This window comes from Marmota marmota, unplaced genomic scaffold (genome assembly GCF_001458135.2).
Source record: "Marmota marmota marmota unplaced genomic scaffold, marMar, whole genome shotgun sequence".
NCBI lineage: Eukaryota > Metazoa > Chordata > Mammalia > Rodentia > Sciuridae > Marmota > Marmota marmota.
The window spans coordinates 5,182,153-5,254,241 of NW_025999999.1; the positions used below are offsets into that span (position 1 = coordinate 5,182,153).

The window sequence follows — 72,089 nt, forward strand, 5'->3', positions numbered from 1 at the left end:
AGCAACAAACTGTTTCCTTTTGCACATCTTTTTTTTTTTTTTTTTTTTGGCTGAGGAGAGGGTTACTGCAATCATACCACCACCACCTTCTTAAAAGTTTTCTCCTAGAAGATCTTATTTCAAAAAAGAAAAAGTCACAAGAAAAATTATCAGTTTTGGTCTGAGAAACAAATCTGATGTTATCTTGGGCTCACAGAATAAAAAATACAGGAAAATTAGTTTCGCTGGTTGTTGTTCAGTAGGAAGTTTCAGTTCACTTCATAACCACACTCAAGTTAAGCTGAAACAGATATAGTTAGGAGTAATAATGCTATAGGAAATCCATGTTCATTCTTTAGGCATGAATCTCACTGACACTCATTTTGTTCATTTTTCATTTCTATCATATCCTTGTTGCCTTGATAGAACTATATCATGAATTCTATAAATAATGCCCCCAGTTATTTTTATACCTTTGTAAGTCCTACAACTATTAATCATATAATACATCATCTTCTTTTTGCTGTTTGCTTTATAAAGAAGATAAATTTGCTGTCTTAAAAGCATTCATTTTTGTACCTGGGTAGCTGAGATTCCCTAGCTTGACCTAAGTTTCAGCTTCCGCAACTGTAAAATGGTGTTTATAATAATAATAGCAGGTACCTAATTGGATTGTTTGAGGATTAATTAGGAAAAGAATGTTAAGTGCTTAGTACATTCCAGCATATAGTTAGAACTCAACTAATGTTGATTATTATTTGTAGTTATTTTCCGTTTTGAATGCCCATCTGCCATCACAGAAATCAATGGTGTCATCATATTTTATTCCCAAGCAAGAAACCAAAATGACCATGACTGGTTACTGTCCTCTGCTTGTTTACACAATTATCTTGTTGCTGAACTCCAAATTTTCAATATCTCACAAATAAGTGGACTTTTCTCCTATCAATAACATCCTTGAACTCCAGGCCCATGTTGTGTGGGGCCTTCATGATTCTATGAAATTTGTATCATAAAGAACAGAATAAATGCTTAAATAAAAAGGCTAGAATTACAAATCTTTCCTAGAGTATTATCAAAGAATGTAATGGTCTGTTGTCCTTGACATACAAAGAAGATAAGCTATCAGCAGGGGATGATGTTTGGTTTGGTTATGCTTTTAATACTTTGTGGTATTAAATCCTTTATAAACATGGGACATGTTTATAATCAAAGCAACTAGCCAGGGTCATGGACATCAACAATCACAACACCACCATCTGAACAAAAAACTAATTATGTCAGCACATGTGGGTCTCAAACCCATGAGTCTTGAATCCCGGTGTTATCTCTGTAATTTTTCTGGCTATTCTCCAGGTCACAGTCCTTCCCCCACCCCCTCACCCCTCTGTGGTGGTCAGGGCCACATGCATGCTAGGCAAGAGTTCTACCAATGAGCTACACTCCCAACCCCCATTCCTATTTTTTTACTACGTTTTTGTTACAGACACATCCCTACCCGTCTTGCTTGGTCTTCTGTCCTGTCCAATGTTCACTTCTTCATTGCCTTCTCTTAGCCAGTCAGTTCTTTCCTATTCACCACTTCATCTTCCTTGCCTTTACAGCTTCCTCATTACAAACTAGCACATAAAAGCCCAGAAACACATCAATTACACCAAAAGAGATCATCAAATATTTTAGGAAGTGGGAAGTTATCCTCACAGTGACAAGACAAAAAAAAAATCACCTTTAGATTTAATTCAGCCAATTTAAGAATTACCGATAGAGGCTTCAGTTATATGTGTGCCCAGCAATGTGCCTACTTAGCACTGTCTCCTACTTAGAGAGAGGTATGAGAAGAGGCAGAGAGTACAACAAAAGGAAGGAGTGGGTTGCAGTCCTCCTTTTCAAGAGACTTGCAATCTTTGGTAAAAAAAGACATGCAAGCATTATGCAACAACCGTAACTAACGGCTAATTATCTTGAAGGGCTTTCTATTGCCAGCCAAATTTACACATTATTCTGTTTAATCCTGCATGGTTGCACATTAGTTATCTATTGTTCCATAACAAATTACCATAAAACATGATGACTTAAAAATAGATATTAATATTTATTATCATGAACACTACCCCCACCAACAAACATTTTTTATCCTTTCTGTGGGTGAAAAATTTGATACAGTTGATTGGGGTTACAGACACCTGAAGGCTCAACTGGGGCTGACTCACATGACTGGTGGTTGATGCTGGTTATTGGCAGGAAGTCTCTGTTCCTCTCCATGTTGATCTCTCCAGGGAGCTGCCTAAGTATCCTCATGATGTAGTAGCACATAGTACCACATTCTTGTCAAGGAACCTGGAATCAGGTAGGGAGAACAGACACATAGAGTCTCTGGGGAAGGAAAGAAAAGCACAAAAGACTTCAGGCAAGAAGTTCTGCCATGTTCTGGAAGTAAGTGAGGAAGGAAGGCTGTGTGACTGGAGTAAATTGAGAGAAGGAAATAACAGTAGGAAATAAGGTCAGAGAGGTAAGAGTTCATGTGGTCAGCAGATGACATAGCACCTTGCTGGTTGTAGATCATGAGGACTTTTACTTTGAGTGAGATGAGAAACTCCTGGAGGGTTTGGAAGAACAACATGATCTGGCTTGGACTTGAAAGATTCATATTGATCACAAAATTCTTAACAGACTGCAGAGGGGACAAGATCAGTTCAGAGGCTACTGCAATAATCCAGGGAAGAAATGGTAGCAGTTTGGACCAGGATGGTAGCAATGAGGTTAGTGAGAAATAGCTGGATTCTGGATACATTTTAATGCCAATAGGCTTTGTTGATGGACTGAATGTGGGTGTGAGAGGAAGTGAGGAGGGCCTGAGAGGAAGAGAGGATGAATCCAAGATTCCGGGCCTCAGCATCTGAAAGAATGAAGTGCTTTTTACCTTTTAGCAGTGTGTGCTGTACTATTAAACACTTTAGCTTTTGCTAACTTTAATCCATGATGTAATCAAGGACCTAAGTTTTCAGTCTGTACAGTGTTTGTGTTCTGTTATTCCCGGGCTTGTCTTCCCAGGATTGTAAGATGGTTATAGCAGCTTTAGGCCCAATATCCTTAAGATTATACCAGGAAGAAAGAAAAGAAGCCTTCTCTTATTTCTCTCTCATTTTGTAGAAATTGTATTGACTTGTATCTCTTTTTAAGATAGAAAAAAACTTTCCTATAAAGTTTCCTTCCCCTCCATCATTCCCTGCAAAAGATGACTTCCATTCAGTATCAATAGCTAAAATTCCACCATATGCTCATGTTTAAACTAATATTTGATTAGGGTATGGGCCCCCCATGATTGACTTATATCCATCATAGCTTACTCCCTGGGTCTGGAATTGAGTCTCAGCATTCTTCAAACACACAGCCATGCATAAGAAAGTGGTTATTTGATAAATCAACAGGGTAGAAGGGAGAGTACTGGTTTTGGGGGCAGGCAGTCAGGAAAATCTATTACACCATTCTAAGGAATTTGGACTATATCATGTTAGAATAAGGAACCACTGAAGGATTTTAAGTCAAGAAACAGCATGAATGGATTTCCATGAATGGAGGGGCACTTAGGGGGACATGGGTTGGAAGACTTCATCAGAAGACATTGAAAAAGATTTCTGGCACTTGATTAAGAACACTTAGTGACCAACTGGATGGAAATGGGGAAAGAAAGTAGAAGGAAGGGATTCCAGAATAACTCTCACACAGGTTTCTGCTTGGGTGAATCACAAGATATTTTCTCAAAGATGGAAATATGGATGGAGGGGGTTTGGATGGATGTGGTGGGAATGGAGAGAGAATAAGTTTAGTTTTGAATAATGAGGTGTCTTAAAAACACAGAAGAGAGACAAGTAAGCGTGAAAGAGTGAAGATCATCTTACTTGAAGTGTAGGAGGAAGGAGCATTGATAAGGGGAAATGAAGTAATGCATGTTACTGAAACCTAGTATGAACAGGTTTGGCTGATTTTGCTCAGAGTTGTGCATCAAGTGCATCTGGAGAAAAATTTGAATGTAATTGTAGACAAGCATTTAAAGAGCAGTTAAAACGTTTTTTGGAATATGGACTTCTATATTTGTTTCAACATGAAATTGAGATATAGCAAATAAAAAGAGAGAAATGGTCTCAATTTGACCGGCTGACTGGAAACCTCAGAACTTAGCCCTGTGAGCTATTAATCAGATAAGCATTGCAACTTTTTGTAAAGCATCCTGCTTAACAAATGCCTGAGGGCATATGGGTTTATTAAAGGAAGCATTGTCCAAATGAAACTGTCAAAGAAAGTTTTACAAGAAAAGACCAATGAGAAAGTTTGGGGGTTAAAATGTAGGTTTCTTTTCTGTTTTATGACAGTAGTTATTTACATCCTCTAATTTTAGAGATGGTTTCAATGAACCTTTGAATTTTAAGTTATAATTAGTTATAATTATAAGTTGTAATATAGTTAATAAACTATTAGTTTATGAAATAGTGATAGTAGTAATTCTATTTCTGCTCAAAAGCACACATTTTTGGAGAACATCAAAGTTTGAAATATACATAGATTTAGAACTCTCAGAAGACAACTTCAAGAAGTTTTTAAAAAAATTCCAAAATATTTGTTGAGTTCTTTCCATTTCTACCTTATTTTAATCATTGAGCAGGGCTCTCAAATAATAAAAATATCTGATATTTGTATAATTTTGTGGTCAATCCCAACTTGAAGTAGTGTGAGGATTTAGAGACACAGAAAAAACAGAAATGAGAATAGAAGAAGAAGAAGTGACAAGTTAGCAAACCACTTATATTAAGACAGTAGTGGAGGGAAAAAGCAATAGTCATGAGAGACTGAATCTACAAATTAGAAAACTGGCAGATTATAAATAGCAACTAGAACCTGCCCCACACACTTGGCAGCAGAACCTGATCAATGACTGTCAGCTTCTCTATTTTTTTTTTTTTTGCCATTCTCACCTCTAACTTAGGACCAACTAGAGATAGCCAAATATGCTCCCCCAAACCAATCACAAAGATGCCTGCTCCTAGTTAGCTTTCAGCTTCCCCATACTAATGCTCCCAAGTCAGGTTATACATGAACACCTCCCTCCACCTGTCCTTCTCTATTAAGCTCCCTCACTTCCCTGATAGCCTTTGAGTCTCTGCCAAATGCAAGTGACAGTGACAGACTCCTGATTATGGCCAATTTTGAGTAAAATACCCTTTGTTCTCATTTGAGTGCTCTTCACCCCTCAAAACATTCATTTCTTCATTTATTATACATTAGTCCTGTTGTATATGCCAGACAGTGGCCAGCTTTGGGAATATGAAGAGGCAGACAGTCCTGCCCCTAAGGATATTCTGGCTAGCGGGACAAACAGACACATAGATATAATTGTAATTCAAAGTGGTAAGGGGAACCATAGGTATGTATAAAAGAAGTGTAGGTCAGGTAAGTCTTTTACAAGATGACCCTTAAGACAAATGACAAGGGATAAACTGAGTTGGTCTGGCTAACAGGCAGAGAAGGGGTGCGTGGAGAGAGTTATTGAAGGTAGGCGACGGGTTGCAGAAGACGCGATAGGGGCGGGTCATGGAACGATGATAAACGTGACAGGTTGCGAAAATCTTAAGCCTTTATGTTGTCCAATCGACTCCCTCGGGGAAATAAGAGAGGACTGGGGAAAGCAAAGAGGACTGGGGAAAGCAAAGAAGACTAAAAACATTTAGATTCTTAAGCTCCAGGAGGGCAGAGACCCAAAAGCTCGTAATGGGTGGCACACGTATTCAAAGCATTTTGAATGGATGACCATAAGTACTTTAATGAAGTCATCGTCTAGGATTTATGTTTTTCTCATGGGACAGGACATCACTTTTGGTGGGCTATAGGGAAGGTTTGGGAGAACTGCCATTCTGTCAGGGAAGGATGGTGGTCACGAAACCTCCAATGGGTTGTGGGCATGGGATGCACTTCTGTCGCGAACACCCTGAGACCCACCAACCCGAGCACTAGGTCCTAGGAACAGCTGCGGAGAGTGACCCGTAGTGAACTCGCGCCACCGTGAGGGCAGCCCACACAGCGTCTCCGGGCATCTTTCACCTGTGCGCCCATCGCCCGCCCTTCCAGGCGGAGACTCGACACGACGCCTTTCCGATTGGAAGTGGCTGGAAATCCCGGGGCGGGCATTAGATGCTGTGCGCTCTTGGGGATTGGCCATTCTGGCGGAGGACGTGCTGCCGGCGCAGCGGGTTCGCCCTTCGCTCTGGCTGCGTAGGGGGCGGGCCCGTCTCCCGGGTCCCATGTCACTCATTGGCTCCGTGCGGTTTCCTTGGGGACGTGGCGCCGCCGCCGGCACGGGCCCTCCTTCCGGCTGGGCTGGAGGCTGTAGGAGCAGCTGTGGACACGGCGGATCCGAGCGGTGCAGAGGGACCGGCAGGCCGCTCGATCCCGTGAGTGGGAAGGCCGGAGAGCTGCGGGACCGGGGGAGACGGGGAGAGGAAATGGGGACCCTCTCTACCTGGGGATTGCAGATTCCTCGAAGACGGAGCTGGCCCATGGGAACGCTCCACTTCCAGATCTACCCGGATAGGGGGTCCTCTGGGCCTGAGGAATGAGAGAGGACAGACACGGAGTGGGAGCCGGGGAATGGGTGGGAGATGTGGAATTCTCGTGGAGGTCTAGTCTCGTGGGCACTGCTGGAGGTAAGCCTGAAACCCAGCCAACTCTTTCCAGGCTGCAGACTTAGGAGATGCCTGGGACAAGGAATCCACCTTCTCAGGTCAAAAGAAAAAGGAGGTGACAGACCACTGAAGGGAACCCATGGCTAGGTAAGGCTGCACACTTTCTCCCTGATTGGGGACTTCAATGGAGGATGGCAGGAGGACCGTGGGGAGGGGATCCTGAGACTATTATCTATGAGGTCTGCCCTGAGGCTGCACCTGGACTTTGCTTCCTGTCCAGGAGTATGCAAAGATGGTCAAAGCTGTGTTTTTTTGAAGGCAGGTGCAATAAAGAATTTTCATCCAGTGACCCTAGGATTGTAGAGGGAGTTTGTTCACTCAGCTCTGAAAAGTGCTAGATTGTAATATTCTTTCAGATTTCCATCTGAGTGAAGCTAAATGTCCCTTGAGGAAGTTAAACTGGCATTATTTTTTGAATCACTATAGAAAGTGAACTTCACAATTGAATACAGTTATCCATATATTATAATTCTCTGAAACTTTTTTTTTTTAAAAAAGATAAATGTAGATCTACATAACCCAATATGGGATGGTTGCAAAAGAGAGTGAAGGAAAGAAGCAGAACCATTTTTTGTGCTACCTTTTTTGTAAGACCAAGGGAATGGGCACACACACACACACACACACACAGATATTACCACATGTATTGCTATGTATTTATACCTGTGTAGCCATAGACTATTCCTGGAAAGATACATTGAAAGTTGGTAGCAGTGGTTACCTCTTAGAGAGAGAGGTGGTGGGGTCAGATCAAAAGATTCACTTTTTACTAAATTTTGAACTGTTTTATTTATTTATTTACCACATGAATATATAACTTATTAAAACATTTAAAAAGTAAGTTGAGTAATTTTTCTGACTATCCAGTTTCTTGTCAGCGTTCCTGGTGGTAATGTTGTAGTTGGTCTGATTCTCCAGTGTTATAAGTTCCTACAGGAGCTTGGTGATCTTTTCATTAATATGAGATTAATTCTTTGAATTGCACACAAAAGTACAGAGTTTGGAAAGAGAAGATAAGACTTTTCTGATTTACATAGAAGCACCATGAACAGTATAGGTGCTTTTTTAAAATTTGAGATTAAAACAATAGACTTTTTCTTGGCATTTTTTTTTTTTTGTCTTTATTAGGAGGGCTTTTATCCAATTTAAAACCTACTTTAAGCACTCAATCTTGGAGACTTTTCAGGCTTAATTTATGTTTGTCTCATTTCAGGATCAGTTTTTCCTACCTCTGCCCAGCTTCCTGGTACTTCACTGTGCCCACAGTGAGCCCATTTCTCCGTCAGCGGGTAGCATTCCTGGGGCTCTTCTTCATATCCTGTCTCCTTTTACTTATGTTAATCATGGACTTTCGACATTGGGGTGCATCATTACCAAGAGATAGGCAGTATGAAAGGTGAGTCAGCTTTAGATCACTGAGCTGCTTTGGCACTGAAGTCATTGACATTTTGATAAGCTGTTTAACATACTACTACCTTTGGCCCTTTGGGGGGATATTGTACTTTTAATAGTAAAGATTGCATGTTATTTATTACTTAAGAAAAATCTTAAGCTCCATTTTGTCTGTGTTCAGTTTTGATTCAGAAATGCTGATACTGCCTTTTAATCATGAAAGGCATCTTTCTATTTTCTTGTTTTGGTGGGCTGACTTACTGGGTGCATAAATGTTTAGGATTTTTGTGCATCCTTGATGAATTGATCCCTGTACTGTTAAATGATTCTCTTTGTCCTTGATTATATTGTTTGCTCTGAAAGCTACTAATCTGGTATTATTACAACTGCTTCAGCTTTCTTTTGATTAATGTTAGCATGATTGATCTTTAGTTTGTGCTCTTAGTTTTAGCCTATTTTTGTCTTAGTATTTAAAGTGGGCTGCTCCTAGTTACTGTTTAGTTCAGCCTCACTTTTTATCCAGTCTGACAATCTCTGCTTTTTAAAAAAATATTTATTTTTTAGTTGTATTTGGACATAGTACCTTTATTTTATTTATTTATTTTTATGTGATGCTGAGGATCGAACCCAGGGCCTCACATGTGCTAGGCAAGTGCTGTACCATTAAGCCACAACCCCAGCCCCAATCTCTGCTTTTTAATTGGGGTGTTTAGGCCACTTAATTATTAATTGAGTTTAATCTATATTGCTGTTTGTTTTCTATTTGTCACATTTTGTTCATGTTTCCTCTTTTTTTTTTTCAATTTTTTTTTTAGTTGTTGATAGACCTTTATTTTATTTATTTATATGTGGTGCTGAGAACCGAACCCAGGGCCTCACACATGCCAGGCAAATGCTCTACGACTGAGCCCCAGCCCCAGCCCTTTCCTCTTTTCTTTTTTTTAAATTGAGTGTGTATATTTTTTTCTGATTACATTTTATCTCTTTTGTTTGCTTAAAAGATATAACTCTTTTTTAAAGTGATTGCTTTAGGTTTTATAGTATACATCTTGAACTTACCAGAGTCTATTAAAGTAATATCACACCTCTTCACAAATATTATAACAACCTAACAGTAGTATACTTTCATTCCTCCATTCCCCTGGGTCTCTGTGCTATAGTTGTCGTACATTGTATTTCTTACATATAACTTCCACATATGTTGTTATTATCTTTGCTTTAAACAGTCAATTATCTTTTAAAGAGATTTTTAAAAATAAGAAAAAAAAGACTTGTATATTTACCCATGTGTTTACTCTATCTGGGTTCTTCATTTTTTTTGTACAGATCTTTATTTCCATCTGGTGTCATTTCCGTTTTTTTTCTAAAGAATTTTCTTTCAATTTCTAGCAGAGCAAGTCTGCAGGTGATGAATTTCTTCAATTTTTGTATGACAGAAGAAATCCTTATTTTGTTTTCCTTTTAAAAGAAATATTCGTTGGTTGTAGAACTCTAGGTCAATTGGTTTTTTTCTTTGATTATTTTAAAGATGATGCTCTCTTGACTTTTGGCTGGCATTCTTCTTGTGGAGAAGTCTGCTGTCATTTTTATCTTTCATCTTTCTGTATATAATGTGTTTTTTTCCTCTGACAGCATTTAAGATTTTCTTTCTTTTCCTTCCCTTTATTTCTTCCTTCTTTTCCATCTTTCTTTTGACTGGGGATTGAACCCAGGGGTGCTTTACCACTGAGCTACCTTCCCAGTCCTTTTAATTTTGTTTATATTGAGACACTAAGTTGCTGAGACTGGCCTTGAGCTTGCTATCCTCCTGCTCCAGCCTCCTAAGTCACTGGGATACATGTGTACACCACTGTGCCCAGCCTTTTAAGATTTTCTTTTCTTTCTATAGGCACCAGAGATTAAACTCAAGGCACTTAACCACTGAGCCATATCCCCATCCCTTTTTTATTTTGAGACAGGATCTTGCTACATTGCTTAGTGCCCCACTAAGTTGCCGAGGCTTACCTAGAACTTGTGATCCTCTTGTCTCAGTTTCCCAAGCTGCTGGGATTACAGGTGTGCACCACTGTGACCGGCTAAGATTATCTTTTTATCACTGGTTTTAAGCAATTTGATCATGATGTGCTTTGTTATAGTTTCCTAAATAATTTGTGATTCTTATTTGGGAGAAACATTGGCTGAGAACTTGCTGTGTGCGTGACATTGTGATAAGCATGGCGATACAAAGATAAAGTGTGGTCCTTGGATTTTTGGATCTACGGATTTGTAGTTTTTAATCAAATTTGGAAAAAGTTTGCCAGTTATTTCTAAATATATTTTTCTGTCCTCCCCAGTTCTCCTTTGGGGACTCCAGTTGCATATATATGGAGCCATGTAATATTTTCCACAGCTCACTGATTATCTTGTTTTCCCCCCAGTAGGTTTTTTTTTTTTCCCCTGTGTTTGATTTGGATATTTTATTGCTGTGTTTTCAAGTTCATTAGCACTTTCTTCTGTATTATCTCATCTACTGTTAATTCCATCTGGTGAAAACTGAATACCTTTTTTCATGGAAAACTCATCTGAGTTACTTGACATTCTTTCAGTGCCATACCAATTGCACAGAAGATCTGCATTCTTTTATAGCAGTGATTCATTTGATTATTTTTCTTTTTTTTGTGGTTAGTTTCTGCAGAAGCTACAAAATTAAATGATGGCATGTTGTGTTCATCATCTTCAAAATGATTTTCTAATTTATTTTAGAATTTTCATTTCCTTATTGCTCCTCAGATATGTATCAGGAGACTTCAGGCAGCAAGTAACAGCCAAAACTGACTTAAATAATAAAAAATTTTATTGGCTTACAAAACCAGAAGTCCAGGGATAGAGGGACCACAAGTTCAACATTGGCTAGCAGGATGGGAATCTCTGTCTCCTCTCCATTTTCCACAATGTCAGCTAGTTTAATGGTTGCAAAATAGCAGTCAATAGCAAGCAAAGCAACATGCATCCTCACTCATGTCCTGTGGGAGAGAGGAACAGGTGCTCCATGGCCCTCTTCTGAGAATGAACTACCTTCCCATAAACCTCCAGCAACCCTTTCCTTGAATCTCTTTTGGTCAGAATTGAGACACATGCCTACTCTTCTTTTTGTTTTGGGGTGAATCTGTCCCCAGTATGTGTTTTCTATTAATTCTTATCATTAATTCATTAAATAAAACTTTATTGAGCAGCCACTGTGTGGAGGTGATAATAGACATGAGGACAGGGAGACTTTGGTACCTTTCCTCAAGAAGCTCATGTTTCCCACCTTTCCTTCTGTAGCAGCTCTATTCATTTGTATTGTCTGAATCTTCCTTTCCTGAAGAGGAAGCACTGTTTGGGTGACTATAGTACTCAACAGTTGGCTTTAAGAAACCTGTTAACATTGGAGACCTAAACCATAAGTTTAGTTTCTTTAATGCTTATTGGGATTTTCTTGACAAACCTAAGTACATTTTCTCACAGGAAAACAACATGGTCTAATTATGGAATTCCATATAGATTAGTTTATATGGCCAGAGAGACAATTAGGGAGTGAGTAGTGAGCTGTATAAATGGAGATGTAGATCAGGCTGGGAGTCTCCTAAGCCATTTTAGGGGGTTAGATATCATCCTAAGGGTAGAGGGGAGGCTCTAAAAGATTTTTGAGAGTATTGTGATCTGACTTGCTTTTTGAAGAAAGCTCACTTTGGTGGCATTGTGAAGAATGAATTAGGGGCTGGGGATGTGGCTCAAGCGGTAGCGCGCTCACCTAGCATGCATGCGGCCCGGGTTCGATCCTCAGCACCACATACAAACAAAGATGTTGTGTCCGCCAAGAAACTAAAAAAATAAATAAATATTAAAAAGATCTCTCTCTCTCTTTTAAATATTTATTTTTTTTAGTTGTACACAATACATTTATTTTATTTATTTATTTTTATGTGGTGTTGAGGATCGAACCCAGGGCCTCGCGCATGCCAGGCGAGCGCTCTACCGCTGAGCCACAACCCCAGCCCTCTGTCTCTCTCTTAAAAAAAAAAAAAAAAAAGAATGAATTGGAGGGGAATAAAAAGAAAGCAGAGAGACTAATTGGAATACTTCAATAGAGATGATGGTGGCCAGAACTTGGGTAGCAGAAACATGGATTGAGAAAAGTAAAAACATTTGAACCACAAGTGGGAGGAGGAGTGATTCAGTAGTTTTTTTGTTTGTTTTGTTTTGTTTTTTGTGTGTGGTACTGGTGACCAAACCCAGGGCCTTGTGCATTCTAGGCTGACACTACACTGCTGAGCCATGCCACTGGACCCTGATCCAATAGTTCTTGTTTTCCACAGTATGCCAAGTGACCAGATTCAATAAATACTTATTAGGTTGAATTAACTGAAACAGCTGCAGAGCTGAGGAACACACAGACTGCACATTGTAATGATGTTATCCAAGTGTTAATATCCTGTAAGGCTCTTGCACAGCAGCCAGCGGCCAGCAGCCACGTAGCCTAGGACTCGTTGTTATTAATGAAAGGTTATGTACATATTGTCACAGATTACCATATCTCATTAAACTTCACTCATGAATCATGTAGGAGGTAAACATTTGCTGACAGCTTGACATGCATGAAATTGTTAGGCACTGGGGTACAAAGATGAATAAAACGTGGCTTCTGAACTCATAGTTCATGATCTAATTACAGAGACAGACTTGAAGGAATAATTATTTCCCAGTGAGATAATAGTTTATATGCAGCTGTGTAGAATCAGGAGCAAAGAATTAGAAACTGTACACAGGTAGGAATCGGGAACAAAGTTAAGAATCAGAAATTTGTCAGAAGAGGCCCATGAGGAACCAAACTTGATATCACTAAGCTCATGTCCTAAAAGTGCATGTACTTTACTGATAAGATAGACTATATTACATAAAACCTGCTTGCTTTTCTTGTACACACAGTTTTATTCATATGGTTCTCTCTTAATGTAACAGAATAATATCACATTGGAATATGCAGGTGAGGTGAGGTGTGTCAATAGCTGTAGGCACACTGATGGTAACAATTAGTAATATCTGATATCCTGAGGGTGAGGAAACCCAATTTCTACAGACAATTTCTATAGTGGTAAGTAGTTCTATGTATTCAGTTAAACATAGTCTAATAATTTATGTTAATATTGAGATTAAATAATTGATTTTTAATCTTTGCATATCTAAATCATTTGGGGACCATTACCAAATGAAAATAGTAGGGCATTTTGTTGAGGGAATTCTAATATGCAGCCTAGGTTGAGAACCATTTTGCTGTAAGGAGGAGGTATTGTGGTGTAGGGGAAAGAAGATTGGTTTAGAGCTAATTAGCCCTAATCATTCGCTAGTCTGGTGACAGGGGCAGGCTCCTTACAAGTTCTGGAATCTCATTTTCTTTATGTATGAAGTTGGAGTAAAAATAGCTGCTTCGTACTCCTGTCATTTGTACTTTTAAAAGAGGATAACATTTAGGACTGTCTAGTGCATTGATTGACTAATTTATTTTTTGTGGCGTCTGCTACTGCTTAAGCACTGGGAATACTAGCTTATGATCAAATGATCAAGCAGGTAACTAGGAATTAATGGAAATACCTATCACCTTAGTTCAACAGCTTAAAATATTTTTAAGGCAGGTGCTTGTAGTTTTGATTTTTGTATTACTACAAATATAACCATATTTTTTTTCCTACTTAAACTGTTCTGAATTCACATGATTAAATTTTTATCAGTATTTTGTGGTGATGCACGGAGTGTGCTATGCTTCCAGGAACACGCTTACAAATATCTTCACAGATGCAAGTTTGAAAACCTTAGATCATGAAAATGTGCCCAGAGGAATTTTGCATTCATTCTTCTGTGGTTTCGATAAATAAGGCATTTATTTAGTTAGATGTGATAGTTTCTCTTGCACATTGCATTTTTGTGTTTTAATATGTGTGAAAGAAGTTAATGTTTTAAAAATATTTTAATTTAATTATTTTTGTATTAAAAATATTTTTATTTGAATTCTTTTCAGATATTGGTGAAATTTAGCAAATCTCTTCTCAGGTAATATGACTCATGACTTTAGAAGCCTGTGTGTTTTTTCCTTTAGTAGTTTCAAAATCAGATTTTTTTTTTTTTTTTAATTGTGAACGCAAGCCACATTGCTTCTGAAGAAGAAAGCAAGAGATTTGCATCAGAATTGCAATTTGGAAAAGGTAAACTTAAGAGAGTGTGGGGCATCAGTAAGCCTAGAAATCTAAAGCTGTTTTTTGTTTTGTATTTTTAATAGATTTTACTTTTTAGAACAGTTTTAGTTTTACAGCTTCTTGAAGCTGAAAGTACAAAGATTTCTCATACATGCCCTGTCCCCCATATAAGTAGGAGTGTTATGTTTTTAAGATTTTTTTTGTGTGTGTTGGGCTGGGGTTGTGGATCAGTGGTAGAGTGCTTGCCTAGCATGTGTGAGGCCCTGGGTTCGATTCTCAACACTGCATATAAATAAATAAAATAAAGGTCCATTGACACTTAAAAAATATTAAAAGAAAAAAATTTAAAAAAAGATTTTTTTGTGTTAATGTGTATTTAAATCAATTATTTATTTAGCATGTGTCATAGATTATCAGACATGATCCAATGATGTATTCAGACTTAATATGTATTTAACATTTGTATATTCATTCATTTATTCACTTAATCAACAGATATTATTGAACAGCTATGTTGTGGTTATCTAATAAGTAGTCATTACCTACAAGTGATTATTGAATTTGAAATACACAAAAAATTCAGTTTACTTGCATTAAACACATTTCAAGTGCTCAGTGACTACATGTAGTTAGTGGCTATCCTATTGGACAGTGTAAATAGAGAATATTCCTATCATATCAGGAAGTTCTGTTGAACAGTGCTAGGTCTACCATATTTAAGGCACTGCCCTAGGTGCTGGGTTAATTGTTAAAATTTATTTTTAGTGTAAGGGGCACTTTTAGTGTGTGTATAAATATATATTACATACATATATAGTGATATTATATACAACACACATGTAATATATATTAAATAAACAGTAAATTATTCTTACCAAATATTCTGTATATTTAGCACATTTTTAAGCCTTAATGTTTAATATTGTTTACTTTTCAGTAGCCTCACTACTATCTTCATTAGAGAGTAAAATTTTGTCTGGTTGAACTATTGGTCTGAAGACTTTCTTTTGTAGCTGTGGAAAAATTGTACCTTCATCTTCCTTTGCTATCTATCTGAGAATAACTGAGTGAGAGGTTCTATGTCTGTGATTGGCTCAGTACCAGCCTTCTTTAATTTTGTTTAAAAAAAGTCAGAAAGGGGCATTACGTTTGGTTAGGATAAAAATGATAAGCTTAGGATACGCAGATAAAATTAAGATTTTTTTGGTGTGTGTGTGTGTGTGTGTGTGTGTACTGGAGATTAAACCCAGGGGTTCTCTAACACCCAAGCTACATCCCCATCCCCAGCCCTTTTTATTTTTCTATTTAGAGACAGGGTCTCACTAAGTTGCTGAGGCTGGCCTTGGATAATCCTGCCTTGGCCTCCTGAGTTGCTGAGATTCCAGGCATGCACCACTGCACCTGGAAGTGTTCTTATGTAGAGCAATTTAGAGATTTTTGCTGGCATGACTGAAAGCATCTGTTCACATTCATTCATTTACTTGATCTTAATGGTGTTTTTAGAGTTTATAAGCAGGGCTTTAAATTATAAATGTTCCTGTCTGCTCTGATTAATCTTGTTAGGAGGTAAGCAGTAACCTTACAAGATGTTTTTCTGGATGTGTATTACTGTCATCATTCATGTGCAGTTACTTTAGTAATAATGTCATTATATTTGGTTCTAAGTCCTGAATAGTGGTTGAAAAGTATAACATTTAACAAAGAGCTGGTAGACCCACACTGATGTACTGAGTACCCATTTATTGGTACATCACTGAGTTCTATTGGAACTCTGAAAGTGATATAATTAATGTTGATTTTGTAAGCTAGGTAATGGTTTGGTCAGTTACAACACTAATGCTGTTAATGTTTTTAGGATAATGGCAGTGAAAAGCTTTTGTTTTCCAGTTCTACTTGGGGTGATTATTTGTGGATGGATAACTTTCTTTTAATTTACTCAGCAGTGACTAATGGAAAATTGTGTTTCTCAAAGGGAAAGAGTGCATGTGTGTATATGTACATGACATGGGGGAGGGTGAGTGTATGATGGAGAATCAGACCTCTCTTTGGAAGGTGGATGTGAGGGATTGCAAAGCTTTTGGAACTTTTTTCCTGGGCTATAAGTCTTCTTTATAGATTGGTTTAGTGCAGCATTAGGAAAGCAAGAGGGTCCAGCAGTTCAAATAATTGACTATAATGGCCAAGTTGTGGGCTGCAAATCATAAATAGAAAAATCCAGGAAAGGACAAGTGATCCATACAGAGATGAAGACTGTTGGGTGGTTGAAAAGTATAAGAAGACTGATGAGGGTCTAAAGAGGGGCAGAGTTCCAGAAAGAGGTAATTCTGTTAACTCCCAAAGGGGAAAATAGTTCTTCAGTTATTCATTTGTATACAAAACAAGAAAAATGGAGACTTTCTGTTTCCTGCAGTGACTTATCAAAAGAATCATCTGGGACACAGCAGAAATGCCATCTGGTCCTTTCTATCTGCCTTGTGATCTAATGTCAGCTGATTTTTTTTTTTTTTTTTTTGCCATTATACATGAAGACTTCTAAGGGAAGAGAAAGCAAAGTTAAGTTGCACCAAAATTAGAGGTATAAAGTTGCTTATTTTGGCAGAAATCAGAAAGTGTAACAGGATACTTTGGAAAGTCACTGAAATGTTCTAAAAGACCAATCGATTTTGAATATACCAGCTGTACAAAGACAGGGAGGAGTTACCAAGAAACCAACAGCATCATGTTGTGAGCTCTAGGACACAATGAGTATTGATTGATAAGTCTTAGGCAGAGAAATGTGAGGAGCACTGTGGCAAATATCAAGATTCTGCAGATAAGGTACTTGCTCTTGAGAAACCTCTAGGAGAGGGTCTAACAAATGTGAAAGAAATCTTCGGGGCTCATACTGCAATATAAACTGACTACTAAAAGGGAATAATGACATGCTACCATTTTGAACAGAAGAAACAGGCCTTTTCAAATTGTTGTGGATATTAAAAGAGTCAGCATTGTTAAACAGAAGTGCCTTAGGACTGGGAAAAGGGGAAGGAATAGGTAGAAAAGCTGATGGATGTTAAGGAGAAAAATAAAATTGCCAAGTGTTTATCGACCCCTGGGGGTACTTGAGACCCTTTCAAGGAGCTTGTGAGGCCAAAACTATTTCCATAATAATATTAAGATCTTATTTACTTTTTTATTGTGGTAAAAAAACATACAATTTATCATCTTAACCTTTTTTTTTTTTTTTTTTGTATTGAGGATTGAACGCAGTGGCACTTTACCCCTGCACCACATCCTCAGCCTCTTAATCACCACCATGCCCTGCTCATCTTAACCATTTGTAAGTGTGCAGTTCAGCAGAGTTAAGTATGTTTACATTGTGGTGAAACAGTTCCCAGAACTTTTTCATCTTGCAAATCTGGAACTTTACACTATTAAACAACTTCCCTTTTCTCCTTCCTGCCAGCCACTTGTCTCTACCATTTTACTTTCTGTTTCTATTAATTGTACTACTTTAGATACATCATGTAAGTGGAATCGTACAGTATTTATCTTTTCATGACTAGCATATTTCCCTTGGCATAATGTCCTAAAGCTTCATCCATTGGTGTATGAAAGGATTTCCTTCCTTTTTAAAGATGAATAACATTCCTTTGTATGTTCATACCACATTTTATTTATCTGTTCATCTTTTGCTGGACACTTGGGTTGCTTCCACCCCTTGACCATTGCCATTGTATTTGCCTTTTTCAACTGGCATCTGTTCTGAGGATATAAAAGCAATGGTGAGTAAAATCAAGGTAGAGGCACCAAATCATACTAGTAGTTATTGTATTCTTCATTGTCATACAATAATAATGGGAAAAATCCAGTTCCATGTAGTATATTTTGGGATGAGATGAGAGTAGGTATTAAGCAGTTTTGCATACAATAGTTGTCTTGATGAAAATCACTTATGCAATTGGTTATGACCTAAGCCTAGTTGCTTTTATTATGGAACACAATTTATACTTGAAAGAAGGAATGTCAGAAAAATTAAAGTTCTCAGACTTGGAGGTTTCCTAGACATTTTCTTGAAAATGAAGTAATTGGGCATGGGTGCATGCATGCCTGTAATCCTAGTGACTCAGGGGCTGGAGCAGGAAGATTGCAGGAAGATTGCTGAGGCCAACCTCAGCAACTTAGTGAAACCCTGTCTCAATATAAAAAATAGAAAGGACTGGGGATATAGCTCAGTGGTAAATTGCCCCTGAATTAAAACCCTAGTACCAAAGAGAGAGGTGGGGAGGGGGAGGGGGGAAGGGGAGGGAAAGAACATATATGAAGTAAATCTTTTATCGAAATGAAAACAACTGTCAGAATTTATTGCCAATGATAAAATTTGAATTTCCAAGGAAAAATTAGAATTTTGGAAAACTTATGGCTGCAGTTTTGAATTTGGTAACTTTCCAATAGTTAAAAAAAATGTTTGAGCAAGATTGGTGCTTATATTAATGAATGTAGTTTATGATACTACAGAATGCTATGTGTCAACATTAGGAAGATTTGCATAATTTGATGAACTAATGTTTTCCAGTATATGATGTTACAAATCATGCTTGGGGAAAAGCCATGCAAAGTGCAAGTTAAGGGACTGGGTTTGTGGCTCAGTGGTAGAGCATTTGCCTAGCATGTGTGAGGCAATGGGTTCAATCCTCAGTACCACATAAATAAGTAAATAAAGGTATTATGTCCATTGGCAACTAAATAAATATTTAAAACAAAAACAAAGTGCAAAATAAAACAGTAGATTTTTTTCCCCCCTGGTACTGAGGATTGAACTTAGAGGCACTTTGCCACTGGGATCCATCTCCAGTTCTTTTTATTTTAAATTTTTTTTTATTTTGAGAGAGAATTTCATTGAGTTGCTGAGGCTGGCTTTGAACTTGCAATCTTGAGACACTGTGCCCCAATAAACCAAGAGATTGAAAACCAAATGAAAAGTTCTTGAATAGGGTTTTAGATTCCCACTGCAACTAATCTTTAAGAAACTCTACCTGTTTTGAGTTATAGGATATTAACAAAAGAATATCCCCAGTGATCTCAAAAGTGCTATTAAAATACTCCTCCTTGGTCTGGGGTGTAGCTTAATGGTAGAGTACTTGCCTAAAGGCCCCAGCATTAAACTTTTTTTTTTTTAGTACTCCTCTCTTTTCCAACAACATATGGGAGGCTGGATTTCCTCTCAAATACTTAACCAAAACAATATATTTTAGCAGATTGAATACAGAAGCAAATATGAGAATCTAGCTATTATCTCTTAATCTAGGCTTTAATACATTTGTAAAACTGTGAAATAATACCACTCTTCTAATCTTGCAAATGCTTTTTTAGAAAATGTAGCCTATTTACATAGAAGTGTTAATATGTAGAAGTTTTTGTTTTATCTAAATGAACAAATGTTTTTAAAAAATTATGTTTTATTTTATAATATATCAAATGCAGATAGATGTACACAAAAGCTCTTGGGTGTCCAATGATTTTTAAGAATATAAAGGAGTCCTGATACTCTAAAGTTTGAGAACCAATGTTCTACAGAAAAGTAATTCAATAACAGGAAGAGGTAGGATCTAGAATCTTGGCATAGGGAGACAGAGAGGGTGGTTTTCATAGGAGGAAAGCAAAGACCTGTGAAACATGTGAAGTAAAAAGACCACTGTGATGGGAAATAAGAAGCCACTTTGGGATGGAGGTGCATTATCTTTACTGTTTTTATTTCAATCTAAAATAATCCTGTGGTCAGCACTTGCAGGAGTTCTGTAACTTGAGTCTAGACTTCCACCAGCTTTCATGTGACAGGAGTGAGTTGTGAAATGATCATTGGATTCTGAACCCAGGACAAGCCCAGTAATTTGATTAGTTTGGATTAGTAGGTTCTTGGTTATTTTATAGATGGTTATATATTCAAAAGATAAATAGAAAAGAAATGATTAACATAGTTATCTAAAGCGTACAACAAATCACCTCCAAATTTAGTTTGGATTAGTAGGTTCTTGGTGAAATGGGAACTTGAGGATTGTAAACTTTCTTATGTGTAACAGATTTGTACCACCTGCTTTATTTCCAGAAACTCCTATTTTAGATCCAGATAAAACTTCTACCTTACCTTGCCTTATGCAGTAATTTATGGCATTATATTAAAGCACAAATGTACATTCTCATTTTTAAAATATGTATTTTGCATTATAGGATAGAATAGGTGCTCAGTATCTATTTTTGATTATAGAACTATCTCTAGATGCTCTTTTTTCCCCCTTAAGTTTGCTTTATTTCAACAGCAAGGAATCTATATGGTCTGAAAAGCAATGTGGACTCACCAATAAACACAGGCTAGATTGATCTGAGGGATGTGATATGTTCTGATTAGGAGTGGATTTACAATGAAGCTAATGATACCTACACTTCAAGCCAGTCACTTGCATGGACCCCTTTTGTGTTTATAATTTTGAATCTTTTTTTTTTCCCCTTAAAGCTTTGTAAAATATATTTGTTAGGGATCTATATAAGGCTCTTGGGGCATTAGGAGTTAACTCCAAAGACAATGTTAGATGAGCAAGGCATAGATAAGGAAGAGAGTTTAGGTATAATACTTGGAAAAATATTCAGCCTAACACTCAGGGGATGTATTCAGACAATTATTAGCTCAATGCATAGTAATACTTATTCAAAATTATAATCTGTGTACCCACACAGTATGTCATCTTTGTCATTTGAAGCCTTTGAACGAGAGTTAGCTATACTTATACTTTTCAGGCATTCAGGTTCTGAGGGAATTTTAGTATTAATCAAAGCCTCAATGCTCAGAAACATTTTATCAATTCTTCTTTTCTTTCTGGACTTTTCAGCCCTTTTCTCCAGGGAGTCTTCTGCTGTTTGCTCTCCTAATATTTATCCAGTCAGTCACGATAGCAGCAGCTGTGCAGCAAACCACTGCCTAGCTGCTTGGTATGTGTTCTGAAGATAGATACTATTTTTTTTTCTTCTTTTGCAGTGCTGGGGATCAAACACCGTCTCACACTTGCTAAGCATACACTGTACCACTGAGCTACACTCCCAGCCCCTGATGGATCCTTTTAATTCTCCTTATTTTATAGATGGTTATATATTCAAAAGATAAATAGTGGTTATATATTCAAAAGATAAATAGAAAAGAAATGATTAACATAGTTATCTAAAGCGTACAACAAATCACCTCCAAATTTAGTTGCTTTTAACAACAAAACTCAATAGTTTATTCTGACCTACAAATTCTTTAGTGCTTGGTAAAAGATTTGTTAGCCCAGCCAATTGTAGAACTGCCCTAAACATGTGGGGTGGGGAGTAGCATTAGTTATCTAATTTTATTGGCCTCTAGGCAAGTCAACCAGCTGTCGCCCAATATGCAATAGTAAATATGGCCAGTATTGTTTCATTAGGACTTACAGTCCTGTGTGCTTAGCTCATTTAGGCAATTAATGAAGACTCTTGAACAGATGGTGATGCTTCTCATGGACCTGGCTACTCTCTCTTTTTGCCTGGTTTAGGTATTTGGCTCGGGTAGGGGAACTTGAAGCTACAGATACTGAAGATCCAAATCTGAATTATGGACTTGTGGTGGACTGTGGTAGCAGTGGCTCCCGGATTTTTGTTTATTTCTGGCCAAGACATAATGGGAACCCCCATGACTTGCTGGATATCAAACAGATGAGAGACCGCAATAGCCAACCTGTGGTTAAAAAAATCAAGCCAGGTACTAATCAGAATATCTTTTGTTGATCTCTTTTATCTATTGTAGGCATGAAAGAGAAGGGGGGGGGGAGAAAATCTCCCCCTTTTATTGTGGGAGTCTGGGTAGTAAGAGAAATATTTTATTCATCGTTGCCCTCCTTTCAAATAAATAAAAACATGGGGTCTTAAGCAGAACCTTATGGGGTATCAGTTTTCTGAAGCTAATGTGATCTGCTTTTTAAAGTGTTTTTTTTGTTTGTTTGTTTGTTTGTTTTTTACTTAAGGAATCTCTGCAATGGCAGACACTCCAGAACATGCCAGTGACTACCTTCGTCCTCTGCTGAGCTTTGCTGCTGCTCATGTGCCTGTGATGAAGCACAAGGAGACCCCCCTTTACATCCTCTGCACAGCAGGCATGAGGCTTCTCCCTGAGAGGTGCGATGCTGGGTCTGGAGAGACACAGAAAAATGGGTGATGAAAGGCCAGTTCCACTCACTGCCCTTTGGTTTCCAGTCTGGAGATGGATGTGGATACAACACGCAGAATTGACAGGTGGCACGAGAAGATTCATTGCTCAGAAATAGAGCACAACCACCCTATACTCAGTTTTGATGAAAGGCTGGTTGTTGATGATCAGCTGTTCACATCTTCATGTCATTTGCTTATTTGGGATCAGTATCTGAGAGGGTCATAGTGATTCTTAATTTGGATTGAGAGTTGGGCGTGGTGGTGACGGTGATAAATTGGAATCATGAAGCACCCCCACTTCTTACATCTTTGGAGTAACCTCATGTTGTTTCCCATGACTGTTGCACCACTTTGCATTCCCACTAACAGTATACGAGGGTTCCAGTCTCTCTATGTCCTCACCAATACTTGTTGTCTTGTTTTTTGATAATAGCCATCCTGACAGGTGTGAAGTGATTGTCATATTGTGGTATTAATTGTGTTTCCCTGCTGAGTAGTGACTTGGAACATTTTTTCTTATGCCAGTTATTCATTCATTTGTCTTTGTGGAAATGTCTGATAAGGCCCTTAGCTCATTTTAAAATCAGGTTATTAGTTGGTTTTGTTTTGTTTGCTATTGAGTTTTAAGAGAACTTTAATAAAGATTAACCCCTTACCAGATATGTAGTTTGCAAGTATTTTTCCATTCTGTTTATTGTTTACTTTGTTGTGCAAAAGCTTTTTAATTTGACATAGTCTTGCTTATTTATTTTGGCTTTGTTGCCTGTGCTTTTGGTGTCATACTAATGCCATCATTGCCAGCTTTAACTTTAGGACCCAGGCTCCAGGAATATTTGTAGTCTTATGGACGGCAGGCTTTTATCATTAGCTTAAATATTTTCTGTTTGTAAATAGCGATTCCCTTTTCCACAAATTTCAATTTTATACTTGGCCTTTCTTTTCTAAAAACAACAACAACAAAACCTCAGCATACATGTAAGGCTCATGCTGCTTATGTTGGACCTGCCAGGTTACATAACATGTGTCAACACTCCTTTGGGTGGACTTATTTCCTTTTGTTTAGACTCATAATAAGAGGTTTGCTGTCTGATTTACTGTTGAGAAGCAGATTATTTATATAACTGTTTGTCAACATGAGAGGTCTTTTGGCTCCTTGTAGATTTCACCATATATCTTGGTCTTTTAAAAGATTTATCTTATTTTATTTAATTTTAAATAAAAATAAACTTTAAATATTGTAGCTACAACCTTACATCACTAAAGGAAATCTTTAAAGTAAACCAAACCAAACAAAAACTTTACAATCCTACTGTCAAAACTATTTTATTTTGTCCCAATTTCTTTGTACATCTATATGTAATTCCTATGAAGCTGTAATTATCCTGTGCATGCAATTTAGAATGTTTGTTTTTGACACAGGTAATATTAAAATTGTTTAAAAATTTAGAAACTGTGAAAAGAGTCTAGATGACACAAAATGGTAATGCCACATCACAGAATCTGAGAATGACCAGAGGTCTTACAACCAAAGAAGTAGGAGGAAGGCCAGAGAAAAGGCTGACTCAGAGATCAAAAAGGCAGAGCCAGCAGGGCTAGGTAGCGGAAAGTAGTGGGTGGTTTGGCCACCTTTTGTAAGTCTGGAGCAAAGGAGACAATTGCCTCTTCTCCTGGCACCAGCATTGCCTTGGTCAAAGAAGTTTCCATTGAGACAAAACCCACAGTGTAGCTTAACTTTACTGTCTGTCTGTGATGTTAGCTATCAGTGTGAAAATTCCGAATTTTAATATTTATTTTCTTTTAAGAACTTTTAAAAAAATTGTCTTTTTGTTTGTTTGTTGTTGTTTTCTGATCACTTCTCTCAATAATGCATACAGCTGTCTTGGGATTAATGAGATCATTGCTGCCTGTAAGGTCAAGCTAGTTGTTGACACAAGTATGGATATCACTGCAAGAACCTGTTTTGTATGATTAATGTTTTGCTATTTTATTAGCATTTGTGGGTAATATTCAATGTGGAGTTGAATCACGAGGACTATTTTAAATTTATTAGCACTTGGTTTTATTTCTTTGCTAAGAACCTAATAGAATTTTTTCTACTTCCCTTTTATTTTCTAGTAGAAATACCCATAATAAAATTACAAAGGTAATACAGGGTTTAATAAAAACATTATAGGAAATTTCAAATGCATATAAGAGTAGAGAGAACAGTACAATAAGTCCATTTTACCTACCACCCAACTTCAACAGTTACCAACATTTTGCTATTAAGTTTTTTAAATAGCAAAAACAATATTGAATTTTAGAAAATGAGAGTTCCATTTCTATACAATATAGGAAGAGTGTTTTTTGCTTTTAACATAAATGGGATCACATAATATGTACTATTTTGTACCCTAGTAGAATTCAACAAAATATATTGAACTTCCTTTCATGTGAATATGTATAGATATATATTGATCTCATTTCTTCTAACATTTGTATAGTATTACATTGTAAGGACGTGCCATAAGTTATTTAACCAATACCTATGTTATTATGCCATTTCCAGTTAGTCATTGCTACAAACAAATAATGCTGCTGTATTCTTATCTTTATTTCTTGGGATGAATTTCTAAAAGTATAACAGCTGGATCAAAGGTTAAGCACATGTAAAATTTTGGAATAGTCTTAGATTGCCCTTTAGAAAGGTGGTGTTGGTAATTTACATTCCAAACAGCAGTGTGGGTTGGTGCCCATTCTTCATATCAGTACCAAACCCAGCAAGTCCTCCCTTTTGGTTAGTTTAGAAGCATATTTAGTAGGGAGGGACAAATAATTCCTCTTGTTTCCCATGTGAATTTCTTATAAGAATTTAACATATTTTGGGTAATAATGAGTGTAATGCAGTCCATTATTGTCATGTATGTAAAAAATTAATTAATTAATTTTTAAAAAAGAATTTAACATATTTTAACAGTGAACTTTTAAAAGAAATTATAAATGAATTATATTAGATGATTATTAACTCAAGTATAATTCTGCACACTTCAGTGTTCACAGCATCCTTCACTATCTAGAATATTTTTGTAATGAATAATTTTGAAAACCCAAGATATTGGTCTCATTTTTTTCACTAGCAGTTTCCCTATATTCACATTATTATTATCTGCTTTGTTTCTTTGCTTTTCTTTGCCTTATAATAATGATAACATTTTTAAGAGAGGAAAAACAACCTTATAGATACTGTTTCAAATGTCATCCTCCAATTGGAAATGTTATGAACTTTGTATTTTGAACCTGATCTATGTTTTCTAGTGATAAGATTTTTATAAAGAAAAAAAAATCAATGAAATATGGAAAAGGAGATTAAAAAGTTAATATATTAAGGATTATATAAAAACCTATGGAACTAACAGTACTTCTTAGGTGGTAGTGTGAGCCTTATTTCTGTATTGTGTCAGATCTGAGGCTGGTCCTTAATATATTTCATAATAGTTAGGAATAATGTAATTACATCTATTTTTTAAAATTTTATTTTTTATTCTAATTTGTTATATATGACAGCAGAATGCATTAAAATTCATATTACACATATAGAGCACACTTTTTTGTATTTCTGGTTGTACACAAAGTATATTCATACTATTCGTGTCTTCATACAGATACTTAGGGAAATAATGTCCATCTCATTTCACCATCTTTTTTACAACACTTGCTCCATCTCTTCCCCTTTCCTCCCCTTTGCCCTATTTAGAGTTTGTCTAATCTTCACATGCTCCCCCTTCCAACCTCACTATGAATCAGCCTCCTTATATCAGACAAAACATTCAGCATTTAGTTTTTTGGGATTGGCTAACTTCAGTTAGCATTATATTCCTCCAACTCCATCCATTTACCTGCAAATGTCAGGATTTTATTCTCTTTTATTGCTGAGTAATATTCCATTGTGTATAAATACCACATTTTCTTTCTTCATGCATCTACTGGCAGGCATCTAAGTTGGTTCCACATGAAACTGCCACAGTTTCCTATAGCTTATTCATACTCACCCTCTCCAGGGCAGAGATCCATAGTCTCATCTTTTAGCACCATTTAATGTTATATGTAATGTTAAATAAGGAGAAGGTATTACTATTTCTATATTGCCTTTATTGTGAGGGCTAACTTAGGATGCAGTTTAAACTTTTGAAATCAAGGAGGTACCAAAAAGAAGCAGGGCTATGGATGAGATGGGTGAACAGCGACATCATACAAGACTAAGTAGAAGGACAAGTTGAGGCAATGTGTGAGAAGAGAGATTTTATTGTTTTGCTTTTTTCTTTAAGAGATGAAATCTTCTCATGTTGCCCAGGCTTGACCCCAAACTCCTGGGCTCAGAAATCTTAAAGTGATCCTCCTACCTCAGCCTCATGAGAAGAGAATTAATGATTAACTTTTGGATTTTTGTTCTTTTTTGCAGGAAGCAGTTGGCTATCTTGGCTGACCTAGTGAAAGATTTACCACTGGAGTTTGACTTCCTCTTTTCGCAGTCTCAGGCGGAAGTGATCTCTGGGAAACAGGAAGGTACGGTCCTGAAGGAGTACAGCTGCATCACTTCTCAGCCACTCATAGCCGAGGCTCTCCTGATGGTGTTTAGGACTGCTTTATATATCTGATTTTTATCTTCCTGTCAAGAATTTTCTTATTGTGCTATACAGTTTATTTTATATTCTGCATCAGTATCTGTTTTAGACCGCTGTTTCTCAAAATCATAGCTTTATATCTGGTTTTAATTTAGTACTAAGCACTGTGTTTAGACTTTATTAGTATTTAATGATAATTCCAAATGAATCTTTGGTTAACTAACTGTACTTGTGAAAACATATATAGTTCTGGGAGTTGTATTGAGTTTTCCAAATTCAGATGGAAAGCAAATTGTTAGACTAAAGTAAAGGAGGATTTTAATTTCAGAGAAAGATCAGGATGAATTACTTTTGTTTTGTTATAGACTTTCCCTTATTTGAAGTTACTGTGCAATTTTTATACTACCCTATATACTTATGTTATTTGGTTTGTACTTTGGGGCAAAATTGTCCAGATATGGGCAGTATGATGAATTGTCTTCATTTCTTAACAAGGAGGAGGGAAAAGATTTTCCTTTTTAAATTTCAGAGTTGGCATTTTACAATCCTAAAATTTACATTTTCTTCTTAATATTCGATTATTTTCTGAGACATTCTGTCTTTCTCTTCATTGTAAGACTACTCATATTTCTTGTTTATCTAGCTGCCTTAATGCTTTTGGCTGATAATTCCAGTGCACATGTCATGTCAGGGTTGGCATCTTTGAACTTTTCTTTCCCTTATGAGTTGAGACTTTTTTGGATTTTTTTTTTAATTTTTTTTTTTTAGTTGTAGATGGACACAATATCTTTATTTTATTTACTTATTTGTATGTGGTACTTAGGATCGAACCCAGCGCCTCACGCATGTGAGGAAAGCGCTCGACCACGGAACTACAACCCCAGCCCTCTTGGGTCTTTTTATGCCAACTTATTTTTTATTGTATTTTGGGCATTTTGAATATTATGAGACTCTGAGTCCTGTTTAAATCCTAATGAAAACATTTTTTTTTTTTTTTTTAATTTTAGTAGGCAGTCAACTTGGTAAGTTCAAGCTCAAATTCTTTTTTACCTTCTATGGGCTGTGACCCAATTAGTTCAATATTCAGAGCTTTGACACTGCTATTTGGATTTGTCCCATGTGTGTCAGCCAGCAGCAGTCTAGCGCAGTGGCCTATCCTGTGGTTCAGTTCTGAAAGCCTTTGGTGTATTGTTTAGGGTCAGATTCATGCACATGTACCTTGTAGGGGAGCCCAGGATTTCATACACAACTTTACTTGCTAGTCTCACGATGTCCCTGACACTTTATGCTTCCTTGGAGCTCATTTTCATGATCCTCTGTCAGAAAATCAGGCTTTTAATTTGTCCACTATGTGAAGCACTTCCTGTGATTGCATGTGCTTCCAGGGCAAAGTGATGGGAGGACACAGAGAGAAAAATAAGCAATATGAATTTGAATTTGTTTCATATGTGTGCACCTCTATTGTTGCAGGATTGCCTGAGTTAGGAGGAAACACAGTAAAAGAAAAAAAAAGAAACAGATTTTCCCTACTCTCTCTGAACCTATGGAATCCCCTTTTCTGCTTTTTAAAGTTCTTTTTGTCCACACCTGGTACATACTTTCATGTTTCAAGCTGCTTTTGAGTCCAGGTCAAGCAATATCTAAGGAGAAAAAAAATGGGAGACCCACTACTGGTTTGGGGTACTTTAAATTCTGGTCTGTTTCTCATTGTACCCACTATCTTTTACCTTCAGAGTTCTCAAAAAGCTGCTCCATCGTCTCCATCCAGAGTGTATATTTGCATCCAGTGGAGAGATAGGATGAAGTGTGCTTACTCCATCTTGCCCAGATTCAGAACTCCAGGATTTACATTTGCAACACTTATTTTTATAGTTAATTCTTATTAATTATAGGAATTTGGAAGAGACAGATACTTTAAAAAGGGGGGAAATCACAAAGCAAAAGGTTTAAGATTCATGCACTGAGAATATGGAATTAAATACTGTGATTACTTTTTTTCCTAAGAAAATGGGGAAAGAGCTGCCCTAAGGAGAGGTGTATACATGATGTAGCAGTAGAGAATTAAGTTTTTGTATTTTTTACGTAGGGGTTTATGCATGGATTGGAATCAACTTTGTTTTGGGAAGATTTGACCATGAGGATGGTGAGTAAAATTCTCTTCTTAGCATAATTCATTAAGGGCTGAAGGTTTTAAGTCATAATCTGTCAGTTGTTTGTAAGTACTAATTTTCAGTTGTGTTTCTTTTTTAAAACTTAGGGTGCTTTCTTTTCCAGTCCTAATTTTCCTTCTTTTATTTCTTTTTAATGTGAAATGTTTAAAAAAATTTTTTAGTTGTAGATGGATACAATACCTTTATTTTATTTGTTTATTTTTATGTGATGCTGAGGATCAAACCCAGTGCTTCATACATTCGAAGCAAGTGCTCTACCACTGAACCACAACCACAGCCCCTGTAAAATGTTTTTAATATAAAAAGTTTTAAATATTCATAAAAAGGAGAGTGAATGATAAAATGAACTTCCATGGACCCATTACCTAGACAGTAGTTACTAAAATTTTATTGTTTGTTGTTTCCATTCTTCCTCCACATAACACATTTTCTCCCTCATTTTTTAAAAAATATTTTTCTTGGGCTGGGGATGTGGCTTAAGTGGTAGAGCACTCGCCTGGCATGCGTGCGGCCCGGGTTCCATCCTCAGCACCACATACAAAGATGTTGTGTCTGCCGAAAACTAAAAAATAAATATTAAAATTCTCTCTCTCAAAAAAAAAAAATAATCTAAAAAAAAAAAGTTTTTTAAAAAAAGAAGGCTTTTCACCATTGTTAAAAATCTTTAGTTGTAGATGGCTACAATTACTTTATTTTATTTATTTATTTTTATGTGGTGCTGAAGATCGAACCCAGTGCCTCACACATGCTAGGCGAGCGCTCTACCACTGAGATACAACCCCAGCCCCCTCATTGTGTTTTTAAAAGCAAACCCTAGCCATATCATTTTGTCTTCACATGTCAGTATGTCTAACAGAAAAAGTTTCAAAACAAAACAAAAACACATATCCACAATGCCATTTTAAAACATAACAGAAGTAACAATTCCTGATAGGGTGCAGTATCCATCTAATACCCAGGTAGATTTTACTGATTTTCTCAAGAATGTTTATTTGTAATTTGACCTCTTAAATCAGAATCCGATCAAGGGTCAAATATTGCATTTGATTAATATGCTTCTGTAGTCTCTTTTAATCTGTAACAATTAACCTTACCATCCACTCCTCCACCTTTTTGCAAACCATTCATTAAAAACAAAACAAAACAAAACAAAATTGGGTCATTTGATGGAATGAATTTCCACGTCTGGATTGGTTAACTGCATCTTTGTGAAATGTTTCTCACCCCTGCCATGTCTATCCTGTCTATTGGTGGTTAGTTACAGAAGCTTGATTAGACTAAGAATAAATCAGAGAAAAAAAAAAATCAATGATGGTGCTGTGCTTCCTACAACATCACATCAGGAATTTCATCATGTCTGGTTCTTCCACCATTTGTCTCATTCAGACTGATGAGATTGTCAGCCTGATCTGTTATAGAAATTCATCGTCTGCCTTTCACCTAATGATTGTTGTAGCCAATTGTATCCATTGCTTATTTATCTGATGCATTAGAGCCCATCACCTCAGATCTGGAAGTGTGGTGGGTCAGTGATGGAAGTCCATGTGAGGCCCTGGGTTCAGTCCCCAGCACCACCAAAATAAATACATGAAGAAAGAGAGCCTGTCATGTCATTGTTCTCTTTAAAAGCATCTTTAGGTTGGCTTCTGTACGGGGTGTGTGTTGTGTGTGTGTGTGTGTGTGTGTGTGTTAGTTACTAGGGATTAAACCCAGGGTCAATCTACCATGGAGTTCCATCCCCAACCCTTTATAATTTTTTTTTTTTTTTTTTAAATTTTGAGAGTCTTGCTAAATTGCCGAGGCTGACCTTGGACTTGTGATCCTCCTGTTTCAACTTCCATTGTCACTGATTACAGTTACAGTTGTGCACTGCTGCACCCAGGTTCCCGTATCTCCTTTTTTTTTTTTTTTTTGGTGTCAGGGATTGAACCTAGGACCCTGCCTATGCCAGCACTTGCCTGTACCCCTGAGCTAGATCCCCAACCTCCTGTATCCTTTTAACATGATCCCAACACTCTACTATTTCCCTTACTAACAAGCCTTCCATGCTTGTTTTGTAAACTTTCTACCCTAGATCTGGCATTGGCAATTTTTTGAGGAAATCTGGTTTCTTTTAGATAGAAAATAATATTTGAAGATTTTGGTTTAGATACCAAAAGTGCTTATTGCTCTTGGTTAATCATTACTTATAAACTTTTCAGTGAATAGAGGTAGGAAATACCTATTTTTTTAAGAAAGAGAAAAATAAATCATGAATTCATAGTGATATTTCCAACTCATATTTAAAATTATAAGGTTATTTCATTTGATTTTATACTTAAAATAAATATTTAATGTATTTAATTTCTTTGTATTCTTTTTTCTCATATGCTAAATTTTTGTCCCTGAAGATAGTAACATATTGCTTTATTCTATAATATGGATTTAATAGTTTTCAAATAATAATACCAATAATATTATTATCAGTAGGACTACTAGAATGCAGTTAAAGATGTTTATGTCTTGTTTTTAGGGTATAATCCACTATGTTAAAAATAGTCCAAATATGTTTAAGTCACTTGAAATATCTCTTCTCTTGTAATATGTAGTTGATAGATTAATTTATTTTAGTTTGCTTTAAAATTTTTAAGTGAATGCTATGTTGAGGGGTTCTCTTCCTTTTCAACTTAAGTTTGGGTTTTTGTAACTGTTCTCTTATTATTTCAGAATTAGATGCTGATGCTTCCCAGGAATCAGCAGTAGGACGCAGAAGGACTGTAGGGATACTAGATATGGGAGGAGCCTCTCTTCAAATTGCTTATGAAGTTCCTACCTCAACCTCTGTCCTTCCTCCAAAACAGGTATTTTGCATTTAATGGAAATTCAATTAGAAATGCCAATATTTGAAAATGAAGAACACTGTCTTTGGACTTAAGCCAACCTGCCTGGGTCCAAATACTTGTTCAGATACTTGCTAGCTCGGTTATCTTGAGTAAGTTACCTCCCTGAGCCTCAGTGTCCTCATGTATAAGAAGGCGTGAAAATAGTATCTCCCTCATAAAGTTGTAAGAATGTGTGAAGCACTTAGCAAACTGCCCAGCTTATGATAAGTGTTTGATACATTTTAGCAGTTACCATTAAGCATCTTCCAAGGCTGCCTGAGGAGTAAATACAATGCATGTAAATCCTAGAGACAATATTTGATACGTGTCTGTTGTTCAGTAAATGCTGTCTCCTTTCTTCTTATTAATGATTCTATTCCTTTCCTTTTTTATTCCTTACCCAATTTAGAATGCAGAGAATGTATTTTGGGGAGATGTTTCATCATAGAAAAGAGAACACAGTTTCTCTTTTTGAGCATCTATTATGTGTAAGAAATAGGATATCTTTGTTATACTTCCCTCTAAAACTTTGAATTTGTCATTGGAGACAACCAATGATCTCAGCCAAACCAGGACTTCTCATCCATGACACTATTAACATTTAGGGCTGATAATTCTTTGTTGTGGGTGGCTGTGTATCCTAGAATGTTTACAGCATTCATGGCCTCTACCAAATGCCAGTAACAACCCTTGCTCCTTCAGTTGTGACAGTCAGAAGTGTCTCCTAACATTGCCACATGTCTACTTGAGAGGGTGAAGTGGAAATTACCCCTGGTTGAGACCCGCTGGTTTAAACAGAGCTGTGGCCATATGGGGACTGGCAGGGTCAGCCCCATTTTCAAGGCTTGAATGGAGCCATGTTGGCCATATGAAAGGTGAGGGATGGGTATAGCATGATAGTAGTCTTTTGCATAATGGAGGTTGAGGGAAAGCCATCTGCATGGATAGAACAGTATGTACAAAGGCAGACAAGGCAGCAAAGAACCAGAATGTCCAGGTATTGGTGACTAGCCTGCTGCAGCATGGGATTTCAGGTGTGATAATGGGAAGATAAGATGGATTATACCATGAGGAGTCTTGGGTGTCATCCTAGGGACTTGGTTTTTATTTCTGTAGATAGTGGGGAACTAGCAAAACTTTTGAATAGAGCAGTCATATAGGCCTGTTTCATCATGAAACAAATTCTGGGGGTTCATCTGAGCTCTGAGTTTTGCAACCATGTTGACTGATCTGATCTGATTTTTAGGAAAATAATTTTGGTGTGAGTAGGAGAAAGAAATGTAGGTCAGGGACCCTTAAGTGCGAAGTGGTAAGTGGTTGAACTAAGCAGTATAAGTAGAAATGGAAGGGAGGAGACGGATTTCAAGGAGTGAAAAACTAGTGTAATTGGGTGACGGGTTGTGGTGGTGTGTGACTAAAGGAGGCCAGCGATGCTGAGAGTCCTAGATAAATAACTATAAGGCTGAGGAACTCCACTACTGAGAGAAGGCACATGTGGAAAGGGCAGGGTCGATGCTGAACTAACAGTAAAATCAGGAGAGGTGTGGGTGAGAGCATCTGTCTGGTCTTCTAGCTATTTGGTACTAAGACCAATGAGTTTATTTCTGGGTGTGTTGAGTGTGAGATATACAAGAAACATGCATGTCAGAATTTCCATAGGACTATTGGAAATGTGAGTCCACAGAGATATTCTTTGCTAGGGTTGGAGATTGGGGAACTAACTTGGTTAAGAAACTGTTTAGTCTGTATTTGTTAGTATGTATTCTATAGGTAAAATGAATACATTGTTCTGATTTAAGGAACAGGTAACAAGTGGCACTGAAACAAAGTCTTAAACAAATGGCTTTTCTTGTGCATGTTTAGAAAGTAATACTAGTACATAAAGTATAGCAAGCAATGAATTAGATGTATGCATAGAAATATAATGGCTCTTAAAGATGGATCGTAGTGCTTAAAAAGGAAGGAAAAAGCACAAGAGATTTTGGGGGACATTTCAGATCCAAACTATAACAGTTCAATTCACAAAGTTATTCACATTCACAAAGTTGTTCAATCATCATTTTGGATTCCACAAAGAAACCCCATATTCCTTAGCACTCATTTTCCATTCTCCCTATTCCCTATCTCCAACAACCACTAGTCTACTTCCTGTGTCCTGTGGATCTGCCTATTCTGGGTCTTTCATATAAATAATATCACACACTATGGCCGTTTGGGTCTGCTTCTTACTTAGCAGAATGTTTCCAAGGTTCATCTATGTTGTGCATGTGTCAGTGCTTCATTGCTTTATGTGGCTGAATAACATTCTGTTGTACACTCATGCCGTGGTTTGTTTATCCATTCATCAGCTGGTGGACATTGAGTTGCTTCCACTTTTTGGTTATTATCAGTAATACTGCTGTGAACATTTATGTACACATTTTTATGAAGACATACTTTTCAGATCACTTCAGTATATATTTAGGAGCAGAATTGCTGGGTGTAGTAGCATTTTCACAATAAAATACAATCAGAATCAGTAATCTCCATTTTTCAATAATACACAAACAAAAATTACACATTAAGCACATTTGAATGGTTGCCTATTACAGGGAGTAGGAATAGGAATGGATATGAGCATAAATGGGACCAAATAAAGCAGAAGAGAGGCTTTGCCATGATAATGTGCCATCTGCTGAGGTATGTGATTAAGTTAACCTCTGCACTTGAGGTTGAGAGAGGGGAGTGGAGAGGGAGAGGAAGAAGAGTACTCTTTTTCTTTGGAGGTAAAATAAGATTGAAATTTTCCAGTGCCCAAACTTGTCACAAAGAATATTAGTTCTTCTTGAATAGTTTAGAAAAGACCATAGAATAAATCTCATGATGATTCTCTAAATTCCTTTTTTATTAAAGGATTTTTTCTTATTATGAAAATAGCCCATTGCCATTGTGGAGAATTAGAAAATACAAAGTACATATCAGAAAATGACATCCACTGTAATAATTCTACCTCCTATACTGCAGATAGTGTTTTAATCTCTAAATTTGGTGTTTAGTCTCCAACTTGGCCTCTAATTTGTACTTTTTGGTGCAGTCTTATCATTTTATGTCTTTGTCTAAATTAGAAAGCAATGAAAACTAAAATTCCCTTTTTTCTTTGAACATTGTATTATAGGAAGAAGCTGCCAAGATTCTGCTGGCTGAGTTTAACCTGGGCTGTGATGTGCAACACACCGAACATGTGTATAGGGTTTATGTCACAACCTTTCTGGGTTTTGGAGGCAACTTTGCCCGGCAGCGCTATGAAGACCTTGTGCTGAATGAAACTCTTAGCAAAAACAGGTACACTGGACATGAGATCCAAGTTTCTAAAACAATGTCATCAGGCCAAAAATATCAGGAAGAATATTCACATCCTTTCTTTTTTCTCCTTTCCAATCATACCTGCCAGTGAGCTAGATCTCTCACTAAGACACCTTTTATCAGCAGCCCCACCTGGCCTGTTCCAGGGTGCACTGTGTTCTTTGTTATTAGAACTCATAAAAAGGTACAATAGCTTGTTATGGTTTCTTGCTGTGTTCTACATCCAGACATGGTATCATGGGATAAGTGAGGCTAATAAAGGTCTAATTTAAGATGTGTAGTATAATGTACCTCCCAGCAGTTCTTTTTACATGCTGGTGCTCAAAACATGATTGTTGACTTACAGTGGAGTAAGTCATCTCATATGAGAGTCAGGTTTGTAGTGTGAACAAAATGTAAAAAGCATATATAATTACAGTTAACTTTTAAAATGATTTCTTGGTAAGTCCCCAAATAGCCAGTTTTTCTTCCAGCATTGGACAGATCACCAGTTCTTACTTTTGAGTACCAGATGAACCAATTAGACCATAATAAACAATTATGAAGTGATTGTTTGGAGTATTTAAAAATTATTTATTATTATGCATATTGAAGGAAAGCATACAGCAGAGTTCTTTTCCACCATAAAATTATTTACACTCATTTATGTAGCTAGAAAAACTAGCTTGAAAAACTACTGTAGTATCCCATTTGTAATAATTTATCCATAACAACCAATTATCTTATATTTAGATTATGTTGAAGAAAATATTGTCTCCTAAGTCTTTCTAAATTTTCTACGTTTCAGTCAGCAAGAGTTTGGGGTGCCCAGGATGATTGATGACTGCAGTCACATCGAGCAGTGTGTTTTGTTCTGAATGTGCTCTTAGGTCCACACAGGTGTTGCTTAGGTTGTGGTGCTGATTGCTCCTCTGGGCACTATCACATTTCAAGAATATTTGTTATGAAGGTTTCATACCCATTTTGATTTGTTCCTACTTCAGTAGTCACTGTGCCCCCATCCCCCGCTTTGTTGTTCTTTTTTCCTGTTTGCTGTTCTCTGCTGCCTCAGAACTTCTTGCCAGCCTGCCTCTTCTTCTTCTCATGCATTGTTATTTTCTGGTCAAGTGTCTTAAGTCATGTGAGATTGAGGAGTAAAAGGTATATATTGTTGTGGCTGCCAATCTACTAGAGAAACCTATGCCTCCTGGGATGGTGAAACTTAATGGTTCTGTCTTCTGAATAAAAATTTTCTGAGTTTTACTTCAGTTGGTGACATGTCTTAAAATAAATTCCGTATGTTCCTAAGTATTCTGTTATGTTGCCGCCTTCCCAGTCTCTCCTTCAATCTTTATACTTGTGGGTGCATCTTCATTCCAGGAAACTCATTCTTTCACATCTGCCTTTTTAGGAACTAATGAAAAATTAACTACACTGGGAAAATTTATTTGGTCTCCAAGAAATTTCTATCCTTGGACTGCTCTGCCTGTTAATCTCTATAGTAATTGATAATACAGTTACTAGATAAGCATAGACCAAAGAACTAGAACCATGTGATGGTTATGGAGGGAATCAAATCCTGTCCCTCCACTGTTCACACAGAGGCTCCCAGACCTGCAGGTTGCTCTCCGGAGCTGGTGTTCTGTCTGTTCTGTTCCAGCACTGCTCATTCCAAGCCAGGCATTGTCATGATCCCACTGCTGTGGTCCTCTCCTCAGAAACCCTCCCCCAGCCCTTCCCACTTTGCCCCCTTGCAGTTGTATTTTTAAACATGAGAACCACACTCAGCATGGAAAGATCTTGTATTTGGGGGAGGCATGTGGAAATGAAGTCCAGATGGAGGACAGCAGATTCCTATCTCCAGTTTTTCTGTACACTGGGAATGAGACATGCTGATGACAGGCTTGACTAAAATTGATCACTGGCATATTTTTCCTCCTTCTTTTTCTGAATTTAATTTGTTTATATTAAATTTACATATGATGTTCCTGCATGGTAATAGTCCACTGCATCCTTATTTCTAGGGATGGCATGAAAAACAGTCCTGAGATGTACGTGATGAGTGTTGTTTCTTAGAGTGTTTGAGCTCAGCAGTCTCATGCTTTGTTTTTGTCATGTGGACAGGCTGCTCGGCCAGAAGACGGGCCTAAGTCCTGACAATCCATTTCTGGATCCCTGCCTGCCTGTGGGACTCACTGACGTGGTGGAAAGAAATAACCAGGTCCTACACATCCGAGGAAAAGGGGACTGGGCCACTTGTGGGGCCATGCTGAGCCCGCTGCTGGCTCGCTCCAACACCAGCAAAGCCTCCCTGAATGGCATTTACCAGTCACCAATTGATTTCAACAACAGCGAGTTCTACGGCTTCTCCGAATTTTTTTACTGTACAGAGGATGTGTTGCGCATTGGTGGGCGCTACCATGGGCCAACATTTGCCAAGGCTGCTCAGGTAGATCATTAATGATAAAATGACTCATGTTGGCAGCAGCCATGCATTGGGCGTCTAACTTTGTGCCAAGCGCTGTGCAAAGGGCTTTGTATGCGAAAACTTATTTGATTCTTAGGTGGGGCCCCATGAGCCCTTGTTTTAGAGGAAAAGATAGACTCAGAGAAGTTAAGGACCTGCTATGCTAAATAGCCTTCTAATACTTGTCTAGCATACAGAAGGCCTTGCGTTCAGTCTGCAACACTGCAAAATTAATTAATTAATTAGTTGAGTTTAAGTTTCCATGGACATTTTATCAGCCAGATATAAAATTGTTGTGATTGCTAATGATTTTTCTTCCAACTTTCTAATGGTCTTGTTAATGCCTGTGACCAGAAAGTGTCATTGTATTTATTTTTCCCTTTGCTGAGTGTCTCAGATATAATGTGCTTTCGGAGATGACGTCATACTGGATCCAGGGCAGGTCCATTTTCTTTTTCTTGGTTGGAATTATTAAGAGGACAGATTGGTATGGGGTCACTTAGAGACTATTAGAAAGATGTGAAAAGCAATGATGATAGAAGTATTATTCAGATTTTAAATGCACATATATAGGATTTAAGCATCTTATAGGCTTAAATCATTAGATACGTGGGTAGGTAAAAGTTTAGCCAACTTTCTGTAGGTCGCTGCCTTAGTTTAGAGTCTTTGTTAGTGAACTTCACTATAACTAACTACCTGAGATAATTTATAAAGAGAACAGGTTTGTTTTGGCTCAGTTTTCTAAGTTCCAGACCAAGATCAACTGGCCACTTTGCTTTGAGCCTGGGGTGAGATCACACATCATGGAAGGAACATGTGAAGGAGTAGAACTGTTTGCATCATGAGCCAGGGAGCAGAGAGAGCAAGAAGGGAGCCAGGGTCCCACAGTCTCCTTTAAGGACATTCCTCCAGTGATATAAAGACCTCCACTCGGCCACACCTCTTAAAGATTCCAACACCTCCCAAAAGTGCCACCCTGAGGGCCAAGCCTTTAACATACAGACCTTTGGGAGACATTCTACATCCAAACTAGTAGAATCCTATCTTTGATTTTTGTACAACTCTGCTTTATCTCTGTTGTCAGAGAAATATATGAGAAGAATCCATCTTGTACATTGTATTCTTTCTGCTTTCTTAAAATTCTCAAGGATTGTCTTGGTAAAAGACTTCCAAAATAATAATATCTGCAGTATCTGTGCTATTATATCCCAAAAGATAGTTCCCAAGGAATATTGTGGAACACTTGGTTTGTATTTCTGTTTCCTTTCTAGACCCTGGGACCACACTCTTTTACCTTCCCTTTCCAGAGCTAAAGAGTCCCGGATTGTCCATGACCTAAGTCTTTCTCTTATCTCAAAACTTCTTCAAATCCTATTCTCTTGAACACCATAGGGCTCAAGTCATTGCTTACCCAAGTTGCTAATGTCAATAAGTTACCTTCCCAAGGTAAAAGGGAAGATTTTGCTTCCTTGACATTTAAAAAATTTATTTATTCTAATTTGTTATATATGACAGCAGAATGCATTACAATTCATATTACACATATAGAGCACAATTTTTCATATCTCAGGTTGTACACAAAGTAGAGTCACACCATTCGTTTCTTCATACATGTATTTAGGGTAATAATGTCCATCTTATTCCTTTATCTTTCCTACTCCCATTCCCCTTCCCTTCCCCTCCCACCCCTTTGCCCTATCTACTGTTTGTCTAATCCTTCAGTGCTCCCCACAATCCCAACATGAATCAACAACCTTATATCAGAGAAAACATTCAGCATTTGTTTTTTGGGGATTGGCTTACTTCACTTAGCATTATATTCTCCAGCTCCATCCATTTACCTGTAAATGCCATGATTTTATTCTCTTTTAATGCTGAATAATATTCCATTGTGTATATATACCACATATTTATCCATTCATCTACTGAAGGGCATTTAGGTTGCTTTCACAATTTAGCTATTGTGAATTGTGCTACTATAAACATTGATGTGGCTGTGTCCCTGTAGTATGCTGTTTTTAAGTTCTTTGGGTATAGACCGAATGGTGGTTCCATTCCCAGTTTTCCAAGGAATCTCATACTGCTTTCCATATTGGCTGCACCAATTTACAGTCCCACCAGCAATGCATGAGTGTGCCCTTTCCCCCACATCCTCGCCAACACTTATGCTTGTTTGTATTCTTAATAGCTGCCATTCTGACTGGAGTGAGATGAAATCTTAGAGTAACTCTGTATTTATTTGCATTTCTCTAATTGCTAAAGATGCTGAACATTTTTTCATATATTTGTTGATTGATTATGTATCATCTTCTGAGAAATGTCTGTTAGTTCCTTGGCCCATTTATTGATTGGGTTATTTGTTTTTTTCCTTGACATTTTTTACTCTGACTTAGATGTTATAGTCCCAAATTTCCTGGCCACCCTTTCCAAAATTACAACTCTTCCCATATGACTCTCTGCCCTTTCCCGCTTTGTTTGTCCCCTGAGCATTTATGTCATCTTACATACTGTATGTATGCATGCATGTATATATTTATGTTTGTTTTTTTTTTCTCTTACTATTAAAAGGTAAGCTTCATGAGGACAGGAATTCTTTTTTTTCACTGCTCAATCCCTTGGCACCTAGGATAGCACATAACACAGAGTGGACATTCAGCAAATGTTTGTTCCCTGAACAAACCAAAAGAAATAATTCTTTTGGTGAGAATCACAACGTGGAGGCAGGCCAGTGATAAGTTTCTGACCATTCTGCTCCAGCTGTCTTCCTTCCTCATGTCAACTCTGCAGAGTAGAGTGAAGCTCCCTTTGGCTTTTGATGTTGCTCTTCCTTCTCCTAACCTTAACTCTCTATGAAGCCTAAGAGACTCAGGATCCAGCTCAAACTGTTTTTATACTAGACTTGGAGGCAATGGGAATAAAGAGAGGTTTGGCACAGTGTTCAGTGAATGAATATGCCATTTCTTGGGTCAGCTAGTAGCTCACAGGTAACTCCAGGAGTAGAGCAATGGTGCCTGGGGACATTAGGGAGTCTGCCTCCTATTTCATGCTGTACTGTTTCTCTGTGGTTGTTCCAGGATTACTGTGGCATGGCTTGGTCAGTACTAACTCAGAGGTTCAAGAATGGCCTCTTTTCTTCACATGCAGATGAGCATCGACTCAAGTAAGTAATTTTTTATTTCATCTTAGATATGGCCTTAGAATATGGATGGCAGATTATAATGGAGAGCCATCAAACAATAGTATAGATTGGATTTTATGTTGAAGGAGAATTTGATTATTTCAGATTTTGATTTTCTGAGGTTTTAGGGCAAAGCCAAAGGCAACCAGGGGTTACTAAATAGAGTTCTGTCAGTGTGTAGTGGTGCATGTCTATAATCCCAGCAACTTGGGAGATGAAAGCAGGAGAATTTTAAGTTCAAGGCCAGCCTCAGCAAATTAGTGAGCCCCTCAACATAAAAAAGAAAAAGGGATGGAGAAGTAGCTCAGTGGTAGAGAACCCCTCAGTTTAATGCACAGTTCTGCTAAATAAATTAATTGATAGCTAAGTTAGTAAAAGTAAAAAATAAAGAGAGTTTTCTCCAAGTGATTTGATATCAAAAGGGTAGTTCTTTTTATTCTAAACATTTTATCATAGAAACTATCAAACATGCAGAAAATTAGAATAGTAACATGTAACTTTCACCCAGCTTTAATAACTCTTGGCATTGTGCCAATTTGACTCATTGGTATTCCCATTTTATAAATGTTCAAAACTTTTAAATGCAAACAAAAATAGAATAGTATAATGAATTCCCATCACCTATCATCCCACTTCTTTACTAACAGTTATTAACTCCTGGCCAATGTTGTCTTCCTTCCTCTACCTGCTTCTTACAACTGAATTATCTTGAAGCAAATCTTAGAGAGCATACAGTTACATTTGTAGATATTTCAACATCTTCTCTGAAGATGGGAATGGAAGGAAAGAAAAAATGAAGGTGGGAAGGAAGGGAGGAAGGAAAGAAGGTAGAAAGGAAGGAGGAAAGGTAGGAAGACAAACAAAGAGAAACCCAGCCACAGCATCATTTGTAGTAAGATAAATTAGAATTTGGATTCACCTAGAGGTGAGGAAGGTGAATCTGGGAGAGGTAGATCTGTTGACATCCAGTGGGCATACATGGCTTATCGTAAAGGAAAGCGTTAGAATTCTTTTTATTTATTTATTTAATGTTTTTTATCACAACTCAGATATCAGTGTTTTAAGTCAGCTTGGATGTACCAAGTCCTGCATGAAGGATTCCACTTTCCCTATGACTACTCAAACCTGCGGACAGCCCAGCTGGTGTATGACCGAGAGGTTCAGTGGACGCTGGGAGCCATTCTGTATAAAACTCGATTCTTACCACTCAGGTAAAGAGACCAACCAAGCTGGTACCTTGAGCTTAGAGACAATGTTTGTTGTTGGCTTAGGATAAAAAATTTCTTCAGTGACCCTCCCCCCAACTTTCACATCCCCAAAACTATACCCCCCCCCCACTTCCTTATTCTAATCAGGCATTTGAAACAGAAAGAAGATTGGAAATTATTGGGCTACAGTCCGTTCCTATCTTTGCCATTTCAGAAAGTCACCTTTATTAGTTCACCAACAACAAATCAGTCTTTAGGATTGAGCTCTTACTAACCATTTCTAAGATGCTCACTGATGAACCAGAATGTTACTCGAGTTACTTTGAAAAACATGTGACTAGATAAGGTGGGGAGGCTGTCTGGCCAGAGCAAGCTTCCATAATGAGTAAGAATCACTCCAGAGAGTGTGTTTTTGGATATTTTGTGGTTCAGAATTAGAACAAAGGACATGCTATGTCTTTAAGAGGTATATTTTCTTCAAGCTGTGGCAGGCATTTCAGTGCCTTGCCTTTATGTCGGACAATTTTTAGGTACTCTTTCCCTTGGACTATTTCAGATAAATTCTTAATCTTTGGTACTTGTTCCTCTAAATTCAATGCCATGAAGAACCAGACAGTTAATAGAATTGAAGGAAGAGGGTTGCATGGGGGTTGTGGGAACCAGATGTTGTGCTCCAACTAAAGTGCTGGTGACTGTCATGCAGAATTGCTACCTGAGCATTTGCCTGGTCTCATTTGTCCATAAAAGGCAGATATCCATATTGTATATGAAGTCTTTCAGTTTGGAGATTCACATTAGAAGACAAAACAAAACAAAATAAACAGAAGAACACTACAGGGTAAACAAAACAAAAAGTGGATCTAGTATCTGAATGACCAAAGAGTGGCTTCTATTCTGGCCAGGCCACTAGACTACTGTACTTTGGTTTACGTATCTCTTTTTTCCCACAGGTTATAATATAATGGTCAGGAAACAGCTTTCTTTAGGTACGCTAGCTCCTAAGGAAATGTAGCAACTTTTTTAAAAAAGATCTAGACACTCTGGTTCCTTGGTTGGATTGTCTTAGAATGTTTCTGTGGATTGAATAAATGGGGTAACACCTTCAGATCAGAACAAACATTTTTCTTTGAAACTAACAGTTTTTTCCACCTTTCCTTAGGGATCTTCGGCAGGAAGGTGTCCGACAAACCCATGGTAGCTGGTTCCGTCTCTCCTTTGTCTATAATCACTATCTCTTCTTTGCCTGTATCTTGGTGGTGCTACTGGCCATCATCCTGTACCTTCTACGACTCCGCCGAATTCACCACCGACAAACTCGAGCCTCAGCTCCATTGGACTTGCTGTGGATTGAAGAGGTGGTGCCGATGATTGGGGTACAGGTGGGGCCATGAGGATGGACCAGGACTGGAGAAACTTGAGTACCCCAGAGTTGCTGCTCATTGAATTTCTTCACTTTTTTTGTACTGGTCTCAGATGCTGCTTTGACCTTGGAATTTTTACTTTAATTTCCACTTTAATTCCTTCTTAGTACCCAGGTCCTCGTCTCAGAGAGAAGTTGTTATTTAGTATGTGAGGAACTAAGTGACAAGACATTGGTGCTAACAAGGGGACCAAGCATGCTCTCAGAGGTCTGGTGTGTTCCTGGATCTAGCCATTTTTCCCCTTGCTAAAGCATGAAGTTTGGCATTGGGCACACTGGAAGCCTGGTTGAAACCAAACTTGGAGCATCTGATACAAAGCTGGGGACATTCTAGCAAGTGCAGCAGCCCCTTCTTTCTCTGTAACAGAGATATTGTTTATGTGGAGATCCACAACCTTTAATATGGATCCAAGATCTCTGCAATTTAATGGACCAGATATGAATTTCCAGGCAACCAAAATGATACAACTTCCTTGCTTACTTGACAAAGAAGCCATTGTGGATATGATCCAAGATTCCTGACAATGTTGCTGATGTTAGAATATGACTTTAAAGGGTTGGAACCTCTTCTAAATGGATGGCCCATTGAAGATTTTATAATATTTTATCTGATGGCTGGTCTGACCAGGATAGAAATTTTTTTTTTTCTCATGTCTATGTGCCTCACAGGCTGTTTGGGCATTAATTTTATTTTTTGAGTCTTAAGTGTGTTTCTAAGATGGAGAAACTAGTGGGGTATGAGGACCTGAATTTGATTGGTTTCATGAGTCATTGTCCCCTAGGTATATTTTTATGAATAGGGAGAATTCAAGAGTTCCTTCATTTTATTACTCAGATCAATATCTAGTTTGGGAAGGAATGTATTGAGGTTGTCATCATGTGAGTGGGCAAAGGCAATAAACTCAAAGCTCTTACTGGTTTTTTTTTTTTTTTTTTTTTTTTAAATAGAAATTTTCCCAATTCCTGACTCAGAATATCTGAAACAAAGCAAATTCTACACTTTGGGAAAAATAGATTAATCTGCTCAGAAGCCACATGGCAGCTTCCAGAACCTCTGTTAAGAGTAGCTCAGTCACAAATAGAATTTCCATTAGTGAGAGGGAAAGCCATACAATTCCATTTCCATCCACTATCCTTCAGGAGTTTTGCTTCTCCTCCATGTTTAGCCTTTCAGTTGCAGGAACATTTCTTTTTCATCACCTCCTGCCTTTCCCCACTGAGTCTTCTTTATGCTTTACCTTCTATATTTAGCTGTTAAGTGTCTAGTCCACAAATATGCTCCTGGGGTTAAAGAAACTTTCTTTTCATTGCCTTTGATTTCTAGAATTAAATGAAGAGAAAAAAAAAATGGTCTCTGACTTTAAAGAATGGAAATGGATCTCTTAAACTAAATTCCCTACTAGGAGTAGTAAGGAATTAGGTGCTTCACAGAACAGAGAAGATGAAATTAAGATTCTCCTACAAATAAGTATACTATGATTGATTGGTAGGTGAAAGGGTGGTAAGTCTTGAATTGTTTTCTAATTAGATAAACATGAATCTAGCAAAGACCATTTCCTTTGACAATATCTTTTTCCTTTCATTTGGGCTTATGTCACAGCAATTTCCTTTAATTTTTAAGAATTCTTAATTGCCTTGATTTTCTTTATTTCTTATTTTTATGCCCTGTGAATGAGCCGTTGCCTTACGAATGCTCCTTAAAAATCATGTCAAAATGTTTTTGCTAGCCAGTGCCTATTTAGGTTAACAGTAACTCCACCTTGATTCCAAATACTACTTTTGGTTTTCTTGGGAGATCTAGTCAATGATATATTTAAAATCTATGTGATTGAACAGTAATCATATTTGTGTGCTCAAACTGAAGTTGAAGCAGGAACATAGTGACTAGTCCAATTTTAAAGCTCTTTTTTTTTTAATATTTATTTTTTAGTTATCAGCGGATACAACATCTTTGTTTGTATGTGGTGCTAAGGATCAAACCCGGGCCGCACACATGCCAGGCGAGCGCACTACCGCTTGAGCCACCTCCCAAGCCCTTAAAGCTCTTAATAGTGAGATTATTCTTCATCCTGGTTGTAAAAATGAGCAGCTGCCATTTATTAAGCATATGTATGTTTTTTAATCATTACCATAACCTTACAGATTGATATTACTATATTCTTTTTATAGTTGAGAATCTCAGGATACCTACATTTATCTTTTTTTGAATATAAAAATATTTCTTATTCTTAATTTATTTCTATTAGTTTTTGTTCAGTGCGTTATAGCCTGTTTATTATTTTAAAATTATGAGATCTAGGCTTATCCTTATTACCATGAGTAAGACTTCCTGAAATTCCATAGTACAAAAATAAGAAGGAAAAATTATTATACTATACTTCAGAAGAACTGAGTATTTGCTTTTGGTATTGGTTCCTATTCTTCTTCCATTGCTCCCAATTAGTAGATTTTAAATGAAATCCATTAGCTAGAAACAGAAGCCATTTATTCTTTGCTGAAGGCCAATTACTTATATACTGCTTCTTCACAGTGAAATATTCTTGCTTATAGGAGCAGAAGTCGATCTTGCCATACATACCCTTTATCTTCTTTTAACCTGCACTCTTTCAGGATTCTTATTTGTACTTCTGCATGTTTGAGTGGTTTCCTTGTGAAGATAATTAAGGTGTCATAAACTTCATATTCCAGTGGTTCCTTTGAATCTTACAGTTGCTCTTTGTAATAGCAACAATGAACTTGAGCTGTTTTAGAACTTTTGTTATTACTGAGACAGGTCACAGATGTCAACTTTGGAGTCAGTGGCTTATCATATTGATGTTTTATTCATCTTATGATGGAATAACCCATCACTTTTCCATGAATTGTCATTAGAACATATTGAAAATGTGTTTAATACCCACTTCTGTGGCATTACATTTAGTCGCAGTTAATTAAGGCAAATTATACCCTCTCTCTGTACTTCATCTCCTTGAATTGCATTTCCTTGGCCTAGAAAATCTTATTCACTTTCTACTAACATATTTATTTTCTCCAAATGTCATCTGAAGTATTCTACCCCTCCCTGTTCTCTGCCTAAGAGCTTCCTTTAATGTTTAAGTCTTAGGTAGTAATTATTGAAATGATTGACCTACGACATTAACATTTGCTGTCACATCCATATTTGCTTCTTACTGGTATTACCTGAACAGATGCCTCCCGCTAACCCACAGTCTCCTAGTTTTGTGTTTTGTTTTCTGTTGGGTGAGAGACAAATGGACAGCGTGATTTAAGGGAAGGAACATTGTATTTAATGAATAGCCAGTTTGGATGCTACTCCTATCTTTAGTTTACTTTCACAGATTACTCCAGGCAATTTCACTTGCTTTCTCTGGTTCAGTTTTCATTCATAAAACAAGGTGACAAGATAAAGAACTAGTCAGGAGACAAGGTTTAAAAAAAGTCATATGACTTCAGGAAGAGGATTTTGGCCTTTGGTTTAGAGGACCAGGCTGTTCTAAAGAGCATCCCATTTTACCCATAGCCCTGACATTAAGGTTGATGGGAATGGGACTTCCAGTAGCAATCATTATAAATAAATTACAGATGAAAGGCTTTTTGTTTTTGTTTTTTAATTTACAAAGAATAGAGATTTACTTAGCTCACAGTTCTGGAAGCTGGGCAGTACGAGAGCATGGTACCAACATCTGCTGTTTTTTTGTTGCATCGTAACATGGCAGAGGCATCAGATGATGAGAACGATGAGAGCTGGGATTTCAGAGGCAACCCCCCTTGATTTTTTGATGATTAAATTGAGGCCCACAACAGTCATGGGTAAAGTCACAGTGTGTAGCCTCTTAGATACCAAGTTTCTCCATTCTTTCCCTGCCAATCATTTTGACAGGTACAAAAGAATGCTCACTGATGGAATCTTTCTGCAGTCGGTCTCATTGCTGCCCCGGTTCTGGGCACCTTGCATGTGTTAGGCAAGTGCTCTACTACTGAGCTGCATCCCCAGCCCTCTGCAAATGTATTTTAATAGAACCTATTTTAGTACAGCTGGCTGCAACTAACTGTGCCAGATCTTTATAAAGGCTTCTGATACTCATTTTTTACTTCTTTGCTCACTCTCAGAAATATACTTTCAAAGAAATAGTGCCAAGTTTCCACTGCATATATTTTTAGTTTTCTTTAAATATTTTAAAGTTTAGATGTTTCTTTTAAACAATTTGATTACTTTGCACAATTTTGTTAACCACAGCATCCAAGCAATTAATATGATGATTACAATCCAAATGAAGATATAAATGCCTACCAAATCTACCTCATTAAGAACTTGGTTGTAATTCTTGGGCAGTTTCCAGACTTCCTTATGGAACAAAGAACATAGTGCTGGGTGGTTTTTATTTTATTATTTTTCTTGGTTGGTAAACTTCTTTTCGAACTAGTTCAGAACTAGTGTCTAAATTTTCCTTTTTGCTCTGGTATGTGATACTACTTCATTTCAGCTGGAATTAATAATTAGGATAGGAAGTAGCAATGGATATTTCAGGGCTGGGGCTATAGCCCAGTGGCAGAGCGCTTGCCTAGCATGTGTGAGACACTGAGTTTGATTCTTAGCACCACATATAAATGAACAAATAAAATAATGGTATTCTGTCCATCTACAACTACAACAAAGTTTTTTAAAAACTTCTCCAAAATTAGGCTTTTACATTAAATGCTAGCTTCAGAGTCTTGCCATTGGGGTAATATGCTTCTGTCAAACTTGTGAGGATTTTGTAGGGTGTTATAAAAAAATGTCACCATTAAAAAAAATGAAAACTCAAGACCAAGTTTTGATACTTCTGATTAATGTAGAATAGCAGCTTTTTTGCTGAAATATATACTTTTTTTTAGGTGATATTCTCCTTGGTTGTCTCGCTTAACTTGGATCTGATCTAAATTGAAAAGTTGTAGTACCTTATATCCCATTAATCTTCTGGTTCCTTATTTTGCAGGTGTCTTGTTAAAGTTTTATCTTAAGCCTGCTTTGTCTACTTCTCCTCTTCTAATATCTTAACAGACTGTCCTTGCATTTTTACACATTTCCCTTTTGCCCTAATATTTCATTATTTCCCAGTTTGTTGAAACTGTTGTTATTAAAGGGACAAAGAAGGCATAATATACCAGCTGACCATTTTGCTTCTTAGAAATCTGAGCAATAAGAGGGTCCTTTTATCTGTAAAACTGAATTATTGCTCATACTATAAGGGCTTTCATTTTAAAAATATAATCAATCATTGCTTCCCATTTTCATAAATACCAAAGCTAAAAAATGTTCTCAATCACAGGATGTTTATAGCCATGCACATGTGACCTCAGGCAACCTGAAGACATGTCTGCTCCTGAGCCTGTCCTTTGTAAGTAGGGCAGCCACTACTAGTCCCTCCAGTGGCTCACCATTCTTCCCCCACCACTTGTGTTAATCAGCTTTGTTACTATAAGTAAATACCTGAGGTGGCTAGCTTATAAAGGGGTTGTTTTGGATCACAGTTTCAGATATTCCAGTCCACGTTGGAGTAGCCCCTTTTGCTTTGAGCACATCATGGCAAGAGTATATGGTAGAACAGAACTGCTGACCTCATTGCCAGCAAGCAGTCAAGGGAGCTCAAGTCCCATGGTTCCTTTCATGGGCACACCCACAAAGACATAAGGACCTTGAATGAGGCCCCACTTCTCCAAGAGCCTACCACTTGCCAGGAGTGCCACCATAGGGACCAAGCCTTTAATCATGGGCTGTGAGGGACATTCCAGATTCAAATCTAGTAACTCTCTCAGGTAGTCATGGTACTTTCCTAAGCAGCCCTGCCTATGAACTCTGCCCCTCATTAGTTTCATAAGCCTTTCTCTGTCAGCAGGGACCCCAAATACTTAGATTTCTGTTGTTTCATTGTATTTAAAATTCTCATTGCACAATTCCTGTTTAGTTGAAGCTCTGAGGTAAATACTATATTACCTCCATTAATTACCTGGAGGAATGGCCTCTGTAGAGTGTGCCCCAAAGCATCTTTTTATTATGATCCACAATTAGACATTCCACATGAATAAAACAAAGGCTGCTTATATTGCATTGATTTGGGGGGCTGTGAAAACTGTGTTTTTCTAATGCTTCACATTAACTAAGAAAGTTTTGCTGAATAATTCTTAAATTTCTCATTAAGTCAGTCAGTGTTGAGGAAAATGTACAATGTGTGTTAGAGAGGTGATGCAGTCACCCCATGCAGGGACACAGGCATATGTGTTATATATGCCCAGATGATTCATCATTTGTCCCAGGTCCACAGGATAGCTGCAGGCAAACTGGTTATCCTAAAACCATGATCATCAGCATTGTTCTTTGCAACCAACATCACTTTAGGCAGCTGCTAATCATCCCTACCACAAAGGACAGCATATATCAATATGGGTTAAAGACACAATACTCTGGTTGACTGATGAACATATGTCCTTTAATTTTCTTCAGGTTTAAAAACAATTATTGGGACCTTTAAAATATTTAGGGAAACTCATTTAATCCTATACATATATGTTGACTATTTCCAAAGACGCATTTGGGACATCAATCAGTAATCATTTGTTTCCCATTAATTCATGCATTCATTCATTCAATATTCGGTTCATTGTCTGATGGCGCTGAGAATCACAAATACAAAAAACAAGGTAATCTCTGTTTATAAATAGTACAATGCAGTTATATAGTTAAATATCAGATACGTTTTTCCAAATTTACTCATCATCTGTAATAAAAGAAACATGAAGTAAAACATCTGAGATTTGAACTACTCCTGGGTTGTCACTTTCTTGTAGTAAACTGTAAAAGATTAGCATATAGTTCTTTGAGTTGGATCATTCTGTCTTCTGGTGTCTCAGTTATTAACTAAGGACAAGCTGGGTTTGCCGACAAGGAGATAATTGTATGGGAACCTGGGCCAGTGACCGCAGTTCCCATTAAAGAATTCTATCTAGAAGGATCAGGAGGCTAAGGCAGGAGGATCTCAAGTTCAAGGCCAGCCTCAACAAAAGTGAGGCTCTAAGCAACTCAGTGAGACCCAAAACAGAGCTGGGGATCTGGCTCAGTGGCTAAGTGCCCCTGAATTCAATCCCCAGTAGCCAAAAAAGACACACCCACACACTAATAGGATCAACACAGCAGATTAAATGAGATGGGGGCAGGATGGAAATTCAGAAGGAATGGGAATAAGCTAGTCAGAACTTCCTAAGGTAACTAGGCTATGAGGACTTAAGTCAGTGGTTCCCAAGCTTATATGCACATTGGAATCACCTGAGGAAGTTAAAAACTCTCAGAAGATGTGATTTAATTGGTCTTAGATTAGTCTTGGGCTTTGAGGTTTTTAAAAGATTTTAATGCAAGAGAAGTTCAGAACCAAGTCTAAGCAATAGCTTAAGCCCATAAGGGTCCAGGAGTTTCGCAAAGTCTGCCTACCTTCGTTCTGCTAAGAACGTTTGAAAATGGTACAATACAGGTCACATTGAAACTCATAGAATATTTGAGTTGAAAGGGAACTGAGATCATCTAGTTCAGAAACTGCAAATGGCAATCTCAGGTCATGGATGGATCCCAAACTTGTTAAGCCTGCAAAACATTTTTGAAAACCTAAAATGACTTTTCAACACTTAACTAAAAAGTTTCACATAAAAATCCAGGTATGTGGCTTCTTTTAAAAACACATCTGACAATACTGGGCCTTAGCAATAGGCCAGCATTCAGTAGCAGTTTAACCCCTTAGCTGGAATCTAGAGTCTATGACTATCATCTCCACCAGCCTGACCTCTACCAGAGGGCAGGACATAGGAACACAAGGACACAGAAATCATGCACCTATAACCAGAAGATTACCAAAACCAAGAAAAATTGAAACATAGTCTGTTAAGACGCCACAAATGGCAAGACATTTCTCTCTACACGATTATCCTACTTTTCAATATGAAAAGTAAGACTTAAAAAGGAATATTTGGTGCAATCATACTTAACGACATTCTTGATCCAGTGACTGTCTCAAAGCAGGCAGAGTTTTAAATGACCAATTTGGAAACCAGTTGGCATCCAAAGTCATCCTTGCAGAAAAACCAAGTTCTGTGCTCTCTGATGATCTCTCACAAGTAGTTTCAAGCCTAGTAAGTTGATCTTCTGAGAATTATTTTGGGACTCTTCGGAGTTCATTCATGAGCCAAAGAGCACCACTGAGCAGAGCCAAGGAGCCTGACTGGTGAGTGGCAGCCAAAGGAGTTGGAACGTACATCAGCAGAGTGCTAATGCCCAAGCCTGCCTGTTATAAAAATACAGGAAAAGTAGTAACTACAAAGACTGAAAATGACTGGGCTTGGATAACCAGATACATGAACCTCCACATTCTCCCATCACAACATTAAAAAATATACATATTTTTAAATTTCACAAGCAAGCATACTTAAAAATGAAAGAAATTCAAAGAGAATAAACCTAAAATTTCCCTTAGTTATTCCTCTACTCCTTCGTAGTTCCTAAAAAGTAGTTACCAGTTTCTACACAGTTGTATTTTCTTTCATACCTTTATAGAGATACAGTTTTGTGCTGTTAATATGTTTTTCTGTCACTTTTTTCCCACTTAACAATCTGTCTCGAGATATTTTAAACTGCTGTACAGTATTCCATGGTACAGAGGTACCATGGTTTTCCAGGTTGTTTCCATTTTTTCCATCATTACAATTCTATAAGGAATTTCCTTCCTTATACAAAGATGCTTGTGCAATGGGGTTTTTCTATGGCAGACACAAAGAAGTCAGTTTTCTGGTCCAAAGGATTATATGCCTAACATTTTAAATGATATTGCCAAGATGCCTCTGGAAAAAACTGTACAAGCTGGATGCAGTGGTGCACACCTGTAATCCCAGTGGACTGGAAGGCTGAGGCATGAGGCAGGAGGATCACGAGTTCAAAGCCAGCCTTAGCAATTTAGGGAGGCCCTAAGCAACTCAGTGAGACCGTGTCTCTTAATAAAAATACAAAAGAGGGCTGAGGTTATGGATCAGTGGTTAAGTGCCCCTGTGTTCAATCTGTACCAAAACCAAAAAAACTACAAATTCAGGTGCTCACTAAGAATATTTGAAGGTATCTATTTTCCTACACCCATGCCAAAAACCGATAATCTTCCCTTTTAAAAAAACAACAACAACAAAAAACTTCATTTCTTTCTAAATTGACAGGCACAAAATAGTACTCATTGTTTTAATTTGCTCCTCTCCAATCACTGAGTTAGGCTAAAAAGCTTTTCATGTTTATTAGCTATTCATCATTCCTCTTGTGGGAACAGGGTATAGATATCCTTTACTTATTTTCTTATCATTAATCTTTTTAAATCTGCTAGAAATATTAAAATATTTTCTTCTAGTCTATCACCTTCCTTTATAACTGTTTTGAGGATACCCAGACCAAAAAGTAGTTTATACCTGCAAATATGCCAAGGCCAGCAGAGTCACTGCTGCCATCTTGGTCCTCTGAGGAAGGGGGATCCTTCGGGAGAAGAAGTAGAGTGCTGTAATGGCAGTGACTGAAGTGATTCCCTGTGGGGACGAAAGACTTATCACTTAATGTGAGTGCTAGAGTCTCACTCACATTATGTGTCTCTCCTCAACCACTAAGCAACCATGAAATACTTCCTGTGTGAGTCACAGAGAACCACACTCTACTTCCACCCCCATCATTCCTCCTCAGGTTTCCTCCATGGTCCTCTTCTGCTTACAACTTAAATGTTAGTGTTACCTAGGATTACACCCAAGTTTCTGGGTGTATTTCATACACACACTCTCAGCGATCTTATGCACTTTCCCATGTGGCTGTCCCCCAGGTGTGGCCCTCACTTTTTAAATAATCTTTGCAACCTATTCCTAATCTTATCACTAATCCTATATATTTGTTTAAAGTAGGCTGACCCCAACACATGAGAGTTATTGTTTTCCAGGGCCGTGAGTAGAAGAGGTGGTAGTATTGCCAGCTGGCACTAAACAAGATCAAAAGTCTCATTTTCATTCCTACCCTTCAGAACAAAGGTCCAACACTGAATAAGATCGTCCTCCTACATCCAAGATGTTTCTATTTCTATATCTATTTTCCTTTTCCTTTTCCGAGCTGTCCACAATGATAATTACAACCAGATTTTTACTTATGCCAAAATATTGTGTGGAGGTGGGGACTGAACCCACACGAGGTACCATGCTCTAGCCCCAGAGTTCTTGGATATCTGAGTCCTCTAGACCTCTTTCTGGATGTACTACCATCACCTCACAATCAACATGGCTCTATCTAATGATATCTCCTATCTCTAGCTCCATGCTCACTCCAATGGTTCCATTTCTGTGGGTCCTGTTTTAAGCATGCTGTAGAAGAAACTTTGGAATTGCCTTTGATCTTTCTTCACCTTTATCCCTAAAAGCCAATCTTAACTCTGTTCCTTTAAAACCTCCCTCAGATCAGATTCACTATTCTTTTTAAATCCATCTCCCACCATACAGCTTTGTTCCCTAGCACTCAGGCCTGCATCAATGCCACAGTAACTCCTTCTCAGGTCTCCTTAATGCATCGAGTCATCATGCCCAGGCTGCCAAGCCAATCTTAATTTGGTCCATGGCAGGCCTTCAATATCTATCATAACTTAAGCCAAAAAGTGCTGATGAAGCTTATGCTCTTTGGGGCTCTTTGACAGCTATGCACTCAGCAATCACAGTCTCTGCCCTCTCTACTCAATCTCATGACTGCTGAAACGTCTGTAGGTATATTCAGGGTTGAGGGAGGTTATCATTTTCTAGGTGGTAAAAAACATATTTGAACTTTAAGAAGCTTGCAATATCTGGAAAGCTAGAATTTACCTGGAAGGAGTGTGAGTAATTACGATAAAAAATCAGAAAACTGGTTCCAGAATTTCTTCCAAAAAGAATAGGAAATACAGTTTCCGCCCTGTATTCTGACTGTTGCCGTCACTGCTTCACAGACATTCCAAAGCCTTCCCAAGGCTCCCTGTGCTCTGTAGCCCATCTCTACACTTACCAGAACCCGGTGATCAAACTGCACCATGGTAGGATTCTCGAAAACATTCCTCAGGATGGGGGAAAAGGTAAAGAGATCCTGCGGGATCCAGGACTCTCCCATTTTGGGGAAGGAGTTATAAACAAGTCCAGCATCTAGTCCTGCCACGAAAGCCCCTGTGTTCCAAGGTAAATGAGATTTATTAAAATGAGAGGAAGAAGAAACCAAACATTAATTCTGATACAGAAAAAAGCCTATTATCCCAGAGTCAGATAAAGGGTCAAGTCATAGAACAACAGAAAGACCTATAATAGGGGCTCAAACAGGGAATATATTATAATCACCACAGGAACTGAACAGCAGCTCTGTACCCTTTGCCTGCTTCTGCCCCAAGATTCTTGCATGTCTCCCCTACAGAAATGAACTACAAGTTCTGGCTGGAGAGGCATATCAACTTGGAAGGATTCCTTTAGTGATTCTGATACCTTCCCTGTCCCCACCTGAGTATGCTGATCTTTTTGGAGATGCTCTTCCCAATAATCTCCCTAACTTCCTCAGGTCTCTGCTCAAATGTCACCTTACCAAAGAGATCTCCTCTGATGATCCTATACAAAATTGTGCTTTCCTACCTCACCTGTCTCCTCATTCTGCCTTTTTTTTTTTCTTATTCACAGCATTGAAGACTATCTGACACATGGTTTTTATTCTGCATTATCTGTCTTCCCCAAGTGCTTGATAAATGTTTGTTGGATAAACATAGAGATCAGAAAACCCCCAAAACTTATAAACTAAATCTTGGATAAACACATAAAGAGGGCATCTGAATTAGTGGATGACTGATCCATTATTCATGATCAAAAGATGATTTAGGGAAATATGGATCACAGTCCTCATTTTTGTGAATACGATTTCATAAAGTTAAAATTTATTCTCTCATGTTGGAAAAAAATATTCAATCAATATTATTTTCATTTTAGAGCAGGGCTTTCCAATAGAACTTTCTGTGATAAGGGAAAGTATCCTATATCTACAATATCCAATGCAATTGATGTGAGCCACATGTCTATTGAGTACTCAAAGAATGGCCAGTGAATGGCTAGGTATGGTAGCATACAACTATACTTCCAGCTATTGGGAGGCTGAAGCAGGAGGATCTGAAGTTCAAGGCCAGTATGGCAACATACCAAAACCCCATCTCTAAAATAAACCAACCAACAAAATGTGGCTAGTGTGACTATAGAATTAAATTCTGGGGCTGGAGCTGGGGCTCAGCAGTAGCACATTTGCCTGGCATGTGAGAGGCACTGGGTTTGAATCACACATAAATAAATAAATAAATAAATGGTCTATCAACAACTAAAAAAACATTTTTTTAAAAAAGAATTAAATTCTAAAATTTATCTAATATTAATTAATTTAAGTTTTCATAACCATAGACGGCTACTGATTCCTCTGTTAAAATAGTACAGTTCTACAGTGAGAGAGGTAAAGGTGGAGGTGTGATTTAAAGAATTAAAAACTGTATTGGTCTCTCTGCCCCAGAGCACTCTCCATCTTTGACTGTCTTGGAGGGCAGGCCTTTTGTCTGAGCCATCTTGGTGTACTGTAACAATAACAACAATGATGTTTCCATAATATTAACAGCTAATACTTCTGTAGACTTTGCTATATGCCAGGTTCTACTGTATGTACTTCAAATATATTGTTCATATTAGAGCTATCATCTCCATTTTATAGATGAGGTCACTGAAGACCAGAGAGGTTCCACAGCTTGCCAAGTTTAGGAAGGTCATAGATGGTAAAGCCAGAATTTGAACCTGGGAAGTCTGGATCTAGGCAGATAAACAATATTTTTATTTAACTGACTGGATAGCAGGATTTTTGAAAAGGAGGAAGGAAGGAACAGAAAATAGAGGATAAAGATGGTGGGTATGATAGATAGGTGTGAAAATGAAGTAAGATGATGCAGGAAGAAGGGGCAAAGCATCAGGCAAGAGATTCTACTTGAAAGTGTAATGAAAACAGGACATCTCTGATGAGAAGAATCCTACCTGAGAGAGCTGTAAGGAACACGAGACCTGCTGTTCCATGAGCAAAACGTCTCAACCACAGGAGCTGGTGGGTTTCAGGCAACTAAAGAAAGAAAATCATTCAGATAAACTGTACTGCAGGAACTATGAAAGACAGCAAAGCTTTCCAAAGTCAAACCCAAGTGACAATTTAAGGTCAGACTTTTTTCTGACCCTCTACTAGGCTAAATACTCGAAGCAGATTCTGACAAGCATCATATTTAATTTTAATTATGTATTTGCCATGTGTCTTCCCTGCTATCCTGAAAGTTTTGTGAGAGCAGGAACTGCTGTCTGTCTGAGTAGAGTAACCCTAGCCTAGTGCTTGGCATGAAGGTACTCAATTACATATCTGTTGAGAACTGAATGACTTACATTCATCAGGGGAAAATGCTTTACCATGGTTCAAATGACATGGCTTTTCATGTTTTGTGTGATACTTAGTATTTTACAAATAAGGTCAGGATCAAAATTATATAAAATGCCTAGAGTGGAAGTTCTCACATTCAGTGTTTATAGTAAAGTCAAAATTTGTTTTTTAGTTTTACCATAGCCAAATCCTGATACAAACAAACAAATATTTATTAAGAAATTCATGAGCCAGGCACAGTGGTGCATGCCTGTAATCCCAGTTACGGAGAAGGCTGAGGGAGAAGCATCACAAGTTTGAGACCAGCCTCAACAACTTTTAAGACCTGTCTTAAAACTAAAAACAAAAGGGCTGGGGATGTAGCTCAGGAGTACAAACCTGTAGGTTAAATCCCCAGTACCAAAAAATCAAAAAGAAAACAACAACAACAACAACAACAAAAAGAAAAACAGGAGGAAAAAAAGAACTTTATGAATGGGTAACTATAAAGATACAAAAAAGAAGTCAGAGTGCTGCCCTCAACTGCTTTACAATGTAAAATATAAAAAATTATATGTTAGTGGTAAGGTATGGTAGGACAGTATATCAACACTGTCCAGTAGAACTTTATATGATGATGGCTATGACTTATCATCTGTGACTAATGAAGACTTGAAACATGACTAGTATTAAATAAAGTTAATTTTATTTAACTATAAAGTTTAAGTGAAAAGTTTACTTAAATAATGTTAATTTTAATTAAATTAGTTAACTAAAAATTGAAATAGCCCCATAGAGCTCTCCAGCATAGCACTATAAAATTAACTGACCACCATCTCAAATCATTTCTATAATTAGGGGAATACAAAGAAATAAAAAGGGAAAAATACTTGATAGTTAGAAAATCATCAGTAACCTGTAAGAGTTCAATTTCAGTAGATGGTGTGTGGGTATATGTCTAAGTGGGCATATGTGTAATGGTGAGTGTGGAAGCCAGATTATAGGGACTGAAAAGAAAAAAATGGGTTATCAGGAAATAAGAGTTATAGATGTAGGCAATTTGTTTTAGAAGTCTGACTTTCTAAGTCAGGAATTATTCAGATATGGAATGCGTACTATGACAGTGTTTCAACCATCTAACTCCCCTGTGGGGGGATAACTGCCAAGTTAACATCTCCAGTCCTTAACTTCGATCCAGGTCACTAGTTTCAAATACCTACTGGATGATTCTACTTTAGAATCCTATGTTACCTCAAACTTCTCTTCATGAACAATTTATCCAGGTGAATCTGGGATTTCAAAACCTAATATAATAGTCACTGTTTTTAAATACTAGAAAAAAAAATATCCTCTAGGAATGTGCTATCTGAAGACCTCTATCATAAATGAGGGTCTCCCAAAGGGTCCTACCTTGTTTTAAAATCAAAGCATAAAGCGTAAAAACTTGTATTTCTGTAGTGAGCCAGCCATGGGCTGTTTGTGTGTGAACTATGAGTATGAGTACATGAGTGGACTGGACTGATGATGCCTCTCTGGGCTTGCTCTGCCTATGATCCCCAAAAAGCACATGAGATAGGTGTGGCCTTCCATGATGTCAGTCAATCTGCTGACCATAAGACATCGCCAAGCTAGACTCAACCTCCTGAAACCTGACCTCCTTACTGGGGTGGAACTTTCTCGGAGTGTCTTCCCTTCAATAAAAAGGGGCTTCAGAATGTCCTCCTCTTTTTTTGTCTGCCTCCCTTGTGGGAGCTGGAGGAGAGGGGACGTTGCTGAAGAATCTCAAGGAAAAGGTATTTTCTCTGTCTTGGTGTGATTATTTCGTGCCAGCCCAGTTCATCTGGAGTGACCCTGAATGACTTAGTCATGTGTCGCAACATATTTCCCTAAAGAAAATCAGTAAAAAGAAAAACCCTTTTAGCCAAAATCACTAAGGTTTAATATAGTGTTAGACTTGAATAATAGGTCCCCATTTAACACGCAAAATATGGCTCTTGTATACCACCAAAGTTCTGATGTAGTTCTCATTCTGGTCTCCCTTGCTTTTCCACGCTCTATCCCTTCTGGAGTCAAGTTTGAGGTGACATAAGATTCTTACGTAGAATCATCCAATGGGTATTTGAAACTAGTGACCTGGATCCCAGGTAAGGACTGGAGATGTTAACTTGGCAGTTATCCCCACAGGGGAGTCAGATGGTTGAAACACTGTCATAGTGGGCATTCCACATCTGAATAATTCCTGACTTTGAAAGTCACACTTCTAAAATAAATTGCCTACATCTATAGCTCTTACAGTCAAAGTGGCTGGGATATATCTTAATGTTGGTACTCATTTTCTTCCCCCAAATTCATTCTTTTATCTTTCCAACAGATAGTGTTGAAACACTACTCAGCTCCTATATGATCTAGCAATTCCATTTCTGGATATACATCCTAAAGAACCGACAGGATCTCAAAGAGATGTTTGCATACCCACATTCAAAGTGGCATTATTTACAATAGTTAAAAAGTGGAATCAACTCAAGTGTCTTTTGACAGATAAACAAAATGCACTGTATATATATAATGGAATATGACTAGGTCTTAAAAAGGAAATATTTTACACATGTTATATCATGGAGGACAGTCATACATGAAATAAGCCATTCACAAAAGACATTTATTATTCCACTTATATAAGGTATACATAACAGTCAAATTAATAGCAATAGAAAATAGTTGTCAGGAACTAGAAGGAGGTAAAAGAGGGGAGTTGTTATTTAAGGGGTATAAAAAAGTTCTGGAGACTAGTAGCACAATACTATAAATATATTTAACATTACTGGATTGTACATTTAAAAATGGATAAATTTTTATCATAGCTCAATGGTATCTGACCCCTGGCATCACAAAACAAACAAACAAACAAAAATCTAGTTTTTGGTAAATTGATGGATGTCATTTTAAGGGAATCCAAATTTTGATTTACAATTTCCTATTAGAACCAAAATTTCCATTTTCCTGACCCTGTCAGCATCCACGCAGATGTGGTAATAATCCACATACTGACCTTGTGCTGAGGGAGCAGCAGTGAGAGTGAGGTCCACAGACTGGCACAATAAAGAACAAGGGCTGATCCTAGGTGGGCGGCAAGGCGGTACTGACTGACCCGAGGGATATCATGAGAATCCGGTTTTTCTTCTAATCCACTTTTCACCATGTACCATCCCAACAGACCCTAGAACCCCCAAAACAAGAGGCAAATCTAAGAAGGTTGAAACTGTGCAGTTTTACTAAGTGCAGCATTAGAAGTACTCCCTACCTGACCCTTCCTTTCCATACCTTGCTACATACCCAGCATCCCAAGACCACAAATACCACCATTAGTGCTTAACCATCATTTAATGTTTTAATGAAGTATCGTCCAAATCTAGCAAAGTACACAAAAGTTTATCTGTATGAAAAACCTTACAAATACTTGATAGAGTTTAACATTATATAAATCAGTGAAACAGAACAAAAAGGATTCATAAAAACCAGATTACATTCCTTGGAAGAACTTTATAAAGGCAACAGGTAGCCAGGCGCGGTGGCATATGCCTATAATCCCAGCGACTTGGGAGGCTGAGGCAAGCAGACTGCAAGTTCAAAGCCAGCCTCAGCAAAAGTGAGGCACTAAGTAACTCAATGAGATCCTTTCTCTAAATAAAATACAAAATAGAGCTGTGGCTTCAGTGGTCAAGTGCCCCTGAGTTCAATCCCTGGTACCCCCTCACCAAAAAAAAAAAAAAGGCAACAGCCAAAAACAATTACTGTTAAGTTAAGTGATAATAAGACAATTATAAAAGTTTTGGAGTAAGTCATACAAATCTAACTGCTTTGTAAATATGTAAGTTCCCACTCTAAGTAAAATGAAACGGAAGATCCCAGTATATGAGCTCTGAAATTGAATTCCAGTCAAAAGGCATTGGCCCTTGATTAAAAAAAAAAAAAAAAAGTTGGTAATGAAAGTACATGTTTAAATCTACAGTATACATCATATTTTATAACTTTCTAATCTAATTGGTTTTTTCAATTAACCAAACAACCGTCAGTTTCAGTCATATCTGGTAAGACACAGCCCTTTCAGCCCCACACTCTCAAGCCAGTAGAATCCACATCAAAGAAGGGGGATTCTACTACTCCTTTTAAATAAATACTCTTCAGGAAATGTTTTTGGCATTTCTTTCCCCTTTCAAGGCTACCTGGCTATTCTAATTACCTTGATTTCATCTGTGTGACATTTAGAAGATGAAGGTACATACACTGTGATTCACCAGCCTCCACTTTCTTCTTCCCATAACCCTACCTAACATTTTAAATTTCTCCCTCCCTGGGAGTCTGTTTTTAGTGTCTATTTAATTCTAAAATACTTACTTTCATTTTGTTCCACTTGACTTTAAGAGTTAACTAGTAAACTTTTATAAGTGTCTACCTCTGTTTCTATTACCTCCTTAATCCCTTGTAATTGGATTGTATTTTTACCACTTCTGAGTTAAATTAACCAATAGCTTTCTCCTGAACAAATTTTGATGATGTTTCTTTGATTCTCTCATACCATCCCTTAGGACCTCTGTACTTCTACCCAAATACTTCTAAGTGTCTTCTCTCATGATTCATTTTCTTGGCTCTCGGCTTTACCTAACCTCTTAATTGTGGGGGTCTTTCAACACTCTCTTCCTTAGGAGGAGTTCCACTTACATGATTTTAAACACCATTTATACTTAAATATCTCTCAGCTACATCTGTATTCTAAGATCCTTCATCCCATAAAATGTTTTCCTATTTGCTTCTATAGCCATTCTAACATGGGGATCCCACTTTCCAATACAGCAAGCAAGCAAGACAAAGGGAAGAGAAGAGAACTCAGTAGGAGAACCACAATGGGAAATAAACTCTACTTTTTTTGGCACATGAAAAGGTATTTACTGAGCCAATTCTAGATACTCAACTAAGTGTTTTATGTACACCATCCATGCAAACCTAAATGACAGGCCTCATTATTATCCCCATTTACATATAAGGAAATCATAGCTTACAAAGGTCAGACAATGTGCCCTACTATGTAGCAGGGCCAGGGTTTAATGCCTGTGATACAAAATGCATACTCTTAACCATACTGTTGCGGTGTTTCAAGGATTACGTCTTTAAAAATAATACCATCTAGGAAGGTCCTTGGAGCCTCTCTGATGTCCCAATCTTAAATTCATCTTACCTGAAAGCATACTAAGGCACAGAGAGCAAGAACACGTCCTTTCATGCCACGGTTAAGCCAGCCCTTTCTCCAAAAGTAAGCAGCAGGTAAGATGTATGCAAGGCCTACAATGCGACCCCACATCCGGTGTGAGTATTCCATGTACCAGATGAACTTGAATTCTGCCAGCGTCATGTTGTGATTCAAGCTGAGTGAAATGGGAAGCCAAAAATGAAGAAAGAGGAAACATCCCTCCGATTTTATTTACCTATGGAATGCAGAAAGATTCTCAAACTTGAGCCTGCTTCCTCATCAGCAACCTCAGGATAAGTTTGGACTTAAAAGTTTAGATTAGGTAACTCACTAAATGTAACTGAACCAAAGATCAAGGAATCTACTGAATTAAAGTCAGCAAAAAATCGAATGGCTGCCAGGCATGGTGGCACATGTCTGTAATCCCAGTGACTTGGGAGGCTGAGGCAGGAGAATCCTAAGTTCAAAGCTAGACTCAGCAACTTAGCAAGGCTCTAAGAAATTTGGCAAGACCTATCTCTAAATAAAATATAAAAAGGACTAAGGATATGGCTCAGTGGTTAAGTGACCCTGGGTTCAAACCTCAGTACCGGGGGGAAAAAAAAAAAGAATGGGGTTAGTGGGATGTTTACCTGATTCTAATACTTACATTTTAAATTCTGGAAATTGCTGGTATTTTTGGAATTCAGTTTCCCATTCCTCTTGGCTTGTAGGTGGCTTCATCTCCTTTATTAAATGCCAGTCTACCATTGAGAGGCCAGACTCTGTCAGCCTTAGGATAGGAAATAAAATTTTGAGTGTGGGTATGATGCTAGATTATTCATAAAGAGTTTATAGCAATAAGCAGATCTAACATTAACCCCACTAAAAGTAAACCCATAGTTTCATTGTTTCCTCTTTTGACACCTTTCTCTTCTACTGCTTAGAATTTGTAAGAAACAGCTCCCATCAGGTATCCATTTCTTTACCTTCTTATTCTCTCAATCTTTTCATTGAACTTTCCGCCCTTAATTCTTTCACTAGCCTTCCTTGACAGCCCAAATCAACCTTTAGACCAAAGAAATACATCTTAAATGCATAACCAACACACTTTTTTTTTTTCTTTTTCTTTTAGTGCCAGAGATTGAACCGAGGGTCTCGCACATGCTAAGCACACACTCTACCACTGAGCTACATCCTCAGTCATAACAAACATTATTTACACAGGAAAAAGAAATTTGTTATAGGCATACAGGTCTAGGTTCTTCTGTGAATTTAAAGACAATAATATTCAAATTTGTTGTAGTTTCCCATAATAGCTTATTAACATATCAGGCATTGTGAAATAAGGGCACTGGGAATATGGACAGAATTTGAGGAATACACATTTTATTAAAACCAGAAAATATTTTTACCAAAAGGAGTCAGGCAGGGTGGGTTCTTCGATGTCTGATTTTAGACCAGGAGCAAGAACTATACAAAATGGGCCTGGAATATTTTCTCTTATCAGAAAGCAAGGAGTCTATCAAAGGTAACTAAGACTATCAAAAAGACACTTTTAAGAGAGTCCCACCTGCTATCATTATAGGACAGTTTAAGCAAATCATCAACACCATCATCACAGGGGACTAAAACATATCAAATGCGTCTAAATCTATAAGCAAATTATTATACTTATTATATACTTACACAAACGCTTTATTATTCATGAATGTTCTAATCGCCTATAAAGTATTTTGGTATTTTGCCCCTTCATCCTCAATCTGAATCTGATCAAGCAACTAGTCATTCACAGGACACATAGGGAATGAAGGGACATGTTAAACATCACCACAAACAGTCAGCAAAATCCAGACTATAGATAACCATAGGACAAATGATGTGGGCTTCTTTGAGAACAAAAAAACCCTGCAAATCAGGAACAGAAAGTCTAAATCTACAATGTTTATTCATAGATTTAAAGAGAACCTACTAAGGCATATGAACCAATTGTGATGTATGGAACTCCTAAGGGTTTAATTCACACAAGCAAACAGTGAAAAGTTTTGAGATAAATTTGAATGTGGACGAGAGAAGAAAATATATACAAACAATGCACACCTACCAGTTAAGACCTAAATTAGTCTTGGTGATAGGCTCCTGCGAATAAAACACTGACCTGTTTTATGGCAGGGAAAACCATCAGACATGTTCCTTCTTTAAGACCTCAGTTTCTGCATCTGTAAAATTAGAGAGCTAGACTATATGATCCCTAAGGTCCCTTTCCCCTCAGTCATCCTGTGTGTCTACTAAAAACCCAAATACCTGACTCACTATGAGCAAACTACTCACCTAGTTACTCCACCAAGAATAACTGCTCCAGCCACCGTTCCACTGCAGACCAGGAGCCATCGGCCCACCACCCGATCAGCAGCCTTTGAGGGAAGGGACGCTGTTTCCCTTCCAGATTGCAAAGCCACTTCAGAGACGGTGCTGTACTGCCCTGACCTCAGAGGGCGTCTGATGCCACAGCTGCAACCACACTAAGGACCAAGATAGATAGATTATAACTAAAGAAATGAGGAACAGCTGCTAGCCACACTCAACCCCAATCTGACTGGGCCAAAGTAAGCTGTAAGACCACATACATCTCCATAGCTACAGCCCTGGTAAATCATCATCTCTTAAGTGGAACACTGGTTTTTCTGCCTCATTCTAATAGTTCTCTGCATATGCCCCCGCCTCTGACTTCACTCTACACCTAGATAAGGATTATTTTCTTTCTCCTCTGCAACACACCCTGTCCTCTGACTGCTTAACTACTGCAGATCTCAGCTTATATGTCATTTCCTCTGGGAAGCGCTCCCAGACTTTCTGCAATGGGTCACTCCCATAGCATACTGTACCTCTCCTATCACAGCCCTTAAAACACCTTAATATATCTTCATTACAATGAGCTCTGGAAGGCAGAATCTGGTCAGGCTTGCTCTTTCCCTCCTGCTACCTTTATATCTTAACACCGTTTCCTTACATAACAAGGCCTTACTAAAGATTTAACAAACGAATTAACGAATGAACTGTGACTTCCTCCAGGGCAGGAATCTTGCAGTATTTATCTCTCTCTCCCCCGTTCCTAACACAAAATAATTACCCCACGATGATCAGTTAAGAGAATTCATGCCCTATTCTGGCTGTATCCCTGTGAGTAAAAAGATCCATGTTCAGTTTCCTACTTCTAATTAAACAACGTTAGACGAGTAATTTGAATTAAGCCTCAATTTCCCTCTGTGTAGATTGGAGTTATGATTACTGTTTTGGGTTTTTTTGGCAAAAATTAAGCGTGCATGTAAAAACTGTTGCGTTGTTACCATGTGCTAAATGTTTGATGTGTAATTAAACCATTTAATCCTCACAACAAGCTTAAGATGTAGGTATTGTTTACAAAGACATCGTGGTACAGAAAAGTTAAGTAACTTGGCCGATAACGCTCAGCAGCAAGCTGCATGTCCGGATCCGAACTCGGGTGCTCTGAATACATAAAATGCCAGAGTGAATTGGAAGGAGCTAAAGTAACATGATATTCTGGCCTTTTCACCCCATCCCCGCTTCCGGAGTCGAGGAGGTGAGGTACCTGTGTTCTAGGCGCCGCCCTAGGAACCAAAAGCCGGACACTTTGGCTCCCCAGCAAGGTTTTCAAGGGCGGAAAGAGCAACCGCTGCATAGTTACACCAGCGCACAACAGCCAGCAGCACAAGCCAGCACTCCACGGTCTCCTTTCTCCGCCACAGAAAGCAGAAACACTTCCGGGTCAGGCAACGCGAGCTCCTCATTCGCGCGAGACTGGCACGTGTGCTGGCGATTCTGCTTCCCGTAGAGGCTGCTGGGGCTCGGGGCTCGGGGACGCGCACGGCGCGCGCCGCCGTGGAGGACGCGCTTATCCGGTCGCGCGCGCGGCAACCCCGGCTCGGAGTGGAAACCGAAGGCACCCGGGGGAGAAACGTGTAGAACATGAAGAGGCAGGGGGCGTCCTCCGAGCGGAAACCAGCGTGGATAGCGTCGGGGAAGGCGGGTGCGGAAGGTGGCGGGGCCGGGGGCGGTCGGCCGGTTGGGGGCCTGGCCTGTCACGATTTCTCCCGGAGGCGTTTCCCCAGTCCCTGGCGCGGCGTGTCCTAGCCTTACGGCTTTAAGGGTGTGGAAACGTGAGCTGGTGCTGGAGCCGCCCCTGTGGGTTCGAATCCCGGCGCCACCACGCTCCGTCATGCGACAGTAATGCGAGTTGGTTAGCTCGTCCCAGCCGTTCGTCACCCAGTTCCCCCTCACCATCGCCGTGAGAGCCTATGGAGAGCGGACCAGGCCTCATCTGTGGTGGCCGCTCAGCAGCTTGTAGCTGCCACAGCGGCCGTGCCGTTTGTTCCCAGAGTCACTGCTGCCAGGTGGCAGTGGCCCCAAGTCCCTAGTTCTCCCTCCGCGCCAGGGCTGGCTAACCGAGCGGGCTCTGCAGGATTTTCCAGGTGCCTTCTCCTACTCCGTGAATTCTTGGTTCTATCTCCTTTTTTTTTTTTTTTTTTTGTCGTCTCAGGATTCCCTTATCCTAAAAATTATTAGAAACCTCCAAGGAGCTCTATATGGGTTATAGCTGTCGATTTCGATCATACTGGAAATTAAAACATTTTAAAAACGACAGACTAATTAGAAAATAACTATAATAAACCCGTTACATGGAAACGTAACTTTTATGAAAAATAAATATTCTTAAAGTATAGAAAGTGACTATGTTACAGATTTTTCAAAACTCTTTTATAAATATTAACTCGACTTCATGGAAGACAATTTGATTCTCATACCTATTTTTGCATTCAATCTGATGTGTCAAGTATCCCCCTGAAAACTTCACTTGTAAGAGTGAGTGAAAAAGGCAACTAAAGTCTTAATATTATAAAAAATGATTTTAATTCCACAAATCAAAAGAATTTCAGAGGTCCTGAACTACCTCATTTTGAGCACTACTGCTTCAAACAAGTATCTTTTCCTTTGATCTATACAAATAACTGTTGCTTAGTACACCTCCCTTACTCTACCTGCTGTCATAGCCTTTTGTGTGCATCTCCACCCTCCCTGGCAGGGTCATTTCTAGTGTGAGGCTAATGGTAATACTGCAGCATTGTCCAGTTCCATCTGTGTGACAATAATGTGGTAGCCATTAGGAGACTTAGGGAGTTGAAGCAATGTTGTTGATTAAGAGAAGAGATCAACACTTAACTCTTTCACAGTTAGGGACTCATAGTCTTTTAAATAAATGATACAGTTGAAATGTGATGTTAGCTGATGATAGATTTTTGTTTTGTTTGCTTTTCAAAGTAAAATTGTTTTTTTTTTTTATTATAAAAACATTGGGTAGAAAAATGTAAGCATCATAGAAAAGTAAAAAGAATTTCAAATCTTACCACCCAGTGGTAACCATTACCAGTATGTAGTGAACATTATTCCAGACGTCTTTGTATGAAGTATGCATTCAATATTTTAATTTAAAAATAAATTATATGCTTAACCTACAGGAAAAACTCAAAACTCTGTTTGTATCATATTTTTAGTATCAATATATGACTTTCTATGAATGTGTTAGTTATTTTAATAAATATTTGAGGGATTGTTGTGTAGCATATATTTGTTGTCAGTGATGATAAAGATTTCTTACATAAAAACCTTAGGAACTTTAGGTCAACTAAGAGTGATCAGATACTTATCTGCATAAAGAAGAGGTAAAATATAATTGTAATTAGTCTTTTAAAGAGGAATGTAGGTATATGCCTGAAATCCTAGCAACTCTAGAGTCTGAGGCAGGAGGAACCCAAGTTCAAGGCTAGCCTCAGCACCTCAGCAAGACTGTCTCAAAAAAAAAGGACTAGGGATGTAGCTCAGTGGTAAAGCACCCCTGGGTTTAAACCCTAGTACCAAAAATAGATAAATAAGAGGAATGTGTAACACACAAAGTTATGTGAGTTAAAAGATGTATTTCCTTACTTTGGGAGAGAGAAAAAAGTCATGGAAATGTGACAAATATGATAAATGCCTTGGAAACTTGTGTCATTTAAAGATGAAGCTAAAAGGATTTTGTGGGCTAAAGAGATGGCATAAGCAGTACCAAGGGTGGAGATTGGAGGGGACTGCAGGCATAAAGAGGAAATAATGTGTAGTTTATTTGTGGTGGTGAATATTTTTTGAATGCCCTTTTATGTAAATTGTTTCCCGATATTCACTACTGTAAGGTAGGTACTAAAGCCTACCCTGTTTTATGGGAAACTTGGTTAACTTGTCAGGGATAACACAATAAATAGATGGTGGGATCAGGATTTGAAGTCCATTCCCACTTTTAAACATATTTTCCTTATAAAGATGTTTAAACATTTTATAGACATTGAGAGCATTATAAGAATCTGAGCTGGGGTATAATGATGAAATCTGTCTTAGGAAGTTAATTTAGATTCAGCATATATTTTCCTTAGTATGATTTCTTATGCAGATGACTCTAAATGTATTTCACAGTCTAGAGATATCAATTTAATAATAAACATGGAATTTTACTGTATTCATAGGCCCTAGTGTACTTATCTATTTCCCTACCATTGTCAGAAAAATAAAATACTTTTAAAAATATTTTAAGTTTTGGGCTGGGGTTGTGGCTCATTGGTAGAACACTGACTGGCCTTGCATGTGTGAGGGACTGGATTTGCTCCTCGGCACCACATAAAATAAATAAAATCAAGGAAAGTTTTAAAAAATAAATAAAATCTTTGTGGGGGATTGGTCCACATGGACAGTATCCTCATGAATTTCTGTTCTCCATGAATTTTAGGAGCAACAAATGGATTTCTCATGGAAGTGTGTGTTGATTCAGTAGAGTCAGCTGTGAATGCAGAAAGAGGAGGTAAGAAAAATTAGAGTATGAATAACAGTTGGCAACCCTTTTAAGAGTCTGAAAATAAATCCTGTAAACTGATCTCAGAAGCCCTTGTGATCTCCAAGGGCTGATAATCCTCTTGAAAACAACAAACTAGAAAACCTACTGGAAAATTATAATCTAGTTTCGCTCCTTTTCAAGCAGGTCACATTTTGAGACAGATGTCCACAGTAATGTTTATTCATTGACATTTTATTGAACTTATCTAAAACTTCAAACTTTTGGTTTAAAGATGCTTTCACAAGGGTCTGGGGAGTAGCTCAATGGTAGATCATTAGGTTCAAACCTAACACTGGGGGAAAAAAATTAAGATGGTTTGAGAAACATTATTTATTTTTATCCAAGGTTTCTTTTGTACTCTGAACTTGTTTAAATAGGAAGCACAGACATTTCCATTATCTCAGAATCAGAACAATTTTTTAATTTTTTATTATGGAAAAATTTCAAACATATATTACAAGAGTAGAGTAGAATAATGAATCCTGTGTATCCATTACTTCAATCATTTTTAACACATGGCCACTCTTCTTTCAATATATCGGGGATCAGCAAACTTTTTTGGTAAAGAGCCACATAGTACATATTTTCAGCTTTGCTGGCCACATTTGGTCTTTATAACTTACTCTTTAAAAAAAAATAAATCCTTTGCCGGGGGTGGGGGGTTGTGGCTTAGTGATAGAGTGCTTGCCTAGCACTAGTGAGGCCCTGAGTTTGATCCTCAGCACCACATAAAAACAAATAAAGGTTAAATTCTAAAAAATAATGATAATTCTTTGAAAATGTAAAAACTTCTTGGCTTGGCAATAAAAAGCAATAAAGTACTGATATATGCTATAACAGATGAATCTTGAAACATTTTGAGTGAAAGAAACCAATCACAAAATACCACATTGTACAATTTCCAATCATAAGAAATGTCCAGAATAGGCAATTTATGGATACAGATAATAGATGAATGATTGCCTAGTGCTGAAAGGCTTGGGGAGAAGGTGAGATGACTGTTAAAGGGTGGGGGTTATTTAGGAGGATGTTGAAAGTGTCTTAAAATTCATTGTGATGGTTGCAAAACTCTGAATTGTATACCCCTTAGGTGTGTTGATTATATGGCATGTAGATTACATGTTAATAAAGGTATTATTTTTTAAAACCCATTAAACATTCTTTGCTCTTCAGGCTAAGAATAACAAAAATAAGCTATTGGCCTTTAGCCTGCAAGTCATGGTTTGTTGACCCTTGATCTGTATACCTGCTGAACTTCTCCCAACCGCAGATTATTTTGAAGAAAACCCTATATATCATGTAATTTCATCCTTGAATATTTAAGAATATATCTCTAGAAGATAAGGACTCTTTGGGGGGGGGGGAGATGGAGACTGGTGATAAACCCAGGAAGTCTCTACTACTGAACAACATCCCCTTCTAACTTTCTTTTTTTCTTTTTTTTTTTTTTTGAGACAGGGTCTTGCTAAGTTGCTGAAGGTCTCACAGAGTTGCTGAGGCTGACTTCAAACTTGCTATCCTCCTGCCTTAGCCTCCTGAGAAGGACTCTTTTTTTTTTTTTTTTTTTCAGTTCTTTATTATAGTTTTCACTATACCCAGCATAACTTTTTTTTTTAATTATCTACACATGACATTACAATGATCTTGGCAATTCATACATTTGAATCATTGGGTTAGCATAACTGTTTTTTAAAGCTTAAAATAATAGATTGTTTTGGAAAAGATTATGGTATTATCAACAAAGAGCCAACATTTTACTATGGTCTGGTAATATCTTTATTCTAAGTCATTTCCCTGGGCATGGCAACCCTAAAATTTAAAATTTTAAGAGAACTAGCTTGAATAACTCTTAAATTTTACCATCATAACACAGCTGGGTTGCACAATACAGTTGAGATTAAAAATAGAGTTTTAGTCTATAATTTGATTCCTCATAGACAGTTTCTAAGACTCTTCTATATTTGGGAATAAATGTTGTAAACAGTTTGCTATTTAATAAGAGCTTTAAGAAAACTTTGTTGAGCAATGCTTTTTTATCACAGGTGCTGGTCGGATTGAATTATGTTCTGGTTTATTGGAGGGCGGAACCACACCCAGCATGGGTAAGTGTCTTGTTTTTCACCAAACTTCTTGTAGGAAGCTTTTTTTAAAAAAATGTTTTTATTAGTGCATTATAGTTATGCATAATAGTGGAGTTCATTTCGACATTCATAAGCACATATGCATAGTTTGCTCCATTTCAGTGTCCAGGACTTCCACCTTCCCTCTCCTCCTCCCTCCTTCTGATTCCCTTCCTCTACTTTCTTGGTCTTTCTTCCTTTTTTTGGTACTGGGGATTGAACTCAGGGTCAGTTAACCACTGCCACATCTCCAGCTCTTTTTAATTTTTTATTTTGAGACAGGGTCTTGCTAAGTTCCTTAGGGTCTTACTAAGTTGTAGAGGCTGGCCTCAAACTTGCAATACTCCTGCCTCAGCCTCCCAAATCATTGGAATTACAGGCATGCACCATCACACGTGGCTGTTAGTTTTCCTTCTATTCATTTATTTTTAATTGGTAAATTATAGTTATGAATGAAATTGGAATGCATTGTGATATACTCATTTGTGCATATAGAGTACTTCATAACCCAATTCTTTCACACAGGAATTTATAAAGCCTAGAGGCAACTATTTATCAGTTTCACTGGGGTCTTTTACTAATGTCATGTTAACTATGTTGTGAATATTGTACTAGTTA

At 37.8% G+C, this 72,089-nt stretch overlaps 3 protein-coding genes across 6 annotated transcripts in view; 2 read left to right on the top strand and 1 right to left on the bottom strand.

Moving 5' to 3' along the window:
- Window positions 1-6,276: 6,276 nt before the first annotated feature.
- On the top strand, window positions 6,277-44,648 carry Entpd7 (ectonucleoside triphosphate diphosphohydrolase 7). 2 transcript variants are annotated; one of them, XM_015494627.2, is made up of 13 exons: window positions 6,277-6,422; window positions 6,706-6,800; window positions 7,927-8,109; window positions 21,856-22,061; window positions 22,324-22,474; window positions 26,946-27,049; window positions 29,195-29,251; window positions 31,986-32,119; window positions 35,295-35,461; window positions 37,586-37,910; window positions 41,003-41,088; window positions 42,156-42,317; window positions 43,474-44,648. In XM_015494627.2, exons 2-13 carry the CDS (start codon window positions 6,793-6,795, stop codon window positions 43,703-43,705), a joined length of 1,815 nt encoding a protein of 604 aa, XP_015350113.1. In that variant the 5' UTR covers window positions 6,277-6,422; window positions 6,706-6,792; the 3' UTR covers window positions 43,706-44,648. The 2 variants fall into 2 exon arrangements, with proteins under 2 accessions (XP_015350113.1, XP_048663093.1); XM_048807136.1 differs by lacking the exons at window positions 6,277-6,422; window positions 6,706-6,800 and adding an exon at window positions 14,140-14,171 and having other exon boundaries at window positions 7,995-8,109.
- Window positions 44,649-50,179: 5,531 nt separating this feature from the next.
- Window positions 50,180-66,164, bottom strand: LOC107149787 (cytochrome c oxidase assembly protein COX15 homolog). Of its 3 annotated transcripts, none has more exons than XM_048807138.1 (9): window positions 66,025-66,164; window positions 64,746-64,936; window positions 63,085-63,207; window positions 62,424-62,610; window positions 60,240-60,407; window positions 56,824-56,905; window positions 54,794-54,948; window positions 53,200-53,263; window positions 50,180-52,040 (listed from the first exon to the last, which is right to left on the bottom strand). In XM_048807138.1, the coding sequence occupies exons 1-9, from the start codon at window positions 66,112-66,114 to the stop codon at window positions 52,024-52,026; spliced, it is 1,077 nt and encodes a 358-aa protein (XP_048663095.1). In that variant the 5' UTR covers window positions 66,115-66,164; the 3' UTR covers window positions 50,180-52,023. The 3 variants fall into 3 exon arrangements, with proteins under 3 accessions (XP_048663095.1, XP_015350118.1, XP_048663096.1); XM_015494632.2 differs by having other exon boundaries at window positions 53,200-53,313; XM_048807139.1 differs by lacking the exon at window positions 66,025-66,164 and adding an exon at window positions 64,573-64,633 and having other exon boundaries at window positions 53,200-53,313; window positions 64,746-64,882.
- The window catches only part of Cutc (cutC copper transporter), a 19,998-nt gene continuing 10,441 nt past the window's right edge, over window positions 62,533-72,089 (top strand). Inside the window, exons 1-4 of the mRNA XM_048807019.1 lie at window positions 62,533-62,551; window positions 66,036-66,458; window positions 69,247-69,318; window positions 71,394-71,453. Coding sequence (XP_048662976.1) covers window positions 62,533-62,551; window positions 66,036-66,458; window positions 69,247-69,318; window positions 71,394-71,453 — 574 coding nt within the window. The remainder of the gene's footprint in view (window positions 62,552-66,035; window positions 66,459-69,246; window positions 69,319-71,393; window positions 71,454-72,089) is intronic.

Excerpts from the sequence above, each read along its gene's own strand:
- Entpd7 (XM_015494627.2), top strand. Across the intron at positions 22,062-22,323 it reads GGTTAAAAAAATCAAGCCAG|GAATCTCTGCAATGGCAGAC; the intron begins GTACTAATCAGA and ends TTTTTACTTAAG. Across the intron at positions 22,475-26,945 it reads ATGAGGCTTCTCCCTGAGAG|GAAGCAGTTGGCTATCTTGG; the intron begins GTGCGATGCTGG and ends TCTTTTTTGCAG.
- LOC107149787 (XM_015494632.2), bottom strand. The coding sequence starts at position 66,114 with ATGCAGCGGTTGCTCTTTCCGCCCTTGAAAACCTTGCTGGGGAGCCAA. Across the intron at positions 60,408-62,423 it reads GTGCCTTAGTATGCTTTCAG|GGTCTGTTGGGATGGTACAT; the intron begins GTAAGATGAATT and ends TGGGGGTTCTAG. Across the intron at positions 52,041-53,199 it reads TGGCCTTGGCATATTTGCAG|GCAGGCTTGGGCATTAGCAC; the intron begins GTATAAACTACT and ends TTTTTATAACAG.